This window comes from Trachemys scripta, chromosome 7, assembly GCF_013100865.1.
Source record: "Trachemys scripta elegans isolate TJP31775 chromosome 7, CAS_Tse_1.0, whole genome shotgun sequence".
NCBI lineage: Eukaryota > Metazoa > Chordata > Testudines > Emydidae > Trachemys > Trachemys scripta.
Genome location: NC_048304.1, coordinates 22,748,278 through 22,820,366, shown reverse-complemented (window position 1 = coordinate 22,820,366; position 72,089 = coordinate 22,748,278). Strand labels below are relative to the sequence as shown.

Genomic DNA, 72,089 nt, shown 5'->3' with positions numbered 1-72,089 from the left:
CCTCAAGAACTTCATGTGGCAATGAGTTTCATAGCCTAATCACGTGTTGTGTGGCGATATGGTATATTATTTTTGAATTTGCCACCTTTAATTTCATTGACTGTCTTGTACTACAATACAGGTAGAACAAAAGTTCCCAGTCTAATGTCCCCTGTTATTCATCTCTGTAGGTAATCAGTCTTTTTAATCTCTCTTCACATGAGATTTCCCTGCCCTTAATCATTCTCATCACACTTTTGACCCCTGTCTTAATTTTGCAATATCCTTTTTGAGAAAGGATGACCAATACTCCACATTATTTCAGATGAGGCTGCAGCCTTGATTTATATGACTTAACAATATTTTCTGTATTGATCTCCATCCCATCCCTTGTGCATTCTACATCTTGTTTTGTTTTGTTTTCACTGAAGATTGGGCAGAGATCTTTGATCTGTCCATGACACCACCCAAGTCCCTTTCCTGAGTTGCTAAAAGTGAATTCAAAACTTTAAAGTATAAAGTAGTTCAAATTTTTCCCTACAATGTTCATTGCTTTGCATTTATGGACATTGAACTTTTCTTACCATCATGTTGCCCCTTCTCCTAGCTTGGTTAGGGCCTCAGAAATTCCTCCTAGTCCTCTCTAGGCTTTGTCATCTGCAAATGTTGCTGCCTCATTACTCACCACCCCCTCTCTAGATCATTAATTATTTTAAATGCTGAACCTAGTACAAAAGTTTAACCTTTTGCCATGATGAACACTGATCATTTAACCTTTATTCTTTGGTTTGTGTCTCCTAGCCAGTTTTTGATTCTTGACAATACTTTGCCTGTCACCCCATGGCTAATTGGCTTCTTTAGTAGCCTCTTGTGCGGGATCATGTCAAAGGCTTTTTGGTGGGTAATCAGCTGAACTTGAGCCCTAGTGTGACCCTCTGGCAAAAAGGGCTGATGTGATCCTTGGGGTAGGTCTACACTTACCTCCGGGTCTGGCGGTAAGCAATCGATCTTTTGGGATCGATTTATCGTGTCTTGTCTAGACACGATAAATCGATCCCGGATGTGCTCACCGTCGAAGCCGGTACTCCAGCTCGGCGAGAGGAGTACGCGGCATCGACGGGGGAGCCTGCCTGCTGCGTCTGGACCCGCGGTAAATTCAAACTAAGGTACTTCGAATTCAGCTACGTTATTAACGTAGCTGAATTTGCGTACCTTAGTTCGAAGTGGGGGGTTAGTGTGGACCAGGCCTTGGATGCATAAACTGGAATCTCAAGTAGTGGTAGAGAGGTTATTTTATCTCTGTATTTGGAACTGGTACGACTGCTGCTGGAGTATTGTGTCCAGTCCTAGTGCCTATAAATCAAGAAGAATATTGATAATTTGGAGAGGGTTCAGAGAAGAGTCACAGGAACGGTCAAAGGATTAGAAAACATTATAATGATAGACTCAAGGAGCTCAGTCTGGTTAGCTTAGCAAAGAGAAGATTGAGTGGTGACTTGAACACAGTCAATACGCACTGACATGGAGACAAATACTTGATAATGGGTCCTTCAGTCTAGCAGACAAAGATATAACAAGATCCAACAGCTGGAAGTTGAAGCTAGACAAATACAGACTAGAAATAAGGCATTTCTTAAAACAGTGAGAGTAGTTTATCATTGGAGCAACTTACCTGGGATTGTGGTGGATTCTCTGACACTGACAATTTTGAAATCAATTTTTTTCTAAAATCTGCTCTAGGAATTATTTTAGGAAGTTCTATGGTGTGCGGTATGCAGGAGGGCAGACTAGATGATCAGTGGTCCCTGCTGTTCTAGAATCCATCAATAGAGAAAAAGACGTGTAAGATTAGTGGGACATGATTTTCTGTTGCAGAATCCATGCTGTGTTTTAATTTTGGTTTTCAAGTTGCTTTTTACACCATTGATGAGGGGTTGTACAAAATGGCCAGCTTTGTATACAAGTTCCAAGAACTGAAAGTGAGAAACAGTAACTCCCCCAGAACGTGAGCTCTACATCATACTTTCATCTCTCTCTTATGCGTATGAGAAAATATGGGACCTTGGCTCAATCTGACTCTCATACCACAGAGACTGCATCACAGTGACTCACCCATTCCTGATAGGATATCAGTTTAGAACAGAGGTGGGCAAACTATGGCCCACGGGCCACATCCGGCCTGTGGGACCTTTCTGCCCGGCCCCTGAGCTCCTGGACCAGGAGGCTAGCCCCCGGCCCCTCCCCTGCTGTCCCCCCACCCCTGCAGCCTCAGCGCACCGCACCATCGGCGCAACGCTCTGGGCGGCTGGGCAGCGCAGTTGCAGAGCTGCAGCCTGACCCAGTGCTCTACGCGGTACGGCTGTAACGCCGCCAGCCACTGGTGCTCTGTGCTGTGCGGTTAGAGGGCAGGGGAGTTCAGGGGTGTGGATAGGGGTCGGGGCGGTCAGAGGGCAGGGAACAGGGGGGTTGGATGGGGCAGGGGTCCCAGGGGGGGCAGTCAGAATGAGTGGGGGTTGGATGGGGTGGCAGGGGGCAGTCGGGGTGGGGGGGGGTCAAGGGGACAGGGAGCAGGGGGTGGTGGATGGGGCAGGAGTCCCGGGGGAGCTGCCAGGGGGTGAGAAGCGGGGGGGGGGGGGGGAAGGGGGCAGAGGGGGGGGGGGGCCGGGCCCGCCCGGGGGTGTGTGGGGGGGGGGGTGGGGAACAGCGTCCCCTAACCATCGCTCCATACAATTTTGGAAATCCGATGTGGCACTCAGGCCAAAAAGTTTTCCCACCCCTGGTTTAGAATCAAGATGCTAGGAAAGTGGCATCCCCCACTTAAGCGTCTTAGAGTCCTTCACATAGATGCAGAGAGCGCTAACAGAACAACTAAAATGGTTTTCTTTCCTGTCTCTTAGACAAGCTTCGAGGAGAGATAAACAAGGTGGTGAATAAATACATTGATCAAGGCATTGCAGAGCTGGTCCCAGGTGTGCTCTTTGTAGATGAGGTTCACATGCTGGATATTGAATGTTTCACATATCTGCATCGAGCACTAGAATCTTCTATTGCTCCCATCGTCATCTTTGCTTCCAACCGAGGAAACTGCATTATCAGGTACGCTTTTTTAAAATTGAATTCTGCATGGTTCACCTCTGCCCATAAGATTTAGCATTAGCTGTCTCCATACCAAGAACGATGATCTTTGAATGCTTTCATCTTTGGTGCTGACACCCCTCTGATCATCATCTGGATGGATCAAGGGCTGCACCCTGGGGAAAGAAAGATGACTGGGTTAGAGAGTCGGGTGGAAGTATTGTTTCTTCATCTCATGTTTCCAGGGACTCACCTTTCGATCCCTTCCACAGCTGCCACTGGCAAGTTTGTTTCCTTGTTCTACTGTAACTGCCCTCTTCTTTGGCTTCCTTTAACATACACATCTCCTGCCTGTCCCCCCCATCTACATTCAAAACACTGCTACTAAGATCATCTTCTTGGACCTTATTTCTCCCTGTCCTCTGAGTTTTTTCTCTGGCTCTCGCTCCTCCACTGCAACAACTTTTAGCTTCTTGTTCTCACCTTTAAAGCCCTTCTCAGCTTACTTCCTCCCCCACTTTCCACTTTTCTGTCTTATTACATTGACTAGGCCTCTTGTGCTCCTCCCACAATGCCAAACAGTCCATCTCTCTCACAAGCGCACACACTTTTTTCCATGGCTCCCCTTATGTATCACATATTCACTCACACTCTGAAATAGTCAATAAAATCACTCTATTTTCCCTCAGATCCCTCCAAGATCCACTTCTATCATGTTGCCTGTAATAAATTGCTAGCTGATAATCTCTAGATAAGTTGCCAGTAGGGATTGATACTGATTTTGTTTTAATTGACTGAACCTGCAAACTCTGCACATAGCTACTCTGTGTAATCAGATAATCTCACCCTTGTCCTCCCTTCCCCAGTCCCCTCTGTTTGGTACACCCACTTGATGCATCTGGTCTTCAACTGGAAAGCTCTTTCGAGGAGGGACCATATCTTTCTGTGTGATGTTCAAAACCTAGCACACTGACCTCTGGACACTACAGTATTACAAATATTAAAATAAACTGTTCAAAGAACAGCAGCCCTGGAGCGGGAGACCTAGAGAAATGGTAACACCATATGGCTTTTGGAATCACATAGGTGATTCTTACCCTATGTTTGAACAGTTGTTACTAACACGGTTAGCATGGCTTCCCTCACCAGGGATTAGATAAGGATTGGTATTGTATCTCCTTTGGACCCTGCAAAGTACAAGGAAGACCTGTTTAAAGAATTGAACTTCCTAAGCACCAGGACACAACTGAAGATACTGTTAAATAATTGACCTGGTAGTAGGGTACATTGGTGCCGCTATCTGTCACATGGGAAATGGGAGGTCACAAAATTAATGCCTTTCCTCTGACCTTAAAAACAGGTCATAGATTACTGCCACAATACCTGAAAATCCATTGGCTTTAGCGTTTAACAGATCATACTACTATCTCAAGTATTTTAAGTTGCTTTCCCATTTATATCTGCCTGCAGATGTCCCTTAACAGGATCAAGAGGTGTATCTAGTCATTTGTATAATACAATTGGCTCTGTATCCTAATATGTCTAGGATTAGCTTCATGTGAAAGCAGAGTGCCATCTACTGGAGAACGTAGTGGGAGATGTTTTCAAAAATTTACTTTCTTGTTGACCCTTTGCATAGCTTCCTGTGGGGGGTCGTGAGCAGAGCCTGAAGCACTCAAATACTGGCACTGAGTTTGGAAATTGAAAGGTCGTCATAGTTAGCAAAGGAGTTGGTAGGTCTAGAATCCTAGGTGTCACTTTTCCCTGCTAAAAGAAGAGTTCTAGGGACTATACTGTACACTTAATGCACAGTCTTGCCCCTGCACCTCTGTCTGCTGGATCACTTATGTGGAATATAAACAACTACAATACTAGGTGAAAGGAATAAAGAAGATAGTGTGGAAAAGTGAGCCGTGATGGCTTCTTTAAGCAAAGAAGATGCTCTCAATGGTCAGTACTGCATATAATTTCTGCTTTATTGCTTAAATACTACAGCAAAAATAATTTGCTCCTTGCTGGAATATGTACAATATACTTTGGAATATCAGACAGGTGTAGTATGTATGTTCTTTAGGGACTGACTAGCACTATGAGAACAAGCTATAAAGAAGCAGGCACCAGCTAATTCCCACCTCTCAGCATTACTGTGAAGTTATTAAGAGTGCAGGGGAAAGAATATTTTCAATTTAGGCTGTTCCAGGTTTAGCATACGAACCCCGGAGTCTGTTTTCCCGTGTCATGTATGTAGTTCCCGTTAGTGTCTCTTGTGTTAGTGTGCTTGGTGGGGAAAATAAACCCTTTTGTTCAAGGTTGTTTTATAATGGCCTGACTCAGTTGCCAATATCTAAACCAAGTCCATGTATTGAACTCTGAATGAGGAGTCTGACCTTTTGTGTATCTCTTCCAGAGGCACAGAGGATATAGTGTCCCCTCACGGAATACCACTGGACCTTCTAGATAGGGTGATGATTATTCGAACCATGCTGTATACGCCTCAGGAAATGAAACAGGTAAGGGCTATATTAAATACTTCTTGAAAAGTCTCTGAAATTAGAGGTAAGAACTCTAGCACTTGTCTGTGTGTGATGTTACATTGTAGCTATTTGATCTCAGCTTGGACAGCAGGGTTTACTCCCAGAACCATCTCTGTGCCATGAAGTCTCCTATGGACATGGTGACTAACTTGCCTTTCTGGGTTGGTTTTTTGGTGTGGTGTTTCTTTTTTTTTTTTTTTTTTTTAAACTGGTTGACCAGTATGTTGAACTAGAGTGGTGGTCTGAATTTTGCCCACAAAAGGGATGCATTGGTAAACTGGCTGGGGCTTAAAAGGCAAACCTTCTCACAAGAAAAGGAGTGGATTGCTGTTGCCCTGATCTCTAATATAGAGGTCCTGTCTACACAATCTATAGGTTCCAACGTGCAGTGCTTTTTTGCTTAATATGAAATGGAGCATTATGGGTTGGGACCTTTGGTCTCTGCAGGCTGCACCTCTATGTTAAAGATGAGGGCAGTTGTGTTGTAGAACTCTATAGACTGCTCTTCTGCGACTCCTGCCCTAGATGTACTTTTTTTTTTTTTTCTTTATCCTACTTCTGTCTCTAAACTTCACAAAACCACAGGGTACCTTTTTTTTCCCCCCACACTCCTAGGTGGAATTCTGGAGTGCAGGAAGAGTTGTAGTGATACATTACTTAATGCCTCAAGACTTTCGTGTGGGCCAACACAATGTATTGTATATCGATTATAATCCTTGGGTGCCATTATGATGCATCGTGTCAAAGATCCTCCTCATTAGCGTCTCAATAGCGTGAACTGACATGATACAGGAGCCATTACAGTTTATCATGTCAATTCTTTGTATTATTTAGGAGATAGTGTCAATGGCAGGGAGCGTTGTCACAAGATAATGGGCTCATGCTGCTGGATAAGTGCCAAGGTGAAGCGGAGGCATTTATCGAACATAAATGTAGAGGCAAAACCTCATTTCATTTGGTGTGAGGAGGCTTTTGTGAATTGCTGTTTCGAGGCATGCTCAGGATGGTTTTTGTGCACCTGAAAGGACAGCTGAAGCACTGTAGTGCAGATTACAATGGTAATGGCCAGATGGTACAGTAATACAATTGGGTTTTGTCTGTCTATAAAGCCAGTTTTAAAGTTCTGACTTGCTCTCAAAGCCTGGAGATTCAGTGAGGGTTGCCATCTGTCCTGGATTTCTTCCTATGGTGCTCACATTGTCCTAGGATGTGTTACGGGAGCGGCAGCATGTATTTTGAATTGCCTTTTGTTGAGTTGAACTATATTAAAATGTTAATATTTGACTTTGATAAAATAGAAACTGGTGTGTGCTGTGCCATCACATTGGACACCCTCAAACTATCCCTGTAGCCTATTAAATGATTAAAGATCTAATTTATGAACTGTCCACTCTCAAAAGTCTAGAGCAGGAACTGTATGATTGCCATGCCCTGCTTGTGTGTGGGGGGGGAAGACCGCAATATTGCTGTTCCCAAAGGCATATACAGACTCTTGCCGATTATGCCCAATAAACCATAGCACTGAGTGTTTAATGTGTCCATAATTAGACAATTCTGCCTTAATGACTGACCTCCACCTCAGGAGGTTGGGAGCTGGAGCAACTGAGTTTCATTCATGACCAAATAGAGCTGTTTAAGTTTTTTAAAAAAAATTGTACAAGCCTTGGTTGGGGGGAAATCACTTTGTTTTTAAATTAATTTTTATATGGGTGTGGTCCCCTTTTTGTTTTTTGCTAAGAAAAAGCAGTTTTCAGAGGCAATGTGCTTTGCTTTTTTTTTTTTTTTTTTTTTAGAAAAAAATACTTTTTGCCCTTGCAGGGGATCACATGAGAACTTTGAGCTCATTCTGAGGATAATTTTCATTACTCAAAAGAAATAATTTTGAAAATTGTGAAACTTCACTTTTGACCGATTCAAAAATGGGTCTGTTGCAAAACTTTCACTTGTCTTGGTAGTTTATAGTAGATGTAAAATTCTTCTTAAATTTCTGTTGAATGATGTAAGTTAGTAGCTCGTATACAAATTCCATTATCCAGCTTTAGGCTGAGAGCAAAGGAATCCCAAGTATCTTAATCCTACAGTGATGTGGAAGAAACTTGCTTTACAATAAAACACCAGCCCCCATTTAATAGGAAACTCATATGTATATTCACACCTGTACTTGCATAATTGGGACTTCTTCTGTTGAACTCTCTCACCCAAACACTTCTTCCATTTTACAGCAGTTTTATATGTATTTGCTGGGTTTAGTGTCCTGATCTTATGTTCGGTCACTGAGCAGCACCTCTCACAAGCTTAAAAGTTGCTTTTTAATATGGCATTAACTGACGCTTCAAAGTGTATTATTTCTGGAGAGGGTCAGTGTAGCAATAGCTGGAAGCATGGAAAAGTAAAGTTGGTTTTACAATATTTTTTTAAAATCTCAAATCTAACATTAATTGGTAACATTCTAAAAGCTGCTTCAAAATTTAATGTTTTTAGAGCAACTTTCTGCTGTGTCAAACCCCTCTCTCTCTCTTCCCCCACTCCTGACTCCCCTGCTGCATTTTATGGCTTTAATTTAAACGAGTGCTTCTTGATATCTTGTTTACAAAGCTGCCAAAGTGAAAAATACCTGTATTATATGAGGCTCGCAGTTCCAGAGTTATCTCAGCACTACAACACAACATCATTATCCAGTCTGCCCCTTATCACTCAGCTGGTAATACGGACTGCTGGGAGACTTGTGCCACTTTTGTTACAGCTTTATACACAGGCTTATTGGCGATATCTTGCTCTCCAACTTTACAAAGATCTTCAAACTGGTACAAGCTTGCGACTGTTCTTGAAAGATTAGATTCTTCTTAGTGATTTTAGGGAGGGGCAGGTGAACCTTATAAAGTAACTTTTTGATTTATTTTACCATCTTACTTATCAAGCAAATAAAAAGTGTATGGTGTGGAGTGAGCAGCTGAGGGGAAAGAAGGGTTTTTTCAGAGGGTTTGTAGGAGCGTGCTATACAGCAGTGACTTCGAGTATGCATGACGGAGATTGGGGCCTCTGTGTACCCAGGATTCAGACTGCCATTGTCAATAACTATGTGGTTGTAGTGATTTTCCTATTACTTGAATAGGCTTAACCAGCCTTGCAAAATCATCATGAAACTTTACCAACCCATGCAGTCCTCCCCTGCCCTTTACAATGATGATTAATGATGTCCAGAGGTATTCAGGATGATTTAGGATTTTGCAGGAGGTGGGAGGCGGGTATTTTTTGTTTTAAAGGATACGGCGTATGTTTGAAATGAAAATCACATTTTTGTTTCGTGTCTCATCTCTAAACAGGATATCCTGTCTGCCATTGTGTGCGTGCGTGTGTGTATATTATTTTTTTATATATATAAATATACACAAACACACACACACATGCGTGTGTGTGTATATATAAAAATTAATAAGCATGGTATCTGCTACTGTCCAGACTACTACATGACTGCTGCAGCTTCACTTCTCCACCTTATATCCCAACAGATCATAAAACTTCGAGCCCAGATAGAGGGAATTAATATTAGTGAGGAAGCCCTAAACCATTTAGGGGAAATTGGTAACAAGACAACCTTAAGGTAAGTAGAGCCCATCGGAATTTTCTCACACCCTGCAAGGATTGGATATGAAAGTACTCTGGGATAGTAAAACGACACACATCCCAGGGTAAGAGTGAGTCTTACTTGCCAGATAGTGACCTCTAGCCCCTTAGGAATGGCTTTTAACACTATCCAAACGTGATAGTCCTCCCATTTCTCCTACTGGGAGGTGCACTGGGCACTTCCTGGAATCCCACTGCTCTTTTGCGCCTCTGGTACAGAGCTGTTTGGTAGGAATCTGACAAGTTTACTTGTACCCTTTTAGGAGTTTGTGGTGACGTACTGGATTGTAACAGTTAATTCAGCCTATCCTCTTTGATCACAGGTATGCTGTGCAGTTACTGACACCAGCTAACCTACTAGCCAAGATTAATGGGAAAGACAGCATTGAGAAGGAGCACATTGAAGAAATAAATGAACTTTTCTATGATGCCAAATCATCTGCAAAAATCTTGGCTGATCAACAAGAAAAGTACATGAAATAAAGCAGCTTGTTGCACATCCTATGCTTTGGAGTAACTTAACTCTTGCAAGAGTTGGCTTAATTATTGAAAGAGAAATGGGCAAGAGAAATATTAATGGTTAATCTCCATTGGGACTGAAAAGTATTTAAATGGTAAAATACTTCAAGACATGAAGCTAACAGCCCAATTTTCCTACTTTGCTGGCAAGCAATAAGATGCTCCCTGATGCCTGTAACATTTTATTGTCCCTTCTACTGAGTGTATATGAAATGGATACACGGACCCATCATTTTTGCTTGTCCGTTAGATTTGGTTACAAAAATGCTCTAGGCTCAGGAAAAGCCTCTTGATTTCTTTGAAGCCGATGCTTAAGAATAGTCTGTTTTCTTTATGAACTTTGTTTTAATTTGTTTGAACAAGAGTTCTTCCTGCTAAAAATGTTGAAGTGATGTTTCTCTGAAGTGCTTTTTAATAAAATATTTCAAGTAATGCTTGTTGTGCGTCTTTCATTCTGTATGCTGATTTGCCTGAAGAAATGGCCTCTCATTTCTTCTGACTTTTAAGGTAAGGATGAGTGAAAGAAAAATAAAACAGAATTTATACCTTGTTTGCTGCTTTGTGACATAATTGTTTATCAGGAATCTGATGTCTTTGGGGGTGGGGGGGTTTTAGACACTGCTTTGGGGGAAACAAGACCTGTGTAGTGGAAGCTCTCTTGGCCCTGAACAAAACCCTGGATCCTGTGAAGAGGCAAGATATAATCTCTTTAACAAAGATCTCTTATTCCAGTTGCTAGGGGTTTTTTTTTTGGTTGTAACTCAATTGTTTTAAAACAGCCTGACTAAAAATCAATTCCCTTACCAAATAATATTCTGAATTGTCCTCCTACTAGGTCTCTAGTCAACCATATTTTCTCCCAGGAATATAAGGGTACACAAGACACTAATTTCTAACAAGAGGAAGAATTATCCAAAGGTTCTGGTGCTAGCTTGAAACTCAGTGGACCTGTGTTTAATTCTCTGCTCTGTCTTAAACTTCCTGCCTGATTATAGGCAAATCACTGACTCTGTGCCTCAGTTCCCCATTTGTAAAGTGCAGATAACACTTAAGGGTGTTGTGAGGGCAAATGCAGTAAAGATCAAAGCTCTCAAGTATTATAGTAATGGAGGCCAGATAAGTACTTAAGATAAATAGAATGGGGAAAATTTTAAAGCAAGCAAAAAACAGTACTTTTTTTTTGTGCAAGTTTGCCCTTTAAAATATGGATTTTGCCACTTCATGTGCATTTGTTCAAATGTGTGGTTTACTCTGACATAGGGGAAGCTTTCTCAGCAGAGAACATGTCCACTATTGCACCTCATTTGAGCCTTTAAGCAGAGATTACCAGTTGTGCTATACATGTAATAGTTTCACAGTGGGGAAAAAAATAGGCCAAGTCAACCAGACTTCTCAGATTTCACCCAATTCAAACTTTAACCCACTAATAAATCCTATATTAACCCTTTGCTGAAAGTCAGGATTTCCCTGTACAATTCTCAAATATAATACCAGTGGAATTCTTCCTGAAAATGGCAATATCCAAGGCCCTATTTTTAAAAAACAAAACGCAAAACAAAAAAACCCATTAGTCTAGCTTCCTTGAGAATTTCTTCTATTTTAAGTGTTCTAGGTCTTGCAGGAGAACCTAAGGGCAGGTCTACACTAATCCCCCAATTCGAACTAAGGTACGCAACTTCAGCTACGTGAATAACGTAGCTGAAGTTCGAAGTACCTTAGTTCGAACTTACCTCGGTCCAAATGCGGCAGGCAGGCTCCCCCGTCGACTTCGCGGTACTCCTCTCGCCGAGCTGGAGTACCGCAGTAGAGGGCAAGCACTTCCGGGTTCGACTTATCGCGTCTTGGCTGGACGAGAAGTCGAACCCAGAAGTTCGATTTGCTTGCCGCTGAACTACTGGGTAAGTGTAGACCTACCCTAAGATTATTAGTGCCTTCAGAACAGTTGGAGTTTCCGGTTCAAATCCATACAGACTAATACAATACATACAGTAGTTCAGCAACACTGTGGGTAATAGGAACTTTTACATGGATTAGAACTTTATCCGTACGTGACAGTCTGGTATTGTGCACCACCAATTTCTGAAGAGGTTTAAACTAGTTTCTAAACGAAAAGTAACCTACCATGGTTATCAAAGTCATGTACTTCAATTTTGTTGAGACAAATTTCTGCTCCTCTTTCCATTTTTCCCTAGGTGTGCATGTATGCATTGTGTTTCACAGCTTACAGTTGCCAGGGCAGCCTCAGAACCTTCCTTGTGAAGTTGTCTTGCACTTTAAATCTAAAACCAGTCAGGCATTGCCTCACTCTTCTCTCGTCTGGCAAGAAATTCCATAGCTAAGCTTCTGCCACTGGGAAGCCTTTGCCCCCAGCACCTGATAGTCTAAAGCTACATCTCCTATAGTCTCATCCCTGTGGTGAAGCACTGTTGTGGAAGATGAAGAATCTTTGGCATTGTCATGTCCCCACCTATAAAGGGGCTTTGGAGCTCAAGACTAGGACTCTGAATTCTGTTCTGTCTCTGCCACAAGGAGTGAACGGGCATTTACTGAAGACAAGTTGCTCAGGGTGAAAAGAGATTGAATGGTTTGGATTTAATACCTCTAACAAATGAGGGGTATATGCAGCTACAGATATTGTCAAATAAAGATTTCTCTCAGGGCCTGTAAGCCCTCATACAAAAAATTCTCATTTTATTTTACTTAGCATGGAGAGACCTATCCCATCCTTTAAAATAGACTACTTTGTCATACAACCCTAATAATATTTTGTGCTGTAAGTAATCTGCCTTTAATCCTTTATATCTAACGTTAAAGGATAGTGGCTAAGATTTGCAATAGAAGATGGTGGGAGTGTCCTACTGTAAACCAAAAAGTAGTAATCCGAAATGACTTCTACTGACTGCAATCATCAAAATGCTGCATCTCGGCCATCATAGTAACTTCCACAACAATTTGGATGTAAAACAGGATTATCATGGCTGCAGGTTTGAGCGGCTAGGTTTGGAATAGTTTTACTAATGAATTTCCTGTAATTTAGGCCCTAGGGAAAGTTCTAGCAAATGAAACTGCCTTGTGGTCAAAAGTACACTTGACAGTTTGCCCTGATTTGGAAGTCCCTCTTTATGGCCGTGGTAAAAGTAACTATTCCGTAGGCATACAGGTGGTGGTTGTTCATAAAGTTTTCAGAAATATCTGATGTTTCCTTGTGTGAACAGGTCAAGGACTGGCTAAAACCAGCCCTGAATAATGCTGAACTTCAAGGATGTTCTAAATCCAGATCAGAACTTGATGGCAGTTCACTGATAAATTTTGCTGTCCTCTCAACATGGCATCAAGAGTCCTACGGATGCATTGGAGGTTGATGCCTAATGGGAACACTGACACCATCTCCTGTGTTATATTTCTAGGAAACAGATCTCCGATCAGAATTCACCTTGTCTTGCAGACTGATCATTCTTAACTTATAAAACACCCCTTACTATAAAATATTCAAGCTGCAAAACTGAAGGAAAATCATTTACTACAACTTTTAAAACAGGCATTCTCTCAGCCTGAATTAATAGTCCACCAGTCCTTAAAGATCAGGCAAAAATCCTGAAAAGAGGAGACACAAACCTTTGCACCACACCCTAAAAACCAACAGCTTCAGGTTCTGTTGGACTAGCAGAGGAATTTAGCTCCACAGTTGATTTCTACTGCTGGTGATACATGTCATTGGTGATTGACTCTGAAAAATTGGCACAAATAAAGCTTTTTTTAAGATCTTGTTTTCTTGCAAATGTCCTTAAATATGTAAGTGGGAGAAGAAAGCAGCAGCTTTGGGAGAAATAGGAATCATTACCGTATCACACAAGATCATCACCAGACCTGACAAGTGAACTATGTAGTCCAGTATCCTGTCTGACTAGATGTTTCAGAGGAAGAAGATGCAAGAATCCTTGTAATGGACAGTTATGGGATTGCCTACAAAACCTTTTCAGTAAAGCTCTTTTACCAATTGCTACACAGCCAGTAAAGTCCCTCAATTACAAATAAAACCTGGATACATTCTGCATCTACATTAAACATTAGAATGACATCAAATAAGCCTGTATCTTTTCTCTTACTATGCGCAAATTCTGGAAAACTATCTCCATACAGTGGCATCTCTCTTCTAGCCAGAAAGTATTTGGGAAAGACATAAGCCTGAGATAAAAGGGAAGATCTTTGCACGCTAAATGGTAAGTGAATGTTTATCTGGCCTATTAGGTGATGTCCACCAGACTTATTGGTGTCAAAGCTTTGCTCATGAAAATAGTCTTCATATTACTAATAAAAATAGTTCTATTGAAAGAATAATTGTAGCAGATACAAAGCTGTTGAGTTTAACAAAATAAAAATTGATAATCAAAACAAGATTGTTTTGTATTAGGGAGGAGGGATGATCTAGCAAAAAATAAAACCCAACCTGCTGTGGGGGGAGGGGAGGGGGAAGTGTTATTAAATGTGGAAAAACAAAACATTATTTTAATTCTATTCTTCCCATTTCCCAGAAGGGCTGCACTTACTGCATTAATCTTCCGAGCGAAGTTTTTACGACCGATTGCCTGCAGACTATGAGAAGTTTCTCCATCCATTACACACAGGGAAACGGGTCCTGCTGGGTAGGAAAATATTTGTTACATCTTATCAGGGTGACACATAATCTAACAACAATTACAGCAGGCCCATATTTTGTCCTATTTCGGTTTCAATGTGAAAAATAGTTCTATATTAAACCTAGGATAGGGGGTGGGGTGGTTATAGTAACCTGTTGAATATTATAAGCTCTGCAGCTGTGATTTCCTTTCAGACACAGAATAGTGCCACAATGGGCTCCTGCTCTGAGCAAGTGAATACACATAAATCCAGCATACGTGCCTCCTATGCAAATGACACAATGTGTATGTCACTGGGAAGGGAACTTGAAAGATGAGCCTCTCCTTACACATACTGAGTTTTGAAATTGCCTTCTTCCCATGTCTTATATTTTCTTTAATGTAAATGCTCCCCTGGCCAGGTCAGATCAGCCTTCTTCAGCCTCCTTGCTTCCCCCTATTTCCCCCACATCCCAAGGTCAACTGCATCTGAGAACTTTCTTAGCCACTTTAAATAAAAAGCCTTTTAAAAAGTGGACTTCCCCATTCCCAAGCTTTGTTGTGCCTTAAAAAGACAAACACAAAAATATATTTTCTCAAATTTTGCTCAATATTTCCTATTTGGTACGGAACCCGTTATAAAAATCCAAACAGATTACAGTAGTCTCTCATCCCACCCAGCCTTTCTAAACTATTATTTTAAATCGCACTTCAAAACACTTTATGGACATTAATTCATTTTCATTTCACTCTGGTAAGGTAAATCAGTAATATCCCTATTTTATATGATGGAGAAAGTTTTGGAGCAGAGAGGTTAAATTAATCGGGCACAGCTACACATAAAATCAGTATGAGAAGCAGAATTAGAACTCAGGAGTTCCTGACTCACAGCCCTGTGCTCAGATGTGATTTTGTTGATAAATGCAAAGTAATGCACATTGGGAAAACAATCCCAGTTACACACACAAAAGGATGGAGTCTAAATTAGCTGTTACCACTCAGGAAAGAGATCGTGGAGTCATTGTGGATAGTTCTCTGAAAACATCTGCTCAATGTGCAGCGATGGTCAAAAAAGCTAATAATGTTAGGAACAGGATAGATAATAAGACAGAAAATATCATAATGCCACTACAAAAATTCATGGTACACCCACCCATGCAATTCTGATCACCCCATCTCACAAAAATGTATATTAGACTTGGAAAAAGTACAAAGAAATGCCTAATCATATTTTGTTGCCTATGGAACAGCTTCTATAGGAGAAGAGATTAAAAAGACTGGGAATGTTCATATCAAACAAGAGACAACTTAGGGGAGATATGATAGAGGTCTATAAAATCAGGAATGGTGTGGAGAAAGCAAATAAGGAAGTGTTATTTACCTCTTCACATAACACTTGAACCAGGGATCCCCCAATGAAAATAATAGGAAACAGGACCCAAGATGGACAATTGTCCTGACCCAGTATAGCCATTCTTATGTGGCCTATATGAAATGTGTTTTATTTCAGTTTTCTAAAATATCTTCTGCTCTGAGCATCTATTCCAAACATTAAAAACCACAAAATAAAGGGCTGCCCATAAATATACCACCTCAAACCATTCCTTCCTCAACAGCATTCGAGAACACAGAAGAAAAAGTTCTATAGAAAAGAGGGGAGGGGAAAAATACACCTGTCCCCATTGCTTGAATGCACATACACACCAGTCCACTGTGACTATTATTATATTTGTATGAAGGGCACTATATAAATAATGAGGTATACAACCTTTCCTTAGGGACCTGCTACACTGCTGAGGATATGGGGGTGTTACTTCAATCCCACCTTATGGTTACTGTGTCCTCACAGCTCTGGCAAAATAGACTGCTTTCTTTTGGAAAATATGCATCTACAATTACCCCTATATATAGTGCACAAAACTCATTGGGATCCTTCAGGATGAAAGCCACTCTATTAAAGAGTTAAGGTGGTGATGTTATTCCTTCCACCTTCTGACAAATTCTTCCTTAGGTTCAAAGCCATTACTAGCCCTGGCTAACTTCATTTTAAACTTAAGCAGGACTTTGCCCCTGTGAGCAGTTTGACAATTACATTCTGTGTTGAATTTCTCAAATGTCCCCCCCCCCCCCTTCACACCTCCAGGTGCATTTACATCCCTTTGTCAAGAAATCCCAAACACAAAAATGAAAAAATAAATCCAGGTTTACAGAAAGAACAGACTGGAAACAATGTCTTCAAGCCAACTCCAGCTAATTAAAGCAGACGCTAAACTAATTAACTTCACAGCCTGTTGGCAGTGGGTACAGTTTATATTTTGTCACTGGAGAAGTTAATAGGAGGGGGAACATTTAGAAATATAGAACCATGTCTCTCCCATTTCCTGCTGTGATAAACTTGTTAGTTACCCTTAGCCCGCCTAGAGGAAGGCTGGTGTAGACCACAGGCCTCTGCCTTGCCCTGGTAACTCCTGGCAATTCAAAACACCCTCTTGTCCACCATATATATCTAGCCTGGGGGAGCTTCAAGCAAACAAAATGTTCTCCTGGCTGTGTGTAATATTTCTATACATTTAAGCGGAACAAATGGATGAGGTTGGCTCCATGTTGGTTCTAGGAGTCGGCTATAAATAGACACTTTGGGCTCAATGCATTATCCGTATTGCCTTAACTGACTGGTAGCCTGGGAGTTTATGCATTATTTTACATGTTTTAATCGTGCATGTCCAAGCAAATGACTAGCCCCGTGCAAAGAAGGAGTACTAACATTCCAGGAGTTGATGAGGTTATTAAGCAAGACACACCCCACCCCAAATAGCATCCACTAGCTCTTGGAATAATGCAGGTTTCACCCCCACACAGCTCTGCTGACGCACCTCAGTCGTGACTAACAGACCCATTTTCTGCAGTGTTCATTGTTCCATCTTTTAAAAAGTGGTGGCAAACGTCACTTATCAATTAACATGTTCTCTTTCTATTTTATTGGATACATGTAATAAAAGTGATTCTGTTCCACAGATATCAATGACTTTCACAGGAGCATGCCTGGATCCAACACAGTGGTTGAGACTGTGTCTAACATTGTTAGATAACAAAATATTCTAGACCCACTTGGGAAAGTGAGGACATTGTAGTTCCCCCTGGATCAAAACAAAACCAGAAGCTTTAAGAACATAAAGATAATTGAACTTTATCTTTCAAACTACTGCAGGAAAGCGCATGTGTTTAAGCCAACATTTTCAAAACTGTCCACTCGTTTTGTATGCCTCAATTTTTGGGTTAACAGCCTGGGCCTGATTTTCAGAGGTGCCAAGCACTCATTGTTAATATTTTAGTTTGTATCACACTAGCACCTTGAGCCCCCAATCAAGATTAGAACCCCATTATGGTAGGCACTGGACACATACGTAACGGGAGACAATTCCTGCCCTGAAGCATTTCCAGTGTAAATAGCCAAGACAGTTCCTACTGATTTCAGGTAGAATTCTGGGTGCTTAGCACTTCTTGGGCCTGACTTTCCAGTTCCAAGTTGGGCACTCAAAATCCGAGGGATGCAAAATTGAAAGCTATCTTTGACTTGGGCTACATTGTCTGAAGCATCTAGGTTTCAAGTTTTTAGACAGAGCAATGTTTCCCCAACGCCAGGCCTAGGTTCTGGAAGTAGGGGTGCTACCACACCCTCTGGCTTGAAGTGGTTTCCATCATATGCAGGGTTTACAGTTTGGTTCAATGGAACTCAGTTCCCACACTGTACAAATTGTTCCAGTGTCCCTGACTCCAGCTGCATGTCCCGGAACTGGTACTTCAGGCTTTTTTAAAGGTTGCTCACCAATAAGTCAGTCACTCACGCTCTCTTTTTATATTTATTTATATATATATAATGTGCTCTAACCCAGGATGGCATTTGGGCAGCTCTTCTGACATGAAGCCCTGGGATTTGGAGCAGTTTAAGCTCTATGCTAAGTTAGTTGACCTCCTGTGGAATGGCAGGCAGGGGACAGGTACAGCAAGGCTCTTAATCTGGTAAACTGCTACAGTGACACTAAAAGTTGGGCACAAATTTCTTGTTAGCAGTAGCTCAGACATCTACAGCACAGGAGGAAAGCATCAACTATAGCTGCTTCCTTTTCAGTCTCATGAAAACTATGGAGGGCAGGTACCACAGCACAACTCAGCGGTTAATGGCAATTTCAGACTGTGGCTCACAGCCACAACAGTCCTGGGGATGCAGCTGCTCCACCTTTTGGTTCACAGTTTGTGCATGTGCACGCTCTTAGGCACCAGTTCTACAGTAACGGGAGAAGTCGTTCCTTTCTTACCTCCCTATTGTAGTTCTGCCATTCTCCATGCAAACCCCAAGGAAGTTGATAAGTGGGAGAAGAGGGGAAATCTTATTAGATTATGCAAATCCATAGCCCAGACCCAAAGCTTTTCTTCCCCTTGGGAAGTACTGAGCCTCTTGCTTCCAAAGTCCATCCTGAGAGCGCAGAGCAGAAAGCTTGTTAGTCTAGCAGTGCTGCTGAACTAGAGAGGGATCCATTAGCCCCAAGATAGTTCCTGGTGCTGGGTGTGGTATAAGACTTACGAGTTACCTTTTCCCAGGATTTGAAACCACTTCTGTTATCCCACATATACTGAGGTCCCTAAACTGCAGCCTTGGACAGTTCCTACTTCCTGTTTTCAAAGCTTATAGATTATATGCAATCTATATCCTTCACCCACCCTCCCTGCCTGCCACACAGTGCAGCAGCTGCGGTGTTTGTGGACAGCTCCAGCAATCAAAAACAGTCTAGGTTGTGGGGCAGAAATCATGTAACAGGTTGTTTTCACATGGGGTGTTATTTTGTCTCTATGGTGCTTTCGTTAAGATGTCATAGGATCTTATATATTAAGAATATAGTCTGGCGGTTAGAGCAGGGGACTGGAGTCAAGATTCCTGGCTCCTATAGCCAGCTATGCCCCTAAGGTTTTGTTTACCCCGCAAATTCTGTCACGCTGCATAGTCCCCCCCCCACTGTTTTATAACAGGTTTTAATCTCTGAGAAATCAGACCAAGTTAGTTATACAGTACCATGTTAATGGAATGGTGCTCCAGCTGTCAGGCTTACAACACAATTCCTGTGGCAGGGCATCATCCCAGAGCAAACTCCCTCATGGCCTGGGGTGGTCCTGCAGGCAACCTGTCTTAATTTCCTTTCTGGTTCTCCCCTTCCTGGGGTCTCATGTATTATGTTTTTTTATATAGTTTCCTTTGGCCCTTCAGACCCAACCCCTTCCCTCTTGTGGGTTCCAATTCACCCTTGTTCCAGGGCTTCAGTTTTCTGCTTCCCCTCCAGTTTTCTCTGAGCCAGGGAGCTTTGCCAGTCCCACTGCAGCCCTTGGCCTCTCTGGAGAATCTGTCCCACAGGTCACCTCCTGCCCTGATTCTTGGACTCACAACCTTGGTTAAGAGATTCCACAGCCTTCCCTCATGGGGCTGTGCCATGATTCAGGCAGACTGCCCCTGCTCACTACTATCTGGGTTCCAGCCCTGCTCCATGGAGCTTCCCTTGCTCCTTAGACTCACACAGGTCTTCCCCTTGGTTCCAGGATCCCACAACCCTCCTTCTTAGGGATAGGCTGTAATTCAGGCAGGCTTCTGTAGCCTACTAATCTCTCTTCTAGTTCTGGGTTCCCCACCCAGGGACCCCTCCTTCATACTCAATGCTCCCCTGAAATTCTCCTCTCCCAGCTATCTGCCCTCTCCCCTCTGGGCAGTCACCTAATAGCTGATTTTTATCATGTTCAGGAGGTTGAACCTGATTAACTACCTGATTAACATCTGGCCCCCGAGTCACTGGCCTTTCTGCTGTTCCATTGAATGCCTGTTTCCTTAAAGGGCCACATCAGGGAACAGGGGTTGGCTGTTCCCAGTCCCCACTACTCCTTAAAAGGGGCAGAGCGCCCTATTACAATTTTTTTTAACATGAGTACAGTGTGATTTGGTCCCATCTATGCATGCAAAATAAATACATCCAGCTGCATTATAGCAAGTTTGTGCCCTAACACAGTTGTAATTGTAGGGTGGATGAGAAGTGACTATGGGCAAGACATACCCAGGAAGGGTCAGGTGGGTATGTTTACACTGCAGCTGGAATTGTGCCTCCCAGCCCAGGTAGACAGACTCATACCAGCTTTGCTCAGACTAGCGCACTAAAAATAGCAGTATGGACACTGGGGCATGGGCTCAGGTTATCTGCCCCAAGCTATGTCTGCCCCCCCCAGGTCCAAGCTTGGGTGTCTACACTGCTATTTTTAGCGTGCTAGCTCAGGGGAAGCCAGCATGAGTCTGTCTAGGCTGGGAAGCACACTCCCAGCTGCAGGGTAGACATTACCTCTGTGTCTAAGGTTAGACTTTTGTGATATGGGGACTGAGTCTCGCACTGTAGGAGGCCCAGAATATTGCCTTTATTAAAAGGTTCAAACCCACACAACTCAAATCCTCATGCTTTTGAAACAATGTTCACTGAGGATAGGAGTTTCCCTCTTCCAAGGAAACCAGTGCCAGCCAGCCAGCCCCAGCCCCATGTTAAAGGACCATAGTAATGACCATGGAGATCCTGTAGTAACCGACATCGTGTTGTGCCCGGTAATCACAGCACAAGGAGGCTGACAATGGTGCTTCAGGCTAAACGTAGGCCTGTTGACCATATATCTTCATTTAGCAGCCCTCGCTTCTCCTGAACAGAATTGCTTCACGTTGCTAGAGAACTGCAATTTGCTATCACTCCTTTCCCCTTCAGACTGCATGGTAAAGGTGTGTTTGCTAAGTTAGGGTGGCTTCTGAATGAAGATTTAACATACTTGGAGCAAAATGCATGCACATTACACCAAAATCATGCATGCTAGATGGGACAGAACAACACACCCATGAGGTGTGTGAGTTACACTATCATTCCTCGGAGGTCACTGAGAAGACAATCAAACATGATAGTGGTTTCTGGGATATGCAAATTTCCATACAAGAGACATGATTCAACTATAAAAGGGCAACCTCCTTTCCTCCCTGTACATCCCCCCCAGCTGCCAGGCACTCTCCTTTCAATGCAGGTCATCCAAGAGGATGCTCTGAACTGTTCCAAAAGCCTGCAAGGCTCAATGAGACCACCTCTAGGCCTATCCCTCTGGTATAACGGCATGGAGATTATTAGTAGATGCCAAGACCAGAAGAGTCCACTGTGATAAACTAGTCTAATCTCCTGTATAGCACAGGCCATAGAACTCCTCCCCCCCCCAAAAAAAAAAAATCGTAGAGCAGATCTGTTAGAAAAACATCCAATCTTGCTTTATAAATGTCCAGCGATGAAGAATCCACCACAACCCTGGGTAAATTGTTCCAATGGTTAATTACCCTCACTGTTTAAAAAGTATAACTTATCTCCAATTTGAATTGGTCTAGTTTCATCTTCATGTTATACCCCTCTCTGCTAGATTGACAAGCCTATTATCAAATATTTGTTCCCCATGTATGTAATTATAGACTATAATCAAGTCACCCCTTAACCCTCTTTGGTAAACTAAATAGACTTAAGGAGCTCAGTGTATCCTATAAGTCATGTTTTCTAATCTTCTCATGGCTCTTCTCTAAACCCTCTCCAATGTATCAACATCCTTTTTGAATTGTGGACACCAGCACTGGATGTGGTATTGCAGCAGCAGTCACACCCATGACAAACACAGAGGTAAAATAACCTCTTTACTCCTACTCAAGATTCCCATTTATGCATTCAAAGATCACATTAGTCCTTTGGCCACAGCCTTGCACTGGGAGCTCATCTTCAGCTGATTATCCACCATGATCCCCAAATCTTCTTCAGACTCACTGCTTCCCATGATCAAGTTTCCCATCCTGTAATTATGGCTACATTCCTTTGTTCTCAGATATATACATATTGTTTGCTTGCACCCATCTTACCAAGCAAACCAGATCTCTCTCTCTCTCTGAGTGACCTGTCCTCTTCATTATTTACCACTCCCCCAATTTGTGTGTCATCTGCAAACTTTATTGGTGACGATTTTATGTTTTCTTCCAGGTCATTGAGAAAATTGTTAAATATCAGAGCCAAGAACCACTCCCTGTGTGAACCCACTAGAAACGCACCCACTTGACGATGATTGGTCAGTTACAATTACAGTTTGACACCTGTCAGTTAGCCAGCTTTTAATCTATTTAAACCAAGTTAATTTCATATTGTTCTAGGGGTTTTTTTTAAATTGGCCTGGCCCTTTACCTCAAGAAGTTGAAGCACAGGCACTAAGACTGTAGAGTGGAACAGGCCAGTTTTACATCTGTCATGAAGCTTTCATAGCTGGCATTGCCAGCTCAGGGACAGGGATGAGAGAGCTCCCCCAATGGAGAATCAGACGTACATAATGGAAATTTGTTATAACAGCTTGGGGGCTGGAGAGGGTCAGGTACTTGCTTTCTGGGCTACTCCTGGTTCAAATGGAAAGTCAAACTGGAATACAGCCCCGCGATGGAGCTCTGTTGCTAGTCATTTCCGCCTCACCTAGGAGTTGCCATATCACATGGGAGTCTCTATATACCATGGGGGCACCCTGGAACATATTAATGCTAAAGATCAGCTGAAAAAAGCTTCCATAAAATGTTTAGCCTGGAAGCACTTGAGTTCCTATCCTGCACATACTCTGTACTTCTACAAAGAGTGTGGTCTAGGGGTAACAACCAGTGACCAGGAATCAGAACAGAACTGCTAGATTCAATTCCTGGCTCTTCCACTGACTTGCAGCGTGGTCTTGAACAAGTACATCACTCAGGCCAAAGTTTTCATGAGCGTCCACTACACTGGGGAACTCAGAGTCTGATTTTCAGAAATACTGGGTTCTCTTTGACTTCAGAGTTGTAGGTGCTCAGCACCTCTGAAAAAAAAAATCAAGCCCTAGCTGTCTCAAGTTGGACACCCCTAAGCTGAGGCACCTGAAAGTCATGGAAACCTGAAAAACTAAATGCAACTTAGGAGCCTAAGGGCCAGAGATCCTCAAAAGGTATATAAGTGCTTGTAGAAGAATGACTCACCTGCTGACAAGACCCATCAAGCCTGGGCACAGTCTTGCAGGACCATCCCTTCAATCACTGCTTTCTGGTAGCCATTCAGGCCCTGTAGTGGTCTGGTTCTTTTAGTGATTCAGCCCTTCAGACCAGTCACGTGTAGTCGGTGGGACGAGTGTCCCAATGTCCACCACAATATTAGTCATCAGTACAGCATCTTCCACCCCTCCTGGGCTCTTCTTCAACCCTGCTCTGCTTTCAGGGTAGCTGTTGCCCAGGCTTCTCCCCAGCAGAACTCAAAAAAACCTCAAATCAGCCCAAACAACTATAGCCACTCTGAGCTTGAGCTTTTAGTCCTTCTGGGTTCTCCCCAGCTCTCTTTTCCTCTTCCAGAACACTAGCCCTTAGGATTACCTCCCCGGAGCCTCACCCCTAATGTCAGGGCCCACCACAGGACTAACTCTACTTCTGGAGCTTCCTTATGGTTCCTTTTCCAGCAACAGAGGGGAGGAACCTAAATTTCTTCTCTCCTGGGTCTCTTCCTATCTTTCTGACCTCACTCTTTTAGATGACCCAGCTCCTCCCCAGCTGGTTCTGATAACTACTTGGCCCTAACACATCCTCCAGGGGCAAGCAAGTAGGCTAATTGAGCTCTGAAGCTTCTGTTAACCTTTTGTTAACCAATGTGGGGTTTATGCACCCATCATAGTAACTCCCATTGGCTTCAATGAGACTTAGGTGCCTAAATACTTTTGAGGATCTAGTTTAAATCACTTTTGAAAATGGGAGTTTGACCTCTTAGACACTTGAACATTTTACTCTTAAAATTAGGTTAGAGACAGTCTATCTAATCAGCAAAGTGGGTATATACTGCCTTCACACTGGTGTGTAAAGATTCATTCATTAATGTTCATGAAATGCCTGGATGGAAGGCACTGGAGAATTTCCTAGGATTATTATCTCCTTCTCTTATGATTAATTACCAAGGATATTTGCATGGAAACAGGATCTTCATTTCTCTGCCTTTGCCATTTTCCCTCTATTTCTCTTTTTTCTACATGTATCTGTGGCTCTTTAAGGAGTGTCTTCTTCACCAACCCTTACTCCTGATATATGGTGTATCTAACTCCCATTACTGTTTGGGGAAGTTATGTATGTTCATAGGGGGTGGATGAAAGTAATCCCCCTCTGATGTTTGGAAATAGCACACAGCAGAACAGCTTCCAGGCATTTTCTATGTAACCTCCCTTACATTAGAGCTTCTTCCCTAGGGCACCCTGTAGGCTCTAGGCAGGGCCCCAGCACTCACCCAGGCTGCTGCTCTGTGATGATCATTTGGTTTTCCCACTCCATTTCCAGTCCTAAGAGGCTCAGCCCTCTGGCTAGGCCCTAGGTAGTCCACCCCTTCCCTGAAGGTCAGTGAACAAAGGGGAATCAACATAAATTAATCATCCCAAAGTTGGGTTAGGCTCTCCTCCCTCAGGAGAGCACTCATCAGTCTATGGTTATACATTGAATCCACATGTAGTAGATAGGAACAGTTCCCTCTCAAAGTGAGTCAGGATCAGACCCACCCTCCCTCCCTTCAAGGAGGGAACTATCAAGCAGTAGCAAACCAAGGAGTAGTCCTTTCTTTAGGTGCTGAAGGCCAGCTCTTCTTCCTGGTTTACCATGAATAAAGCTGGGTTTCTCCCTCTTAAGCGCCTCCCTCCGATTCTGACATCACTCACAGGTGTGATGGGGCATGGCCACCTGAGCTCACCTTAGCTTGTTAACCCTGTGTTGCCCCAGGTGGCATTTGTATACCCCATCACACACCCCCTTCTGTCCTCATGAGCCTACTGTATTTGAGACAATGAGCTAAAGGGCCTGGCTTCTTCAGCCTTTATAGACAAACCTACTTAATCCAGATCCACTTGCAATCCCCTCTTTTGTTGGGATTAAAACAAAAATAGATGCAGTTGAACAAATCAGCAGTAGGTACAAGACTGAGAATGAATAGAATAAGGGATTAGGCTGCCATACAATAAGGCTAAAGAAATCCAGCCCAGGGGGTTCTTCTGAGGGCACCATTAACCACATGAGCAGATCTGGGTACTGTGGAATGCTGCTAAAACCACAGGAAAGAATCCTCTGCCAGGGCACTGTCACTTATTCACTTTCTTAAATAAGGCAGAGATGTTTCTCCCCTGGTCCCTTCTCTATCCCCATGCAGACCTGAACTCTGCCTTTTCTTTTAGACCTCAGTTTGAACATGCTGAATCTGAATGTTCCTGGTTTACCTTCCTGCGCCCCATCAGGACAGTCATATACTTAGTGACAGGCGGCAGGCTGGATAATTGTGAACCAGTTTTATGAGGATGGGTGGGTGCTTTAGGATGTAAAGTAGATGTGCTGGAGAGTCTAAACAGCACATGCTATAGGAGCCTCATAAAGCTCTAAAGCCAGGATTAAGCAGTGTTGTCTGGTGTCTAAACACAAGAAGATAAAATGGATGTTAATAATAATAGGACAAATCCTGAAGACTTTATTCAGTTCTTACTTCAATGGAAGCGTGGATGGAGTACGGGCTTCAAGATGTAGCCTAATCCACAATACCTTTCCCCCTGAAGGAGCCCAACGTACATTACAGACAGACCACAGATACATCCACCACCAGAGATGTATGGATCACTCACCTCCCCACTGGAATGCAGCCACTTCCTTGGTGAAACATGGCAGCCATACACCCATTTTCAGAAGGGAGGGTGGTGAAGACTATCTCTGGCTACATCTGCAGGATAGAATTATTATCCAGAGCAAGTTATGGTCATCTCAACTACAAGGAAATCATCTGTGGACTCACAGCCCCAGAGTTCCCTGGAACAGTGGGAAAAGGGAACAGGTTCCGCCATCAGTTACACTGTAGTGAATCCATTGAGTGCAGTGGAGCTGCTCTGGTTTTACACCACTGTAAGAGCAAAATCTGGCCTGTTTCCTGTTGGGATGTTTCCCAGTCACTCCAGGCATGACCCTCTCTCAGTGGTGCAGAAGGAAGCGGGTTTCCAAAGTTGATACTCCTTGGGGGGTTGGAGGAGGGGCCAGCTGCCCCCACCATGGGTGCATGGAAATGTTGAAGAGTCAGGAACATGACAGGATATTTAAGTCCAAAGCGCCCCCTCTCCTGGCTATGTATTGATGGCACTGTCACTCCGAGCAGCAAGCATCACCTCCAGCTTCACTTTTTGATTAATGTTCTTCCAAACTTTCCTTGGCTCCCCGTGCTCCCACTTTCTGTCACACTTCTCATTACGGATGTATCTTTGCATCAAGGAAAGCGGGAGGAAAAATTGTTCTTTCAGGGTGACAGCTGAGAGAGGGCTATATTATTAAAGGTACCAATCATAGGTGCCGAGCTATCATCGCACGATGAATGCACTTGTCAGGAGACCGAGGCAGCCGGGGGAGAGAGGGAGGGAGGTGGCGGGACAGCAGCACTCGCTTTCTCTCTCTTTTTTTTTCTCCTCACCCCCGCTCTCTCGCTTTCTCTCTCTCTCTCCTTTAATGTTGGCCACCTCTGCTTGCCTGAACTTGGACCTTCAGCGGCGACAATTTCTCTGGCCTCGACAGCACGATTAATTTCTCCTGCCCTCTGCGGGGCCTCCGAGTGCTGTGGAAGTCCAGCTGGCCTGCTGCTGATAAGATGTACCTTTTGATTTGTTTTGTCTTTGATTGCCTTTTCTGTCACCTACAATGGCTGGCCGCCTAGAGACCTCCACATTGCCTGACTGACGGATCTATTTATCTATAGGCTGCTCCCCAGCTTCTCCTCCCCCCTCCACCTCCGCCTCCTCCTTCCCACCCCCACTCCCCCCTTTTGCAAACCACCACCTTGTACCACTGAAGTCCCAGCCTAATAGAAGCCGTGAAGGCTCATCCACCATAAAATACATCTGCCATCCTCCTTCTCTCCAAGATAAAAGCCTGTCAGTGTTACTTTCCAATTCCAGGCAGCTTGATTAATGGTGAAAAGCCACTGCAAGATCGACTTCTGGTTTTTACAAGCGCTGTCAGCCGGCCCAGGGTTATGCGAAACACACACTCGTACAAAACAAAACAAAATGAGAAAAGGTTGGGTGGGGAGGAGGGGGGCAAGTGTAACCAAATCATATTAGGCTCAAGACTAAATAAAATAGGAACCTGGAGCCATCAAATTGCTGTCACCCGGGTGCAGAAATACGTGCTGCAGCTCATTGTACCAAGGCAAATTATGGCAATAATAAATCATTGTTGAAGGAAGATTGTTGATAATTTTTTTTTTTGGGATGGTGGCATTCAATAGGGGCACTGGGACACCTGCCACTGGGCTCGGAGCAAAAGCTGGAGCACATTATTACTCTGTCATTCACACCACCACCACCCTGTAGGAATCACAGGGAGTGGGACTAGAATAAAAAGTCTGGAGAGAGAGACATTCAAAATTATTTGATTCAATAGTGAAAGTGTTCTGAACAGAAAAAGAGGCCGATGAAAAGAATCTCGGCATCATTTGCAATATTTATTTTTAATTAATAATATTTTATAGTCGGACAGCGTCTTCCATCCCAGTATTGCTTCACTAGACACAGGGATCATGTCACCTGCCACTGAAATGTAGCTATGTCTGGAGTGGAATGTAGCAACTGTTTAACAGGGCACAGCAATGCTGCACAACAGTTTTGAAAAGAAAGTGAAGAATTCTATCTCCATCTGAAACCACAGGGGGATTTAGGGAGGAAGAATGAAATGATCTAGACTGGAATTTCAGCAGAACATCCACCCTCTTACGACCCATCCTCTTAGAACAAGTGACATGGGCGCTTTAACAGCCACAAGTGATCAGGGCCCTGGTTTTGTAGCTTAGGTGAAAGATGGCACCTCCAGCAATATAGTACCCTTACCAACATGCTGGGGCATTGGTTCAGTTCTGATGCAGAGGGAAGAGTGCACCCTACTAAATCACTTACCTAGAGCTTTGGTGGAAGTCTCCTTTCCAAGTGTTGACCAAGCCCAAACCTGCTTAGCTTATGAGATCTGACTGCATCACACTCAAAGGGGGAATGACTGCAAACCACCTACCACCTCTTCTAGCCGCTCCAACGCTCAGCATTCAGAACATTAAAAGTGGCTTCTTCTAGGCCAGGAATAGTCAAATGTGGACTGAAGAGCTACCAAATGCAACCAGTAGCTACCCTCTCCCAGTAAACAGAGTGAGGAGAAAGCTGATCAATTAGATTGTATTGCTGGTGACCTAGCACAGTCAAAGGCTATTTCTGTGCAGCTGTCAAGGATGACACAAGAACCAAAAAATTAAGGGTGGCCCTCAGGAACCTAGCAAGTTGTCAGTTCAGCTCTCCGTGGTGCCCGGGTCGGGGTCCACGCTAATCTAGCTGCTGTATTGGCATAGTCCTGGAGACAGAATGCCACTGTCACAAGGCTTTATGCTGGTATCTACTAGCTGGTAGCAAAATGCCAGAGTGGACTTGTCCAAGAATTAGCTGACTCCCTCAATCTCTGGCTAGACTCAACTCATGTGTATCCCACGCGTTACCACAGCCAAGAGAGACCCCAATGGATCTCTTCTCATCCATAGGCAACAGCTCTGCTAGGTGAGCCCCAGGGAATCCTCCCGTCAGATGAGCTGGACTCAGCTGGACATTGCTCTTTGCAGATCTCACAGGCCTAGATTCCGCTGTCTCTTCAACCCATGCAGCCCCATCGACTTCAGGGGAGTTGCCCAGGAGTAGCCCACAACAGGATTTGCCCTGTAGAATAATCAAAGCCTAACATACATTCTGCTCGATGTCTCAGTTCCTGGGGGCTACATGCTGCCACAAAGGAACACCATCTGAGAGCGCGGACTCAGCATTCCGGCAGGAGTGCTGAGGTTCTCAAAATGGAAGGGTCATTGTAAGGCCCCATGTATCTAGAACCCAGGCCTGCCAAACTGCTACCCAGCAGCAGCTGTAACCAGCCTGCACACCACTGCCCATGCCTCACTGTAGCCACCAGACCATGGGAAGTCCCACCTCTATGGGTCTGACAAGCAGCAGCCTCATGGCTCCTGATTGGCTCCCCCCCATATAAAACTAAGGGGCATTCCAGGAACTGTCCAGGCAACAATATGGATCTCCTGTAGGTGCCAAGACCATTCCTGGCTTGATTTGGACTTCACCTTCTGATTCTGACCCTCTGGCCTGGACTCCCACTACAAACTCCTCTGGTACTCCCAGCCTCAGGTTTGCCCCTGCGCTGACCCTTGGTCCTGACTGCCCTTGTTGAGATCCTGACAGTCATCACACCTCTCTCAGGCTGTTGTGCACTGTGTGAGTAGCATGTTTGTGAGCAGCAAGTCTTGCTCTTCAATATGGCTGTGAAGGAGTTAAAGCAGAGAAGACCTACAATGAAGAAACAAGGAAGTTATTCTGGGCTTGCTCACCCATTGTCTTTCCTCAGTTATCCTCACTTCATTACTATGGTGCTGAAGATATGGGAGAGACTGGAGGGCTTGGGAAGAAGGTAAATGAAAGGAGAGAGAGAGAGAGAGAGAATAGTGAATTTAAGTTGTAGGGGGTAGAGTAAGAGAATGCAGGTAGCTAATGAGAAAAGGGAGAGATGGGGTGGGGAAGGAAGGGTTGAAGGAACATTCAGATGGAAGGAGAGAATACAGGAAAGGGAAAAGAAAATCTAGAGAACACAGAAGAAAGAGGGAGAGGAGGGAACTAGGCTAACAAAAAGGAAAATGGGGGGAGGAGGGGGAACCAAAGGGAAGTAATGCCAGTGTATTGGACATGATAGCACAAAGGAGCAAGCAACTAGCGTGGAGAGAAAACAGGAATATTTCAAACATGATTGAATATTACAGGAAATCCAAGAGGGGAAGAGACACAGGAGGTAAAGGAGAGGAAAGATGGGATGGAGAAGAGGGCAAGAGAAGGAACAACACTGCTAAGGAAGACACAGCAGGTTTCACTGACAACTTTCTTTCCTAGAAATTTCAAGGCCCATAAAACACAGTGAAGTGTTTGAATAGGAGACAATCAAGAGAGAGAGCAGATGAAGCTGTTCGTGGAGCTATGGGTTAGAGCTACATTCATTTTACAGATCTTCACATACAAATGCTTACCAAACCATTCTGCAAACTGCACATAGGGCCCCAATCCCTGCACTCTCTGCTATCATTTTACAGTTGGCTTCAGCTGCTTTGAATCCTGCAATAAACTTAACTGGTGAAAACACTGACAGTTATTCTGAATTCCTTTTACATTTTATATTCATGGCTGTGACATCAGTCACGTTATCCAGCCTGCTGGGATACAGGGACTCTCTCACTAGCTGGCAATGCGGGGGAGGGGTGGTCTCTCCACTCTGTAGACCATGCAGTACATACAGAAACTTTGGCATAATGTCCCCATTGTCAGAGAATGCCTTGATCTTCCTGATTCACATACCAACGATGAGAGAGTCTCAGCAACAGCCGTCAAACTGGGACCGTGCTGTACCCTGAAGCCTGCACAGATGTAAAGGAGCTTAAATGAGAAATGACAGAGGTGTCCAGTGGAGCAAGGGAGAACAGAGATGAGAGGAAGGAGCCAGAGGGCCAACAAAAGGGAGCAGGGCAAAGCCAACACTGCATGTGTTCTCCATGCAGAGGAAATAATCAGAGTCGGCCCCTTCTGGAGTGGGAGCACAAGACAATTTTTCATTTTGGGGGGAAATTAATGAATTCCACACATAAGGGGGTGGAGGAGAGCCGGTTGGGACCACCAGCCTCCAGAGATCCCAGAGGGACAAGGTCCCCAATCCCTTCTTCCTTTCTCCAGTCCCATGCACTAGAAGTTAGACATGGACCGAAGTCACAAAGCCTGGATCCAAATTTCACATCCTCTCTGAAGCTCAGGGTTGCTTGGATCCAGAACACTGGTTTGGTCCCAGCTAACGTAACCACGATTCACATTTTCCCAAATTCAGCCTGAAATACTCCCTTAAAGGTTTAACTTTCTCGGGTGCGTGCAGCCTGAGCTCCTACATCCAAGTGCAGAAGGGAAGCATTTCATGGTAAATTTGTGGTGTCAGTGCTGAGCTCAGAACCTGCTGAGCCTCGCACTTGGCCACCCCCAGGGTGTGTCTGTGACACAATCACCCTTGCAGTGCTGGAATTTAGCATACAATCAGGGCCATCAGAGTATCCTCTGCAAAACTAAAACTTAGGGGCAAATTCATCCCATGCAGGGCCGGCTCCAGGCACCAGCTTGTCAACCAGGTGCTTGGGGCGGCCACTCCGGAGAGGGGCGGCATGTCCAGGTATTTGGTGGCAATTTGGCAGACGGTCCCTTACTCCACCTCGGAGCGAAGGACCTCCCACCGAATTGCCGTCGCAGATTGCGATCACAGCGCTTTTTTTTGTTTTTTTTGGCTGCTTGGGGCGGCCAAAACCCTAGAGCCGGCCCTGATCCCATGGGTAAGCTATGAATTTGATGCTGACAGCTTGCAGTATCCGGCCCCCAGTGGTTTCAAAGAGAGCAGAAGCAGGCCTGCACCACATTCGCACAAAAGACAGAAAAAGGTGATGCTGGTGTTCCCCCCACATCTATACATGCCTCTATAGTAAGGTTTCTGCTAAGTGCAGTTCATTCCTGGAGGAAGTTGCTTTGCAGTGTCACTGGGTGACCAGATGTGCTGATTGTATAGGGGCAGTCCCGCTTTTTGGGTCTTTTTCTTATATAGGCTGCTATTACCCCCTCCCTCCCCCATCCTGATTTTTCACACTTGCTGTCTGCTCCCCCTGCTGAAGCCACACCCTCACTGTCCGGAGCATTAGAAATAGAAACAATAACAAACACCTGACCAATGGCTCTTTTGTCCAATCCCTTATCAAAAGCAATACTAGCATCAGCCATTCACAGCACTTTTAGTTGGCATTACTGGAACCCGCAGCGCCAAATGCTGCCCACGGGACAGTTCTCTAGGAACAGAGGAATGTCTAAATTCTGGGTCGTGGGCAGCTCATTGTGACTCTGACTACACCATTGTCAGTGCCTGGGGCCCTTTCCTTCTCTATCCCAAACTCTGCAGGATTCTTAGAGCTGTATGTTATCGTCTAGACCTGGGAGTGACATACGAAGGCTCAGTATTAATGTAAAGAACTATAGGAGCAGCTTTATTGAATGCATCCAGTCTGTCTGGCCATCTATCTTGTACTAACTTGGATTTCAAGGTGTTAGGCACCTGAGATTAGAGAGACAGATAACTAAATACTCCAACAGAGTCCTGTCCTGCTGGGTACATTTTTCAGGGGTTGTATTTATTTTGCTCAGTCCAGAATGCAGCAGGGCTCTTTCCAGGAACATGCAAAATCTTCTCACCTCCTCCCACTGCCGCTGTTGTCGCCCCAAATCCTCAAATCTTGTAGTTTTAGTTTTAGAAACTCCCACTCCCCATAGTCTGCCTCAGGATCAAAGCATGAACAACCTTCCCCCCCAAGGGGTGGAAGAGGAGGCAATTTTATAAAAGAGACAGGATTGGGGGGGGGGGGAGAGGAATGGAGGGGACAACTCTAGGCACCTCCCAGAGGGTTTCAGACCTGCATGTGACAGAACAGAAACAAAAGAATTAACTCAGTCAATTGCTCTGTGTGGGGTAGGATGGAGGCCATGTCAGGCTAGTTGCAGGGCGAGGGCGCTTGTCTCTCCCAGGACTCATCGACTAAGGGGATGAAGCTCCTGGTGCTTCCAGTGCACGTTGTACTCTCCATTTTGTACGGGTGCAAAGGTCTGACTCTGAAGAAAGGCCAACTCTGCCCTCCATTGATCACCTGTCAGGGCATTCAGCTCTACTCCCCTGGGACTTTCAGGACATGTTTGGCAGGAGGCTTATGTACTTGCCAAACGATTTACAAGAGAGGCAGAGAAGCTATGTTTTCAGAACTGCACTTTAGGGTGGCAATAATAACACTGCACATACAGTGTCTCTCCAGAGCAAAGGCATCCTCCCTCCCACAGGGCTGAGACTGGAGGACATTGCAGGAGGGGGCCAGCATGTGCAGCGCTCACCTTGAGGAGCTTGCAGAAGAGCTCCGGCCACACAGGTGATCACTGATGGATAGGAGTGAGGCTTGTCCTGGTCCTCATATTTAACCCTTCACAGGCTTGGGCCTGGCTACCTTAGAGACTGCCCTGTTCTCGGCAACAGCTCTGTTCACTGGAGACACTGGAGCCAACGCAGCCCCAAGGAGGAGGGGGATTTGGGAGTCACTTGCAGGATAGTCTCAATGGAAGGACCTCATCAATGGAACCTCTGTCTTCAGGGTACAGTGCAAGACCTATTATAACCCACATCTCCTGGGTGTAGTGCTGTGTCTCCACTAGTGGCACCGAGACCACTTAGAAATTAATACGTCTGCAACAGCCTTAGCTAAGGGCCCTGTGGCTTTTAACTCATGTAGTAGAGGCTCATGCTTTAGCTCCAGACTGGGTCCAGATTCGATCCTGCCCGCTGCCAACTGGGGTCTGTCAGTGTTACACTAACTTTTACCATAAACCTGCCCAACAATGATGGCAGCAGTTTGGCCCTGTGATGTGTCTAATGGAGAAAACACAGAAAATCACCTCTCCCATGAACATGAGAAGCTGAAATCAAAAGGAAGGTGGAAAGATGATGTCTTTTATGGATACACTCTACCATTTTAATGTTGTCTCTGGCGTCTAGATACCACAGGGATGGGTGTATTAAAAATTGGAGAAATCAGAGGTAAGATCATGTAGGGTTACATAGATGCCCGTCTTCCTTTAAATACCCCTATTACTGATCTGCTTATTGGTTTACATCCATGGTTTTCAACCTGGGGTCCACAGACTCCTGGAAATCCACAGACTATATCTAAGATTTCCAAAGGGGTCTGCACCTCCATTTGAAATTTTTTGGGGGTCTGCAAATGAAAAATGGTTGAAAACCACTGGTCTACATTAACATAGCAAAGATATGCGAACTGTTGGCTTACGCAGACACAAGGTCACTGCTATCCCTTGCCCGCTCCCATTTATTTCAGTCATTTGTTGCAACTTGTCTTAAACCAAGACTAACATTTTTTAAAAGATCCTAAGTGATTTAGGAGCCCACATCCCATTTTCAAAAGCAACTTAGGCGCCTAAGCCTCATTGAAAGTCAATGGTAATGAGGCACCTATGTCACTTTTGAAAATGGGATGTAAGCTCCTATGTGACTTAGGAGCTTTTCAAAATTTTATTCTAAGACTGTAAACACTTCATGGCAAGAGTTCATGCTTAGTGAAGTGGGGGTTTGATCTGGCTGGAGGGCTCTTGCCACTGCTGTAATACAAATAATATAGTAACTGCATAATTTCCAGTACAATGTTGTTAAGCCTTCAGTAAAAGACCAACTTAAGAAAAGTGTCCACTTAAGAAAATTCTCAGTAGGAGGAGGAATTGACTCCATTTGAGTAATTCATTATAACACCACATTGCTTTTTTATCCGTGTTTTTCCACACTGCAAGTTTCAGAGCACTTTATAACCACTCATGAATGAAGTCTCACATCCTGGTTTAAGGAAGGTCAGCAGTATCCCCATCTCACAAGCAGGCAGTGATTAAGTGACTTGCCTGCAAGCTATCACAGTGAGTCTGTAGCAAAGGTAGAACAGAACCTGGAGCCCTGACTCCCAGATCCTGGTCTTCGTCCCAGAGAACATTGCCTTCTGTTAACTTTGGGAATGCAAAACAAATTCCATTTCCAGCTCAGTATCGCCTGCATTAGACATACCAGGGAAGATTTTCCAAGGTACAAGTGAAAGGTAGGCATCAAACTCCCATTGACTTTCAGTGCCTCGCCGGGGGCCTAACCATCATGAGTGCCTTAGAAAATCTCCCCGGCGTTTTTATATGGAGAGTGAAATGTGTCCAGTTTCCTGAGGTATCAAGTGATTTCCCCACTACAAGGCATCAGAGGCATAAGAGAATGAATCGTCTCACTCTACTTCTGTGTCTAAAGACATGGGGGTGTTAGCAGAATCTCTCTCTCACACACACACCCCATGTACCATGCTGGTGGGTCAAAGCCACAAAAGAATGAATCCTCCAACCAGATCTATCATACTTCTAAGGCCCTTGTTAACACAGTATCTGAGCACATCTTTGATGTATTTATCTTCACAATGTCCCTGTGAGGTATTATCCCCATGTTACCATCAAAAACCGAAGGTAGAGAGAGATTCAGTAACTCACTTGATGTCACACAGGAAGTGGCAGAGTAGAGCATTGAGACAGTGTCTCCCAAGTTCTAAGCTCACCCCTTACCACAGGGCCACCATTTTTCCTTATTGCTAGAGAGCCCTTCTACTTCATTCTACACATGATATGAGGCTCTCACCTGAGTTGTCACCTACCACCACATAACTGGAACCCATACAGGGTATCGTCAAACAACTACAACCAACACTCAATGGGGACCCCATCCTGAAAGAAATCATTCCTGAACCCCCTCTTCTGGCCTTCAAACAATCTCCCAACCTCTCCAAGCACATCATCAGAAGCAAACTCCCCACAGACCAGGACACACTAACTCAAAGCGGCACCAGACCCTGCCAGAACAGATGCAAAACCTGCAGACATACACCATACATACATATACCACAGCAATGATCAATACTGCCTCTCTCCCCCTACAACACACCTTGGAAGTTCTATGGGTCCTACACATGCCTATCACAACATGTGGTCTACTTCATCCGGTGCACTAAATGCCCCAACTACTACTATGCGGGTGAAACCAGACAATCATTATGCTCTTGAATGAGGTTACACAGGAAAATGATAAAAGACAACAACACATCACCTCTGGGTGAACACTTTTCACAAAGTGCTCACTCTATATCTGACCTATCAGTCCTCATCCTCAAAGGAAACCTGCACACTTTCAAAAGACAAGCCTGGGAGCTTAAATTCATAACTCTGCTAGACACTAAAAATCACATACTGAATAGAGACACTGGATTTATGGTTTATTACAACAATCTATAACCTGATAACAACCCCCCTCTCCCCTGCCCGAGCTGCTTTCTCCCCTTCCTTCTTTTCCTCCCTCTGAGGGTGTTAACAACACTGCATCCTCCAGTGCTAGCAGGCCTATGAGGTCAAGAATGAGGTCTCCTCATTCCTTCAGTTCTCTTTGCAGAACCTTGTAGCCAGTTCCACGCCTCTGTCACCTCACTCCAGGCATAAGAGGAGGCTTTCCAAAAATATATATTTTAAGACACAAGAAGCTATTTTTTCTCTTCTCCTTTAGTAAATGTAAAGTGTCGACGACTCTCAGAGCTTTGCCCATCACCTACTGGACTCATTAAAAGGAAGCACTCTCCCTGCTGCTGGGGACAGTCTGCATGGATAAAAAACAAGGAAGGTTGTGATCAGACAATCAGCCAACGAGAACAAAGACATGACTACACTGAGGCACTGCCAGCAAGCTTACCTCACCCCCCTTTGACTCTCTCACACCCCCCTTTGCTTCCAACAGTCTGGGGCTCACTGCAGAGGTAACAAGCTTAGGGTTGAGGTGGAGAGATATAGTTTATCACTCTCCTAATACAGTGACTGTAAGTTCAAATCATAAGAAATGTATTGCTGCACCACAAGGTAGCTAACCACTACTGAGCCTCACGATCTAAGCTATGGGGTAAGCAGGACACTGCAGCTCTGACTAGCTACCAAGGATGGTGAGAAGGAACTGAATAGTAGCTAGGGCTGCTCTGCCTTTATACCCCCGTTGTAAGGAGTATTACAAGGCAAATGTAGACCTAACAACACTGCTAGCTAAACGACTCCAACCTTGCATGCATAGGGCTCATGCACCTACAGTGGGATCCAGGTGGAGAAATGCTCAAAGAGTCACCTTTTGTTTATTAAAAAGTGACTAACTGACCAATGGCCTCGTGCTCTCTACGCTGCCATGTGGGAGACCTGACTCAGGGCAGAATCTCCTATTCCAGGGCCCAGCAACGGAGGCAGCAGGTTTGCTCTCTGCAGGAGGCAGGGATCCCACTCCATCCAGTTACAGTGCTCACAGTAGAGTCCAGATGAAATCTCCTCAGTTGGGAGGACGACAGAGATAACGTGAGGCCTGAGGGGCTGGAGATGCATAAAACAAGGGGGGAAATTGAGATGCCCCTGAGCTACATCAAGGAGCTGAATATTTATCTTAATTCTTCACCTTATATTTACCCCTCCCTCTTCTCCCTCCATACAAACTGAATCAAGGGCCAGGACCCATCTAGAAAAGCCCTATTTACACATGCACTTCTTGGTCTCTAGCAGAATGGATTGTCTCCAAAGGGTTAATTCTGCAGCTTCGTTTCCAAAGAATGCTCTTGAACTGAGCTTCCAGGTAATAGAACACAAGGATCTCATTAGAAAGGAAAATTATTTTAAATTATAGTTTATATGGACCCCTGTTGAGTTGTAAAAATGTGTAAATATGTAAATTATTAAAAACCATCTTCTTCCCTGCCTTTGTCTTTTCCTAGTATCTTGCAACTGAGCATCTCAGAGCTTCACCCACAAAGGTGAAATCTTGGCCCCACTGAAGTCACTACTTACTCTGATCACTTATTGGCACAGTCCCTCCCAGTGAGGAATTAACCTCTCCTCTTGCCTATAGACTAAAAATGCTGTCTACAATATGCATCACAGGAAGTAAAGAGCTGGTCCCCACCTCCTCCTCAACTTGGTCCAAAGTGATCATCGAAACAGCCAGGCAGGCTGAGGCAGCCATTATATAAACACACACACGAGTTTGAAGCAGAATGAAAATAGAAAAGTTTATATTTCTCAGCTGCTGGCAATTGTCTAAGGCCATGCTCCATAATTAAACCTTTACTGGCTTCGTCATTTAAGGAGAAAGTTTATTACAAATTCTAGCCTGCTTTCACTAGCCTGGACTGCTCCAGAAATGGACAGCACTGAAAAAAAAAAAAAATCAGAAGAAAGCTGAAGAGTCTTGCTCTTCTTTACCCAGCTGGAGGGAGACTATCAGGAAAACCTGCATGTTGTCTTCTCTATACCACAGAAAGCACAGCTACCAGATCCGTAAACCAATGAATGGCTACAGACACAATAACATTCAAAAATGGATGTTTCAGATGGCTAGTGTCTTCCTCAGTGAGAGCCAGTGCTCACTTCATATGTGGGAATTATCAGCTGCAGCTTGTCCAGAGCACACATGACGGGGTCTGGGACGGGATCCATACAGGTCATCCTTCTGATTTCACTAAAGCAATGAAGAAGTGTTTGACTCATAGCTTATCCAATAGTATTCCTTCTGTTTTTAAAACTCTAGTACATTCAGATGAACAGGCCTGATGCCTGGAAGAGGCTTCCTTACCCCCCACATCCCTGATCACCTGTGTCCCATTTCTGACTATGAGCATCCACTCCATGGTGACAAGGCATGGCAGTCTCTGTTCCCTTGCAGTCCCTAGCTTCTCACTGGTAACTGCCAAGAGAGGTGCCAATTGCCATGGTATTTCCTTTCTAGCAAGTGGTGACTCCCTGGCTATTACAAATATCATACTAGCCAAGTTGGCAACAAGAAACTAGACCCTAGGATGTGTACCCTGTTTTAGTAGGCCAGTCTGTTCTCATATTGTGAAATGGAAACAAAGTCTTGCTGACTAATTAGGACCCCAACATAGAATATATTTTTCTTTTGTTTTTAAGTTTGTTCTTCCCCCTGCAATTTCATGTCTTCTCGATCCTGTAAAAATTGTCCCAATCCAGGTGTCAATTTCGCACAGATTGTGTGGCAAAGTTCTGCAGATTAAGTGACACTGACAGCTGCAGCCTCCCTGGGACGCAGGTTGTGTGGCCCAAATGCTTTCATAGACTGTAAGCACTAAAATAGGACTACAATTATATGCATTTGTACAGCTCCCCACCGTGGGGCCTCATTTCTGATTCTAGGGGCTATGCCAATATATTTGATAACACTGTTCCCTACAATTTTACCCTTTACCGCATATCAGTGCACCACATCGAAACAAACGCACAAAAATAAAGCAAGAAGACAACTACACCTGTGATGCATGTTTAACTGCTTTTTCAACATCAAGGAACTAGTGCCTTGAACTGCAGTAGAACAGCACCCCCCAGTGGGAAAGCTGCTGTTACAATTTCAAAAGAGTTCTTCAGGGATGTTTGGATAAACTGGAAGATCCTCTTTCATGGAACAAAAGAAGTTTCAACAAGCAGTCATTGTTTGAACACCTGCAGATGTCCCTGGACAGCTGGGAGGATGCCAGTGATGTTGATCCTTGCTGGCCAAAGTTCAAACTGCGACCTTTTTAGGCAGGAAGCAGGCAAAGGCTAGAATTTCATGTCAGAAATCTGGCAAAGGGAAAGGCAGAAAAACTCCAAAAGTAGACAGTTCAAGCAGCATACGAAATAAGAGAGCTTCAAAATTTCGTTAGCTTTCCTCCATATCCGTGTACGCTTCTTTGTGAAGGCCCCCTCCTCCTTCAATGAGTACATCCACTGGGCCATAGTGCCCTTCCCAAGGGCATAAACTTCAGTCAGCGTACTGAGACACATCAGGAAACTGCGTTAGCATTCCAGGCACCAACAAAGCTGACTGAGCACCTGTCAATTATATCATACCCTGTCAACAAGCAAACAGCTGTGCACAAAAAGCCGCACGCGACTTTGTGAGGCTGGAGGGAGCTGAAGGCCACCCGAAACATGTCACTGCTTACCGACACTGATTGAAAGGGAGATCAAGTGGGAAAAGCAGAAGGTAGAGTCAAGATTCCACATTTATTGAAGATTTGCCCCAACTAGCATATTGCACAAATCATAATCTCATTTTATGCCTCAGAGACATAGAGATGATCAATAGCTTAGTTGCAAAGTGCTTTGCCACGGTAAATAAATTCTCCATAGTGCTAGCTACAGTTGCACCAGGGACTGGCCCCTTCTCTACACAATCCATTTAGAATATTGCCTACAACAGGGGTTCTTAAGGTTTTCCTTGGTGCAGACAACTTTTTAACAGAGATTACCTTATGGATGCCTCCCCTCATATCTACAGTTGTGTGGACCACTTCCTCCCTTTTGTGATCACAAAATATCCCTATGGCAACTACAACTATTGCTTATGTAGAAAGTATTTACGTTATTTCAGATGTCCTTTTTTTCCAAGCTGCTGAAGTGCATCGAACAGCACCACAGCCCCATTCTGCTGCACACACTACTGAGAATCTCTGCTCTACGGTGGCATTACAAATGACAGCCCAGGTTGAACTTCACAAGAGCAGAGTGAAGAGCATTTTCAGAGGAAGGAAAGAATGCCACCTGAAAAGCAAATTAACGTCTTCCTTCCTCACGACATCAGAAAACTGCGACCTTAGAGGACAGGGCCGAAAATAGTCTGAAACCACTCACCCCTTGATTCTTTTAATTAAATAGGGTCATGCTATAGAGAACTTTCGTAGAGACACATTTAGTAACATTTAGATATTGGGCAATACTTCCGCTGTTATCAAACTCTGTTGTTTTTTTTCACCTCATCATCCCTGTCGTGATGCTCATTTGCATGTCTTAAGATACCTGCTGAATCCTGTTTTATAGCTAAATTCTCTGGGGGCAGGAATTGTCTTTGTACACTCTTTAGTACGCATCAGTCTTAACATTCATTTTCAGAGTTTTTTAGACATGCACTTGCAGCAATATTTAAAGCACTAAAAGTCAACTGTTAGTTCCAAAGATGTACTTTATTTAATTATAAAGCAGACTGGTTAGGCATTAGCTCTTTGTTTTTATTCTAGATGTCCACTGTATGATCATCAGATCCTGCCTTCAGGACATATCTGCTTGAAGATGTATAAAGTTCCACCACTAGACAACAAAATGCAGATGCACAGAACAAGTGCTATTCACCAGGAACTCAAGAACTGTTGATCTAAACTGCAGCCAGTTCAAAGAAAAGTTCTAACTGAAAACGCAAATACAGTTCCAGCCCAGCCAGAACTGTTTGCCCAGAAGTAAGGTCCTTGACTGGTCTTTCTGAAAGACACCCCCATCAAAAGTCACCTCTGAACTATCTCAGATTTTGTATCAAAAACTCTGTTGTCACATGCTGCTATTTCAAAACAGACCCTGGACAAAAAACAGAACAAATGTTGTGTGAAGTTAACAAGTGGACTTTTAGAACATTTTCTTTATTCATGGCTACTTTATTCCATCACTTTTGCCCTTTTTCCAATTCAGGTCCTTGTCCCATTTTAAGCGTTTAATTTTCTATTGATAGGTACATAGCATACAGAGCCTGCAAAATTCGCACACATTTGGTAGAACTTGGTGGCAAATACAGCATGAGTTTCTGGCCCTGTCTCTACTTTTCTCAGGAACACGTAATAGAAATGATTCTGTCATTCATCGAAGCACAAACCATCTTTTACATTTTCAGAGTAACAATAGAAAATACAATCATATTGGTGCAGTACAGAGAAACACTCCAGCACTACTACTTCCCATTCTGGTTCTCAGGTTGACCAACACTGTTTGAGGAAGAAACTTTACTTGCAGGATTCTTTTGTACACAAAATGTTTGCATTTATCAACATTTAATGTGCCTAGGACCAATCTAAATTAAAATTAGAAGTTGAGGATTTTTTTCAGTTTCCTTTAACTTTTAAGGCGAGTTCTCCATTTTGATAGGAGTGGCCCTCAAAACAAAACAGGAGGCCATAGGTGTCCAGGCAAGTGTTTTCACTACACACTATTCAAGTCAGCAAGGGTATATTTTTAAGCATACTTCAGAGATGGCAAAAGGATGCTTTCTACACGGGCAGTGACAAAGTTATCAAACTAATCTCCTGTCCAGGACCATAAATTAGGTACTGTGGGACAGATAAGTAAATTACAGTTGTGGTATTCTGTAGCAATGAATCTCACACAATTCACTAGAAACAAGCAGTCAGATGATGATATCCTCATTGCTGCTAGACTATTACTTATTTTTAATGAGAGAAGTCTGGGTTTATCAAAAGAAGATTTGCCTCTAAAAAGTTGTGACATGCAATTCCCAACTAGTTTCAGTGCCAGAGCTAAAAATGACTGTGGTCAATGGTAGTTAGAACATTTACAAGGCTTCCCCACATTACCAAGTTTAAGGTTACAACTCTTAGGCACAATAATTGCTTCCCCCTGGAGAAACCTACACTGACCTGAGTTTTCAGTTTATGGAAGGGAAAGCATTTCTAACCTCTATAGAAACTAGGCAACAGTCTCAAGCCAATATTCAGCATTTGACAAGACCTAGCTTAGTTTACAAGACATTTGGAAGGAGAGACACCTTTGTAAAAATACACTGAAAATGCCTCACCAAATATGCCATATTCCAAAAAATATACAAAACTGAACACATTAAACACTGTTTGTGCTTACAACCATAATTAATGAACTCCAGCATCAGAGGGAGAGATTTCTCTCATCTAATCCACTGCAGAGGAGTTGCAAACACAAAATATATGGAAAAAACATCCCTTCCAATACATAGCCCTCCCCCCATGTCTATTTATTGAAACCTATAAAGGCTTCAGATCTATCATTCCTGCAAGGGGATGAAAAATTAAAGAGCTGTCAAACTAAATCCAATTCAGGAAGTTGGTTTTCCTAATAAGTAATTAAAAATAATCCATTTTCTTTAAAAGTGTTTTTGCACATTTTCCAACATTTATAAAACACAAACAATATGCTAAAAAGTGAACAAAAGGAAATGCACTTTGGAAACATTATTAAAATACATGTTCCTATAGCATGATGTGCCCGAGTTTGTTTTATTTCTTTTCACCTGACTGGATAATTCAAGAAAAAGCCTTCCCCTTTCCTAGGTCCATGAGAAGCTGGGTTTAGAAAAGAAGAGCTCCCATGCTCCCAACTTCACTCTGTTCCTTTACAAAAATTTCAAAGTACTGGTAAATGATAGTAACAGCTAGCAAGATTCCAGTTCCAGACCCAATTGCCCCAAGGAAGTCTGCCAGGACAGAGAGAGCACCAATGCAGAGACCACCAAATGCAGCAGCTGTGGGAATGTACCTGTAAAATACAATAGTAAAAGGAAAGTAGTCAGTCAGACATTAAGCTACCTTTCGCACCAGGGATTGGTATTCCTGTAGGACAGTGGTCCCCAAACTTGAGGGTCATGCCCTGCCACACTGTAGTCCTGTCCATGCCCCCACTGCAGCCTGAGATGTGGCCACGGGGAAAGGGGGTCAAGGCTGGGGCCATGGGCCAAAGCTGGGGGCGGGAGCAAAGTTGCAGCCGGCTTGTGATGGGCCCACGGCCAGGTGCGGCTCCGCTCCCGGCCTTGCCCCCAGCCTCAGCCCCGGGATGGGAATGGAGCCATGGCTAGCGGTTGAGGCTGGGGGCTGGGAGTGGAGCCAAGCCGAGGCTGAGGACAGGGACAGGTGCAGGGCTGGGAGCTGTGGACGCGGCTGGGGGTGGAACCAGAGCTGGGGGCAGTGAGGGTCTGGGTGGCACCCCCCACCCCCGTGGGGGCTGGCCCAGGCCCCACTGTGCCCCCCCCCCAAGGGTTCCTCCACATCTCTTAGGGTGCCATGCCCCACACTTTGGAGAGCTCTGCTGTAGGATATACCTAGCTGGGAGAACAGTCTGAATCGAAGAGGTGAGTGTTTTCTATGAGGGAAAAATCAATCCCATTAAAAGTAAGAACAGGGAGCTAGACCTCATACAACTAGGCACCTTAAATATTTTTTCAGCAGCTCCCCTGAAGTTTAAGATAAACTATTACAAATAAAAACCAAGGCCCTCAGTAACAAAACACCCTCTTCCTCCCTGGTCCAGCAAGCCAAGAGGAGGAACATGCTCTAGGCTAGGCATACTAGGCAACGGGGCCCAAGCATGGCCCAGCTGAGGACAAACATTGCCAAGCTGCCTGGGAATGGAATGGAATAGACTGCAACCAGCCACATCTTTAAACACATGGCAATTGGGTCCCAGGAAATACTCCATCTCATTTCAAGTGGCTTACAGCTAGGATTGAGATGGGGCAAATCAGACTGGGACCTGTAGTCTCGCCACATATTACACCTCCATATTAGAGATAATAACTGCAGTGGGAAGCACTGCAGAACTCAAAGCGTCACTTTGTGCCCCACCGCTGCACCAAGTAGTTTATTAAATATTTGTTTGGGATTTAAAACAAAATCATTTAGAAGACTGTAGCTCTTACCCACAGAGGTATGTAACCGAGACATCTGCAACTATGATTAATAACATTTACTGTAAAAGATTAATGTTTATGCAACACTTTGAAAATGTAAAGTGCTGAATCTATTACTAACAATGCAGTAAAAATGAATGAAAATTGTTGCATGCATGCAGCCACATCTCAAGTTTTATCTTTCAGGCTTTTGCAGTTCTCACAACCACCAGCAGACTCAAGACCCGGAGTTCTCAAACAGGGGGTCGCGACCCCTCAGGGGGTCACAACCTTATTACGGGGCGGGGGGGTCACGAGCTGTCAACCTCCACCCCAAACCTGACTTTTCTCCAGCATTTATAATGGTCTTAAATATATATAAAAAAGTGGTTTTTAATTTTAAAAGGGGGGGGGGGGATTGCACTCAGAGGCGTGCCATGTGAAAAGGGTCACCAGTACAAAAGTTTGAGAGCCACTGCTCAAGACCAATTAGAATAACTACTTACAAAGTTAGGTGATTCCATACCCATCACCCTTCAATGGAGGACTTTTGGAGGTAACTGGGCCAGCTGATTGGTAGGCTGTTTGTGTGAGAGCTTTTATATTGATGCGAGGAACCATATGTTTGCATGCTCACACCATGGCTGTCAGCAAGGACTGAACCCAGGACCTTCAGCACCAGAGACACAGGTCTACTACTAGAGCTAAATCCTTCAGCTGCGAAGTAGCAGTAGACTGCAGTGTTTATAGGCCCAGCCTCCAGCAGGAGACATGACCTTATGCAGTAGGCTAGCACCCTAGGACTGAGCTTGAAAGGACATCCAAGTTCTAATCTTCTGAAGACAATGCTTATTGTAGCACTGATATTACATGAACAGCAGTATATTCCACACTTGGTACATATAGCCACTGACATATTTGTAGCTCACCTGTTTAGTTCGTGGACCATGGAGGTTTCTCTGTGGCCCCTCATTACCATCTGTTGCTCTTTTAGTTGTTTGGCAACCTGTATTGAGCCAAGAAATTTAGTTTCATTTTTTTAGGTTAATTTCACAGAACCACCTAGCTATCTGGAATTAAAAGCATGACATTTCTGTGATTACATATCAGCCATCTTCCAAGAAACAGAATAAAAACAAAGTGGAGCTTTTCCCAATTATTATGTTTAAAATGTAAGATGCCTTGTTCCACTACTCTAAGCCATGATTAATAGAGTGACACACAAGCAAAACCCAACCAAGATCTGTACAGAGCTCCAGGTAGGACCTCAGCCACATTTGGCAGCAAGCAGCCAGATCCATCCCAAATGAAAATGTTCATTGTGTGTATTCCATTTCTTTAATTATTCCTCAAGATGCAAAAAGCTATTTCTTCCTAACTAAAACCTGCCATACTGTCAGCCATTTTACCATCTCCAATAGCTACAAGCAATGCAATTTAAGAATGAAATATTTTTTTCTTGAGTGTTACACATCTGAATGACTGAAGATTAGATAGGCCAGCTACTGGTATGTAGATGTGCTGAACTATTTTTAACATACCTCCAATTAAGGGAATCTGAAACACAACTACTTCCAGTTATCAGTCCCCATAAAGATCATAGAAGATTAGGGTTGGAAGAGACCTCAGGAGGTCATCTAGTCCAACCCCCTGCTCAAAGCAGGACCTACATCAACTAAATCATCCCAGCCAGGGCTTTGTCAAGCCGGGCCTTAAAAACCTCTAAGGATGGAGATTCCACCACCTCCCTAGGTAACCCATTCCAGTGCTTAACCACTCTCCTAGTGAAATGGTGTTTCCTAATATCCAACCTAGACCTCCCCCACTGCAACTTGAGACCATTGCTCCTTGTTCTATCATGTGCCACTACTGAGAACAGCTGAGCTCCATCCTCTTTGGAACCCCCCTTCAGGTAGTTCAAGGCTGCTATCAAATCCCCCCCTCACTCTTCTCTTCTGCAGACTAAATAACCCCAGTTCCTTCAGCCTCTCCTCTTAAGTCATGTGCCACAGCCCCCTAATTATTTTCGTTGCCCTCCGCTGGACTCTCTCCAATTTGTCCACATCCCTTCTGTAGTGAGCAGGGGACAAAAACTGGACACAATACTCCAGGTGTGGCCTCACCAGTGCCGAATAGATGGGAATAATCAATCTGCTGACAATGCTCCTACTATAAAGCCCAATATGCCATTGGCCTTCTTGAAGAGCTTGTTTTTTCCAGGCACAGAAGTATTAAAATACGGTGTGTATGTTTTTAATGAGATAATTACCCTCACACAGTGCAGCTGTCATCTGACCACTATGCTCCAAATGTAGTGCTCCAGGCTACGCACTATGCTCCTTATGAAGAAGTTTCACTTTCATATTGTTCTGTTTCTATCTATGCGACTCAAGTGATATTCAAGCATCTCAGACATCTCTATTCCTACACCACCCACCTAGGGTTTTTTGGGTGGGGCTGGGTGAGGCCATGTGATCCAGTGAATAGGGCACCAAATGGCAATCAGGAGATCAGGGTTCTACCTGTGTGCCTGTTTTCCCCTCTGTAAAATGGGGACAGAAATGCTTACCCAGCTTTAAGTGCTTTGCAATCCACAGCCAAAAAGGCACTCCACATAAGTGGTGATATTACTAAGAGGTACGTTTGGCACTAGGCCTATACTGTCCATTTCACAATATTATTGCTGAGGGAGTAATTACTGCAGAATAATTCTCCTGGTTTTATCCTGTAAACCTATTTCTTTAACTTACATCTTTGGCAGAGGAGCCAGAAACTTCAATCCATGTCTTGGAGAAGAAAGCACAGGAGCCCAACATAAACACAATATAAACAACTGCATGGACAGGGTCTTCTAACACCGAACCGAAGGACTCAGGGGGTGACAGATAATAACAAAGTCCACCGACTGGATAAGAGCGAGCAGGGCCTCCAGATGAAGTATCCTGAAAAGAAACAAATAGGTTTGTACTGTTTAGTTTTGTGTCCTTATTTGTTAGCAGTCAGACTAACCCTGGTTAAATGTATCATCTCTTCGTTAAAAGGTCGAGCTTGTGTGTACACATGGGCTGCACAAGGGAATTCAAGTTTCAGATTATGAGCAGTTTCTAAATTAAAGATAGGAACACAAGGGACAAATAAAAAAAAAAATATATACTGGGTTTGCAAGGGAGGAAAAAATAATAGCAAGCCACAGATTAAATACACATGGTGAATGTAGAAGACCATGTATTCCACAGTCAATAATGAAGGGAAAGTATCAGAGGGGTAGCCATGTTAAGTCTGGATCTGTAAAAAGCAACAAAGTCCTGTGGTACCGTCCCATGCATCTGACAGTGGGTATTCACCCACGAAAGATTATGCTCCAAAACATTTGTTAGTCTATAAGGTGCCACAGGACTCTGTTTTCCCTTCATTAAAAAGCAACATCACATGTTGGGCTGCTAGTCTCAATGTGCATAATTTTGCCAGGGAAAGTGTCACTATGTTTACAGAGATCATGTGCGAAGCTGGCCGTTCTAGTGGGGCCCCTGCATGATGTACAACAGGCTACAGAAAACAGGTGGATACTTACAGACCAGGTGCCCAGCAGGCTAACCAACAAGTTGCCACTGAAGCGAGCAGATAACATCTGGGAGATCACATACAGATTAGATACCAAGGCAGACTGAAGAATGATGGGAATATTGGAAGTATAGAACAGCTTGATTGGGTAAGTGTTGTACTGGCCACGGTAGCGGGCAGATTTGATAGGGAGGTCCACTCTGAAGCCCTGAAAAATGCCAAGTAAAAACCGCACTGTAACTGAAGTAAAACATGCAGACAGCACAGGCACCACACAACGTCTCAACAAAAATCTTGCCGTGAACCATGTGAGTGTCAAACATTCTACTAGCTCAGCCCTCTATTTAAACCCTTCTGCCAAGACCTCAGACCAACTCAGATTGTTGGACAGGGTAGCTTAAATATGTGAATTTATGAAATGCCAAAATATTCAAAGGTGAGTCTGAAATTGCAGGAAGAACTCAGCATAATGCCCAGAAGCGGAAATTTCAAAGCTACACACACAAAAACCCCTCATTTGCTACTTATTGGCCATTTTGCTGCAATAAATTCCAAAATGGACTCAGGTTTTTATGGGTTCATGGTATTTTCAGCAAAATGTTGAGGCATTTTTGGCAAGGTCTGTTAGTGCACATCCATCATCTCTCTCAGCCTACAATAATTCTCAAGCCTTTTGGAGGCCACAGAAAGCCAAGGGTGGAGTTCCAGCCTTTTCAGATCAAGTAACTGAAGCCCTGGCTGACATCTACTAGTCATTAGGAGTCTTCTGTATGCACTAAAAAGGTGAAGTTTAACTCTTCAGGCTGCAGAAAAAAAATCCATTTTTAAAACACCCAGCCATGTCCGTTCTCATTTAAAAAGCCACAAAAGAGCCTAAGATTTTGAACTTCTTAAATTCATATTTATCTTCACAATTGTCAACTTTTCTATGGAAGTATTGTCAGGATCTGTACCCCAAATTTATCACACTGCATTTGTACCAGGAAATAGATGACTTTACTATATCCACTGGCAGTAGTTTTAAACATTATTCTAGATTCTGACTGACCTGGAAGTAAATGACAACAGCAAAGACAAAAATGGTGGCAATCAGGTTCATGAGGTTAGGTAGGTTCTGGCGGTAGAAAGCCTCTCGGAGAGCTCTGACTTTGTCCGTACGAGTAGCCAGCAGATGGAACAGAGCAATAATGGCTCCTTCAAACTCCATTCCTTAAATGAGAAAGGGAGAGGGGAAGGACAATGAGTTCAGGTATCTTAATACCTGAACTGAGACATTAACTAGGCTTCTGAAATACAATATTTAGGGTGGGATTATCAGAAGCACTTGCTGTTGGCTTAACTCTGATCCCACTAAAGTGAGTAAGGGCTTTACCATTGATTTCTATAGGATCAGTTAGACCAATGCTGAGCACTCTTGAAAAATCTCACACTAAAGGCAATTCCTTCTATAAGAAACGTGAATAGAAGGAAGAACGCAATTGTCTTCATAGTGCAAGGTACATCTGCTAATGCCATACAGGGATGGATTCCACACCATATGACTATTTTAGACAGTGCCAAAGAACATACTAGAAGACAAAACAATGATTCTATAAAACACAGGGAACAAGAGAGATGTAAACAGCACCCTTTATACCAGCAGAATTCAGAGCATCATGAAGCACTGAATTATCCAAAAAAGTTCTAGCAATCTGCACAAGAGAACAAATTTCTTGTTAGAAATCTAGGTTTTCCAGAGTACTTATCAGCAATAGACACAGAGCAAAACACAGCTGCATGGGATTAAAAGGGAAACAGAGTTGTAATCACTTTTTATGACAGAGCTACATTTCAAAGAAATGCATTGTTTTGTTTTCCTACTTTGAAGTTCTGTGCTTTGAGAACTCACTATCACAAAGCAAGCAATTTTTACTCTCCTGTCCTGCTGAAAAATCACACAGAAAGAAGAGCGTTCAAAATTTATGGACCCAAGAGTCTTAATAAGCAGCAGCTTGGATTCTGCCATAACTATGAATTCTGTGGGGAAAAAACCATTGCCCTTTGAATAAAAAGTGACATTTTGAAATGACAGACTCATAAGCCTCCCAGCAACCAATTCTGAAGATTAGGAACCATTAAGAAAGGGATAGATAATGCCACCACATAAATTCATGGTATGCCCGCACCTTGAATACTGCATACAGTTTTGGTTTCCCCATCTCAAAAAATTGGAAAAAGTACACAGAAGGGCAATAAAAATGATTGGGGTATGGAACAGCTTCCATATGAGGAGACATTAAAAAGATTGGGACTGTTTAGCTTGGAAAAGAGACGACTGAAGACTGATATGATAGAGATCTAAAAAATCATGAACGGTGTAGAGAAAGTAAATAAAGAAGTGTTATTTACCCCTTTACATAACACAAGAGCCAGAGATCACCCAATGAAATTAAAAAGCAGCAGGCTAAAAACAAACATAAGGAAGAACTTCCTCACACAATACAGTCAACCTGTGGAACTTGTTGCCGGAGATGTTGTGAAGGCCAAAAGCGTAACTGGGTTCAAAAAACAATTAGATAAATTCATGGACGATAGGTCCATCAATGACTATTGGCCAAGATGGTCAGGGTCACAACCCCATGCTCTGGGTGTCCTTAAGCCTCTGACTGCCAGAAGCTGAGACTGGACAACAGGGGATGGATCATCAGTAACTGTCCTGTTCTGTTCATTCCCTCTGAAGCATGCAGCACTGGGCAATGTCAGAAGACAGGATACTGAACTAGCTGGACCATTGGTCTGAGCCAGTATGACCATTCTTATGTTGTTAAGATTACTGTTTCCTTAAATGTATTCTTTAATCAGAATCTGGAATGAAGAACGGCAAAGTCTGGTGGATGTATTCTGCAGACTTACAATGGACAATGCAAAGTAAATAGAGAACACTGTGGACTGAACACTTGATCATCCTATATTATAGAGTTACAGCTGATTTGCACAACTGAAATTAGTTGCCTTCCCCGTAAGCATCCAATACTTCCATCTCCTCTCTCCCTGCAGTTCTTCGTGTCCCCTGTGGAATCTCATTCCCTATCCTTGCAACTGATGATTTGATTAGTCTTTGGAAAAAGTGCCACTCAAATCAACAATAAGGGTAGCTGCTGAGTGGCAGGAGGCACTCCCTCCCTCAAGCAAGGTAATATGCTGCCTAAATACAACTGATCTTAAACCTCTGGAGTCTTTTCTCACAGTATTTGCATTACACATGCATTTGCACCTTGCATACAAACTTCTCTATTATAATTAGGATTCCACTTGATAAAAATTACATGGGCTGAGAGGTCAGGAGCACTATTTATTTACTATTTCACTTAATTTCCTTATTTTTTTCTTTTGTGCATAGAAATACAACTTTTCTGTTGCTGAAATTCTCTGTGCTCTGGAAGGTTACTGTAGAAATTGCTATGTATGGGTTGGAGCTTTAGAATGCGGAAAAGTGCACATGAAGCTACTCAGATAATCTAGTCATCTTTCATATTACAGAATACTTAAATCCTAACACAATCAAAGAACACAGAGTATGAGTTACCTCGGCCTGTGTTCACAGTGGTGGGGCTGAATGCCTTCCATACAATAGTCTCACAGATGTTGGTAGCAATGAAGAGAGAGATGCCAGAACCAAGACCATACCCTTTCTGTAGAAGCTCATCCAATAGTAGAACTATCAGTCCAGCTACAAAAAGCTACAAGAAAAGAAACAGCATTATTTACTGGAGGCATCATCCTTTTTTATTTTCTGTAATAATGCTAACTTGATACAAATGTTTTGTTCCATTAAGGATGACAAGGAGAAGATCAGATATCCTCTTTGGTTGGCAGACACGTGTGCTTTCAATTCTCCTCACTCCTTTCCCATCACTCCATGAGGCTGTATAACTGCACCTTCTAGACTCCTTTAGGATAAAAGGGAAGTATGGTTTTGAGGAGTGATGTAGAGGGGGTGGTATAAAAGTTACCTGAATTGTGATAAGCAAACAGATACCAGCACCCATCTCAGATGGGTCTCCGTACATCCCCGTCATTACATAGACGATAGACTGACCAATTGTAATAATCATGCCAAACACTGTAAAAGAAGACAAAAAATACTGTCTGTTTATATGACATTTGCAGACCAGTGAAAAAGGGTAGCAGGGAGAAGGAGTACACAATAATTAATGAAATAGACATCTAAATGCAATGTCAAAATGAACATTGATCCCTGAAATCAGTCACCGGAAACTCTAAGATCAACAGAAACACTGCTCAGCAGTAATGAGAGAGAAAACTAATCTAAAACAGATGAAGCAACATTCTCAGTGTTAAACACTCTTGTTTGCAGGAAATATTTTTTAAAATAAAAGTAAAGCATTAAGCTGATACGTAAGCAGTTTAGGTGAGTTTTTCTTCAGTAAACAGATTTTGGAACTTAATTGTTCCTTGTATAGAAACAAGTTGTAGGGAAGATCTGACTAAAATTAACTGAAATCTGTATCTTGCAGAGAGAGCATAGCAACATTTACTGCTGAAAAGAGCCAACTTTAAAAGGACTTGAGTCTCAAGATGGTTCACACAAGAAGGACATCGGCAGCACAGAATTGCCTCACCCTTCTCCCACATCAAAATTGCCTTGATCACAGAGATCTGGGCGGTATTTGGGTCTCCATGGTCCATTTAATATTTGGCCTCTCTGCTGAGACTGCAGCAGGGACACCATCATGTGACAACTACTAAGAACTCAACTGAAGCTCATCAGATAATTTCACATAGGCCAAGAAACAGCAGACAATAAATCAGAGCACTGAAGTACTGACAAATTCAGATTCAAGAAATCTAACATCTGGGGAGGCCTACACATGAGATTCCAAGATTTTTCAGAGGATCAAGTTCACAACTTCCTTTGTTAATGTCAGGCCTCGTTCTAGATGAGCCTCCTTGATATGGGGGAGGGATAGCTCTGTGGTTTGAGCATTGGCCTGCTAAAACCCAGGGTTGTGACTTCAATCCTTGAGGGGGCCATTTAGGGATTTAGGGCAAAAATCTGTCTGGGGATTGGTCCTGCTTTGAGCAGGGGTTGGACTAGGTGACCTCCTGAGGTCCCTTCCAACCCTGATATTTTATGATTCTATGATATCAGCTGCTACTTACATTTCTGCGCCCCATTGAAGAGAGCTCTGTCTTTCGGAGTGTCCCCAACCTCAATTATCTTGGCACCAGCCAAGAGCTGCATGATGAGCCCAGAAGTGACAATGGGTGAAATACCCAGCTCCATCAACGTTCCTGTCAGATGCAGAAAGCAGAATGACAGTTGTTGCATTTCTAGACCCCCACAAAGTGCAAAGTTTGACTTTTCATTCCTCCCACCTCCTCATGGTACAGATAGAACAATAAGAGACACATGGCACTTCCTTCTGAGTCAGTTTAAAAAGAAAAGCTTTAGAAGGTAACTGAAGTTTGATGAAAATTAATTTGCTAGACAATGAATCACTCCTTAGTATCACGTGCCCTGCATTAAAGTTACTGCTTTCTGGCGTACCTACGTCAGATATAAGATGGTGTAGAAATGGTAAAGCTTCACTCTCTTTCTTTGAAGGAGAGCATTCAAATATTTTTTTGGTATAATCGGTCACTGTGCAACGTTTTTCAGTGACATGCAAATCTCTGCACTTCCCATTATGCTACAATCAATCGATATCACCCAATACATATACACACACACACCTGAACTAGTATCAAATGGTGCATTGAAGTGATTGATACTGTATCTGATTTATATCAGCACAAAAAAGCTTCAATGAGCAACTGGACAACCGAGCAGCCAGCATAGGTTTTACTCTGTGTGACTGACCAAAGGTGTCAGTAAGAAAAAAAGTACAAAGAGATCTTATAGCTGGGAATGTGCATCAGAATACATGAAATGTACTGCAGGAGTTTTGTAACGTTTATTATATATGGGTATTTATGAGCTGTCTTGTTTCCACTTTCTCTGCAAAGGCTATTTGCCCTCCACTTGGATATATGCAATTGATAATGTGTCTATCCATATAAAATGTTAATGCATTTGTGCCAATTCCAATCCACAGATTTAGCATTTATTTTCTATTATGCAGTGTTTATTGCTCCAATCCAGATGTTTACTTCATGAGAAAAAAAAAAATCTATAAACTAAGACTAAAATCCCAAATGTTCAAACAAACCAAGTTACACGGCCACTGGAAGTATAAAAGCCCTGTGCTGGCAACTGAGCTACCTGAAGCAGGATCTTACCTCTATTTGAAGCCAGAATCACTCTCATCCAGTAGAAAGGATCTGCTGAGTCTGATGACATGATACCAAACAGGGGAATCTGAATTTCCAAGCAATGAAAGTGAAGTGGGGTTAAATTAAAGCATTGACTTTGTTCTCCTTTTTATTTGAAAGGAAAATGAAAGAATGTTACAAACATACCTGGCAGCATACTAAGAAGATGAAAAGTGTGATAGCTGTCCATAGCACTTTTTCCTTAAATTGAATCTGAAGAAAAAGAGAAAGACGGGAGTTAAACTGAATGGGTTGTCACTGGTCACAACAGATGGTCTATTAAACAAGTCAGCTAAACTCTATAAATGTAACTGCATACTTATAGTAAAATACTAGACAGAAGCAAATTACTAAATCCCTTTTCATTCCATCTACACTATATGAAGTCTAGAAGGAAAGATGGTAAATCTTTACTGAAACTTTCATCCAAGCAAACAATCTTATGCAAGCAGTATAAGGTAATTCCAGTACTGATCCACTGAAACGGATTCTTAGTTTAATTGCCTACCAAAAAAAAAAAAAAAAAAAAGCTCTCAGAAAAAATGCCAATCTAAGATTATTTGTTCAAATCAGTTGTTTTTAAGGGAGATGGGGGGAAAAGAAAGAGTATTTTGAATTTTAAGATACCATTTTTAGCTACTCTGAAATTAATTCTCTCAGATATATATTGTCATATACCTCAGGCCTTGCTGACACATAAGTTGTACTGCTTCAACTGTCCTGGTATAATTACAGCAGTACAACACCTACCGTGGATGAACTCATTCCAGTATAAAGATGACTTAGATTGGGTATAACTGTTCACACAAGGGCTATAATGGTGTAACTATTTCAGTTAAAAGTAGCTGCACTGCTGACAGTTACACTGGTACAAAAACTGAGTGTAGACCACACCTTAGGCTTAGAAAACTTCTCTCTTATAAATAGAGTCCTGAAGGACATCTCAATAACATACCTTCCTTTCTGGCTTTTGAATTTCAGGCAAGATAACACAGAAGGGCTTGATTACTTCAAGAAATTTAACTGTAAAACAAAATCAAAAGTTAGATGGTAAAGTGAACATACAGATATGCAATTTATAGCAATCCTGAGGATTAGTTACTGACATCTTAAAAAATGGAAATTTCTAAATTTGCAAGGGCTAGGGCAGGGGTAGGCAACCTGCAGCACGTGAGCTGATTTTCAGTGGCACTCACACTGCCCAGGTCCTGGCCACCGGTCCGGGGAGACTCTGCATTTTATTTTCATTTTAAATGAAGCTTCTTAAACATTTTTAAAACTTTATTTACTTTACATACAATAGGTTAGTTATATATTATAGACTTATAGAAAGAAACCTTCTAAAAGCATTAAAATGTATTACTGGCACGCGAAACCTTAAATTAGAGTGAATAAATGAAGACTCGGCACCCCACTTCCGAAAGGTTGCCGACCCCTAGGCTAGGGACTAGGTGGTCACCTCACCCTTATCTGTCCTAAGTACATCTGGCTAACTGCACTAACAAGGCAGTTGCACCTTTGAAAAAGTGTGATAACAAATGACAAACTTATTATACATGGCTGATTTGGGTGTTTTGTAACTTTCTTGAGAATGATGAGAAAGAGAATGTTAGTTTCACTAACTTATTTTGTTTTCTAGAGATATACTTTTCCACATCCTTCCAACTTCTGTTTGATGGTGGTTATTTGAGGCATAATGTGAATAACTGAATTTATGTGGAAGGTTGAAACTACTTTGGGGATGAATGATTGAACCCCTTACAGGCACTGGTTAAACAGTTACTCAAACAATCCCACAAGATTTGTGTGTGAAACTGCTCACCAGCATGAGGAGGCTTATCCTTAGAAATCAAGTGAGGTCTGAAAGTTATCTGAGCCTTAAGATTTAAGGAAAGGGAAGGTATCTATAATACAGGCCTGAACTATGAATTCTTCTTTCAGATTTAACAGTTATAAAATAAACTGTTTTTCCAAGACAGGAACATTAGGTCCAAGGAAATTCAAAGGGAGGTAGGCTGACTCTCTCAGGACAACAGTCGAATCTCAGATTGCAGAAATTATGTGGTAGGATTTACTTCCTTTATATCCATTTCATGAAAGACAGCACAAGAGCACTGAAACTCGACCGCTTTCAGTAGCTCTGTGGAAATACGAAATTCATACTAAATGTACCCTGTTTAAGTCTAGACCAGAAACAGTTTACTAAATATTAAGCTATTAATTTCCAACAGAAATTTCTTGGACTGTGGTTTTTCACTTTCTGCAAATACCATATCTACCTTTTACAACAATGAAACCAAAATTCTTTTCCAGAACCTAACCAGTTTCTCCTCCTCTTGAAGCTTCTTTTAACTAGGGACGTGAATGTCTTTCATTGCTGTGGGTTTCTGTTATTCAGGAAGAATGACTGATTTTTAGCTTAGGGATACTGACCATGACCCATTCAGCTTGCAGTTTCATTTTACTATGGTACTGTAACAGATGCCCTGGCACTCCTACTGACCTTTACACGATCCACAGGCAAGAGAAGTCAAGAGTACCTGTCAAGTCATCTAGCCTGACCTCCTGGCATCATACAGAGCCTTCCTACCATAAGGAAATTTGTATTTGCTACTTTACATGCTGCTGAAAATTTCTTTCCTGATGTTACCAAAATTAGAATGCCCAGCTAATAAGAAAAGCCTAAGAAAGGGTAGAATGGATGCCATCATGAGAAAGCTAACCCTGATCCTAATACAAGCAAACTTACAAGGCAGCAGAGGCAGGAAAAGAAACGAGGAAAACTGTGTTCAACCGCTCAGTGTGCACATTCATATTACAAGAAGATAATCTTGTTTTAACAGTTTGATAAAAGAATAAGATCTATAAGGTGTCAAACAGCATTATGAGCCCAACCTGGCTCTCAGAAATGTAACCACTTTAATACCCCCGATAGGGCCTATTGCCAAACACAGGCTAGTGGGGAAGAAAAGGCTCCTGGACAGACCCTGGGATGGCAGCACATTTCAGGAAGCAATAGCACCTCCCAGCCCCTGCACAAAGAACACACTGCAGGGCGCTGCCAACCCGGGGCACAGCTGGGGGAGGGGGGGGAAGGGCGGCGGGGCGCTGCCAACCCGGGGCACAGCTGGGGGAGGGGGGAGAAGGGCGGCGGGGCGCTGCCAACCCAGGGCACAGCTGGGGGAGGGGGGAGAAGGGCGGTGGGGCGCTGCCAACCCGGGGCACAGCTGGGGGAGGGGGGAGAAGGGCGGTGGGGCGCTGCCAACCCGGGGCACAGCTGGGGGATCATTCAGAGGATCCTGACCGCTGCACTGACTACGCAGCAGGTTCCCCGCCCCGAGCCCGCCTCAGGAACCCCTCCATCGCCCCCAGCTCGCGGCCCCCGGCTGCGCGCCGACACTCACTCCCCATCTCGGCCGCTTTTGCTGTCCAAAGAGGGAGCCGAGGCCGGGCGGAGACGCCTGCTCACTCCGAGAGACACGTCAGTGCTCGAGCCCTACCGGCCCCCTTCCGCTTCCTGCCACGCACGGGGTCGCCGGGCGAGCTCCTCCGCGCAGGCGCTGCAGACTTCCGGCACCCCCAAGAACTACAATTTCCCGGCAGCCATCGCCGCCGAATCCCGCCCTGGCCACAGGCGCTATCATTCCCATCATGCACTGCACCCACCAGATACCACAACACCCAGCATGCACTGCGGCAAGACGCGCTTCTCAGACTATTCGCTTGTACCTATTGGACCCAGGGGACTATAAGTCCCAGAATTCCATGCGCCTTCCTGGGGCGAGGCTCTCTCCCAAGGTGACCCATGGCCTGCTGGGACTTGTAGTCTCCGCTTGTTTAGCCGCCATTTTAAATATGAGGGTCTAGGCACATTAGTTTTCTTACAGGAAGGGGCAACCTGGAAGTTTTGGAGGGGAAGGGGAGGGAGACGGGGAGAGGCAGGGTTAGCTGTCAAAAATCATGAGGTTGAGATGAGATTTAAAAAAATAAATACATGTATGGCTTAGGGCTGCCAACTTTCTAATCACACAAAACTGAACACCCTTGTCCCGCCCCCCGGGCCTGCCCCTGCTAGGCCCCTTTCTCTGAGGCCCCCATCCCCACTCATTCCATCCCCCTTCCTCTGTCCCTCACTCTCCCACACCCTCACTTGCTCATTTTCACCTGACTGGGGCAGGGGATTGGGGGGCAGGCTGGGGATGCGGGCTCCAGGGTGGGGCCAGAAATGACAGGTTCAGGGTGTGGGAGGGGGCTCCAGGCTGGGGCAGGGGTGCAGGACAGGGTGTGGGGTGCAGGCTCCAGGAGGGAGTTTGGCTGTGGGAGGGGGTTTAGGGCTGGGGCAGGGGGTTGGGGGGCAGGGTGTGGGCTCTTGGAGGGTGTTTGGGTGAGAGAGGGGGCTCAGGGTGGGGTGTGGGAAGCAGGCTCCAGGCGGTGCTTACCTCAGGGGGCTCCCTGAAAGCAGCGACGTGTCCCTTGGCTCCTATGTGGAGGTGCAGCCAGGCAGCTCTGCACGGTGCGTGCTGCCTCAGCCCGCAGGTGCCGCCCTTGCAGCTCCCATTGGCCGTGATTCCCAGCCAATGGGAGCTGTGGAGCTGGCTTTTAGGGCAGGGGCAGCACGTGGAGCCACCCTGGCCACCCCTACGCTTTGTAGGCAGGGGAACATGTTGTCGCTTCCCAGGAGCTGCATGGAGCCACGTAGGGAGCCTGCCAGCCCCGCCAACCGGACTTTTAATGGCCCAGTCAGCAGTGCTGACCGGAGCCGCCAGGATCCCTTTTCTACTGGATGTTCCAGTCGAAAACCAGACATCTGGCAACCCTAATATGGTTTTATTGATTGGTCTTTTTTTTTTTTGCCCAAAGCCTGTTTTTAAGCCTTAGTAGCTCCCATGTCAAGTTTTTCTCCTTGTCATTTTTTCAGAAATGAAAGCCACTGTTCTCATGCACTCACAGGACTCCAAGAGTTGGGGCTTTATGAAAACACCACTTATTGCAAGACTTAGGATGAAGTTGCGAAAGTCACTGACACTGTGATGTCAGATCAACATATTATACTGTTACATCAGAGTGCCATAAACATGATGGCATCCTAATTATTATTTATTATTATTGTATTTGTTTATGGTAGCAACCATGATGTGCTACATACTTTCCAGACATTCATAGAATCACAGAAATGTAGGGCTGGGTTGGACTTTGAAAGGTCATCAAGTCCAGCCCAGTGCACTGAGGTAGGACTAAGTAAACCCAGACTATTCTTGAAAGGTGTTTCAAACTTCCAGTGATGGAGATTCCACACAGCCTCTCTTGAAAGCCTGTTCCGGTGCTTAATTATCCTTATAGTTAGTAAGTTTTTCCTAATATTAACCTAAATCCTCCTTACTTCAGATTAACCCCATTACTTGTACTACCTTCAATGGACAAGGATACCAATTAATAATAGTCCTCTTTATAATAGCCCTTATGTTATTTGAAGATTGTTGTGAGGTCCCCCATCTGTCTTCTTTTCTCAAAATGAAACATGTCTATTTTTTTTAACCTTTCCTCATAGGTCAGGTGTTCTAAACTTTTTATCATTTTTGTTGCTCTCCTCTAGACCCTCTCCAATTTATACACATCTTTCCTAAGACATGGTATCCAGAATTGGACACAATGCTCCAGCTAAGGCCTCACCAGTGCCAAGTAGAGTGGGACAAGTACTTCCTGTGTCTTATATATGGTACGCCTCTTAATACACCTCAGAACTATATTAGCCTTTTCAGCAACTGCATTACATTATAGACTCATATTTAATTTGTGATCCACTATAATCCCCACTCCTGTTCAGCAGTACTATGGACTAGCCAGGCATCCTGCATTTCGTAGTTTTGCATTTGATTTTTTTCCTCCCTAAATGTAGTACTTTGCACTTGTCTTTATTCAATTGACTCTTGTTGATTTTAGACCAATTCATCAATTACAAGGTCCTTTTGAATTCTAATCCTGTCTTCCAAAGTGCTTGTAACCCCTCCCCCATCAGCTTGGTGACATCTGAAAATTTTTATGAGCATTCTCTCCATTTCATTAATCAAGTCATTAGTTAAAATATTGAATAATACTGGACCCAGAACTGACCCCTGCAAGACCTCACTAGATATGTCCACCCACTTTGACAGCCAACCATTATAACTACTCTTTGCATACTGTCTTTCAACCAGTTGTGCACTCATCTTATAGTAATTTCATCTAGCTCACATTTTCCTAGTTTGCTTAAGAATATGTCATGTGAGACTGCACCAAACACTAAAATCAAGATATGTCATGTCTACACACTTCCCCCTTATCCAGTAAGCCAGTAACCCTGTCAAAGAAGGAAATTAAGTTGGTTTGTCATGATTTGTTCTTGACAACTACATTTTCGCTATTCCTTATAATCCTATTAGCCTCTAGGATTGTTTAATAATTTGTTCCAATATCTTTCCGGGTATCTAAGTTAGGCAGACTAGTCTACAATTCCCCAGGTTCTCTTTTTCCCCTTTTTAAAAACATATATATTTAAAAAAAAGATAGGTACTATGTTTTCCCTTTTCCAATCCTCTGGGACCTCACCTGTCTTTCATGAGTTCTCAAAGATAAGAATTGATAATTGTTTCAATAGTTCTTTATGTACTGTAGGGTACATTTCATCAGGACCTGCTGACTTGAATTCAACTAACTTTTCTAAATAGTCTTTAGCCTGTTCTTTCCCTATTTTGGATTGCATTCATTCCTCGTTGTTAATATTAATTATGTTAAGTACCTGGTCACAATTTACCTTTTAGTGAATACTGAAGCAAAATAGGCATTAAACACATCAGTATTCTTGATATCATCTGTTATTAGCTCTCCTTCCCCACTAAGCAGAGGACCTGTAATTTCCTTTGTCTTTCTCTTGCTCCTCATGTATTTATAGAAACTCTTCTTATAGCCTTTAAGTCCCTTGCTAGATGTAACTCATTTTGTACCTCTGCCTTTCTGATTTTGTCCTTACATGCTTTTGCTATTCTTTTGTCCTTAACAATTTGGTTGTTTCTACTTTTTGTAGGATTTAGAGATTTTCAGGTAATCAAAGAGCTCCTGATGGAGCCGTATGGCCTCTCACTATTCTTACTATCTTCTCATGAGGATAGTTTGCTTTAATATTCTTTCTGAGAAACTGCCAGCTCTCCTGAACTCCTTTTTCCCCTTAGATTCATAAAGGGACAATCCCTGCCTTGAAGATTTAGGACAGACAGACAAGTAGACAGAGGTTAGGAAAAGAGAAACAACCAATAGGGGTTTTAATACAAGTCAACTAGATTCAATGTAGGCATCCTGGGAGAAGTGGATCTTTCAGAGTACTTAAATGTGGACAGAGTAGGGGACTTGACTTTGCATTGAAGCAAAATATTCAAATACTGTGACTAAACATTAACATGACATTAAATAGTATATGTGAAAATGTCATTATGTTGTATCAGGATGTCTTTACCTGTGATACTTGTATAAAATGTCTTTTGTGCTGTGTCATCATTGTACCACAGTACAGCTTGATGACATTTTGGAGCAACAGAATAATACTGCATCAAAATGCCATCATGCTGTGGCACAATATGATGTTATGTCCAAAAAGTGTCACATTGCTTCAGAACATCTTCACACCAAGAGATGGGATTATGACCTTATGTTAAAAACGTAGAGAGCTCTGGTTTGGTATATTAAGCATAGTGTTGTGATTCAGGGTTCTATGCCAGACTCTTCCACTGACTCATTTTGTGAATTTGGTCAATTCAGATACATTGTCCCCCTCAGTTTCCCCATCACCAGTGAGGGTAATGATCTTTACTCACCTTTGTGAAGTGATTTGAAATCCTTGGATGAAATGTGCAATAGAAAAGCAAAATCTTTTTATCCTTATCACAGTAAGCCAGAATGTTATCAGATCTGGCACATGGTGGCATTGTGTCAAAACAGCATCATGTGGATACTAAAATCCATCCTCTCCCCAGAGACGGTACCTCTGGATCATGCTGTGGCACATTGACAGGGTAGTGGGGAACGAGTGGAAAAGCTTGTCATGCAGCTGCCTCTGCTGCACTTGCTCTTTGAATAAATAAATAACTTAAGTGTTCAGAGATCCCAATCCAATTTTTTTCACCAGCATTAAATCCACTCTTAAAATTGGCTTCTTGGAGGTACGCGGTCCCTTCCCTCCTCCCCGAGTGTTTATATTGGTAGTGTTTATTTGTGAGATAAGAATAGCTAAAGAAACAGATTGTGCTATTCTTGACAGTGCCCATCTGTCAAATTTCTTGATTTGTTATTGGTTTTGGAAAATAACTTTAGACAATGAAGCATTTTGATTTGTTTGCTACAGTAAGAAGAAGAAACTTACCACTAGATATGACCTGAGCCAGATCAGTGGAACTGAAACCTGCTAACTCCTTCACAGAACTTGGTGGAAGTCTGGGTTCATCTCCGGATCTGAACCCAATGGTTCTGTTGAAGAGCAAAACAAACTGGGGATATAGTTATAAATGGATGATTATATTCAGTCGAGAAGAGACAATGGGTCAAATGCCTGCCTGGTGTAACCCGAATGACTTTAGTGGATTTAAACCAGGAATAAATTTGGCACATGGACCAGGGTTATAAAGAAAATGTCACAGATGAGGATTTTTTTTTTTACTCTTTGTTTGTACCTAATATAACAATACCCAGATCCTGATTGGTGCCACTAGATGCTATTGTAATAGAAATAGTCAATAATAATAATAATAATTAATGATACAATAATAAGTCACTGTTCAAAAGCAAGCAACATCTGAAGAGAATCAGCCATAGGTTTTAAACAGTTTGTTCTTTTCATGCCTTGCCATTCTTCCTTGAACCAAATCAGTCTCTCTTATATAACCATGATAATCCTGCATCAGAATTGAAGTGCAATTTAGGACCATTAAAAACATTAATATTCACGTACTGGCTGCAAAGTCTGTTAGCCAATGTGTTCCAATGTTTCACACAGTGAAAATTTTAAGCATTTGCTGCAAAATTATATATCTCATTATACATCGATTACATTAGTGCAGAATTGACATTTAATTACTGCTTTTGAAATTGGGCTGCACTCTGGCATGGCTGATTTGGGATGGTGGACCCATATTGTATTGAATTGTCTCCTAATGGAACCCACGAAGAATAGCAAGATTGCTTAAATAGCCAGACGGGAAATGGGAAGAATGGTTGGGGGTGAGAATAGGGACGAAGGCCTGGGAAATACTCATCCCCTCTATGTGCACTGATTCCTCTCAGCTCCACCTGTGTCATTCATGGAAGCTGAGCGGAATGGGTTAATTTTTTTCCTTTTGTCGAGACCACATTCTCATTCACTTTCCACTGCAATACTTTGACCAGCAGGACAAGGTTTGTAGGTTGCAATAAACACCAGCCTCTGCCAGTAGAGCTAAAGGAGCCTCTTTGTTAGCTGTTATGATTCTAGGACTTATATCATCTTATATAGGGCTGTGATCACAAGAGGGCAACTTAATCACATTCACTAACTTATGTGTATGTGTACACTTTATATACTTAGCATTCACGTTATGTATATGACTGAAGTTTATCTGTCTAGTATAGGAGTGTGGGGCAAGATTTCACAGTAGCAGTGGGGTTTTGCACGTGTCCATTTAATGTTACTGTCCATTTGCTGTCTCTGATATTTAATGCAAAAATCTCACAGACTAATATTCTGTTTAACCACAAGGTGGAAGAACTGCTTTACTTATGATGCTATCTTGGTTAACTTGCATGACATATGCATGCACATTAGGCACGTATCATTATTGTTATTATTGAATAGTTCTGTTACAGTAGCACCCAGAGGTTCCATTCAGGATCAGAACCCCCTGGTGCTAAATGCTGTACAAACATCGTTCACCATCCTGCAAGTAGCTCCATGCACATGGATCCCTGTGCCATACAGAGCCTCATTGACTTCAACCAGGCTTCCCACAGGGATCTGTCTGCATGGAGCTCCTTGCAGGACTGGGACCTTAGACACAGAGTCTCTAATTAATCAATCGGTTAATATACAAGATTGATCAAATCCAGTGGTAAAAATACTACTCCTGTGGGTTTACAAGTCGCACTAAAGACATTTCCAAGATAAAGGGAGTTTGAGAAACTGCTCTGCTGTTCCTTAGTAGAATAAAGAAAAATCTCAAATTCAGAAATAATAATAAAAAAAAAAAACGCACAAAGTGCTTGCAATCTAAAGAGTTATTTTAGTAGAATCTAAGAATTTAAAGACTTAGGAAAACATTTCTATGCTTATTGGGTTTTGTACAAACATAAAAAATCAAATCAAATCCTATCTTCACTTGTGAATCTAAGCAATTTATTAGTGCCCCTTTAATCAAATGGAGGATGAAATCCTGAGCCCATTGAAGTCAATGGCAAAAATCCCAATGACTTCAATGGGGCCAAAATTTCACCTTGAGTCTTTAGTCAGGAGATGCTCTTCCCCAGCCTACATATGAATCTTGAAGTGTGCCAAGAGGTACATAGCGCTCCTCAGTGGTGCATGGATGTTGACAAATATGTTCATAGATGCAAAAAAAGGTAAACCGTGATAGCTTCTTAATAAACCTGCAATGGGAGATTCATTTACAGAGTAATTACTTGGTAAATATAGCCAACGCTGACACATCATGTGAAATGGAGTACTAGTCTTTCTCTCCCCCAAGATACACACAAACTAAAACATTTTCAATGACTAAGTCATCTGGGTGCTTAATGGAGGAGGTAATTTTTAAATTTAATTTCCCTATAGCCCATCTGATTTCCAATTCAAGCAACTACATTCTAAATGATGGTACTTTCAATTTCTATGGGATACGGTATTATCTTTACTTCCTTCCCTAAACAATAATAAACCCGACATGCAAAATTTGGATGCAGATTTCAAACAGCTCAAAGTTCTTGGGAGATATCAGATCTGGGGGTATGTGCCAACATTTTCAAACTTGGGGGTGTAAACTGTGGCACCTAAATCCAAATGTAGGTGTAGTGGCCCTACGGATTTTAAAAATAATTGGTTTCGCTTTCCCTTCAGGCCTCAGTCTGATATTTTAGTGAGCAGAGGGATTTTCAATATCATCCCCAGGACATGAGAGTTTAGCTCCATGAGCGCCTGTGTATCAGATGTTCTGTGCATCAGATGTTCAGTGCATCAGATGTTCTGAATTCTGGACTACGTTTACGACTAGGCCGCTATTACTCCAATTTTATCACACAGGCTCCTGGCACTTTACTTCACTGCATGTACTCAGTGCTTAATTTGTGCCAGGGCTGAGTCCCACCACTTCTGGACTTGCTGCATCAGTTATGAATGTAAAAAAATTGCTTGAGCCCCAGCCCCGCTTTCATTATAACTTAAGTCCTGCATGTATTTATGCTGCTATTCACATAATAATGTATGAATGATACTTTATAATACTGTATTTTTGTTCGGCTTTGTTCTTATCTGGCAATATTACCACTCTACTCTTTTATAAGGTGGTCAATTACCTGGCTCTCATTACAATACATCCCTTTTAATAATATATGCCTTGTTCACATATAAGACCAAAGGCAAAATCCTGATCCCATTGAAGTCAGTGACAAAATTCCCATTGACTTCAATGGGGCCAAGATTTTGTCCTGAATCTTCAAATATGGCCTCCAGATTACTCATTGGAGTAACAATTCTAGTACGAGTTTTAACAAAAGAAATCTCTGTAATAAACCTGACGTTTATTTGCTAAAATGCACTCACAGAGGATAAGTTATAAACAAATTATGCTGATCACCTGAGGCCGTGCAGAAATTTCCCCCCGTCAAATAAAAACTCAATTAGGTACATTGTGGTGTGGGGATGGGGCGGAGATGAGGGAGGTTTGCATCTTTCTCTGAAGCGTCTGGTTCCTCCCACTGTCAGCATCAGGATTTCATGACAGCACCTAACATGTCAGTCACCATGAACCAACAGGCTATGACGGGATGGGTTAACTATGGCCCGCGGGCTGGATACGGCCCATCAGGGCTTTGGATTGGGATTGCCACCCCTGTGGCACCGCGGGCCCCGTGCCGCTCCCGGAAGCAGCCGGCACCATGTCCCTGTGGCTCCCCCCACAGCTCCAATTGGCAAGGAACGGGGAACCGTGGGAAATGGGAGCTTCAGGGGAGCCCTCTGCCTCCCCCTCCCCCAGGGCTGCAGGGACATGGTGCTGGCCACTTCCGGGAGCGGTGCGGCATGGGGCCAGGACAGGCAGGTAGGAAGACTGCCCTAGCCCCAGTGCACTCCGCTGCCACCCCAGAGCCTCTCCAGGTAAGCGATGCTGGGCCAGAGCCCACACCCCGAACACCTCCTGCACCCCATACCCTAACCCCCTGCCGCACCCTGCACCCCTCCTGCACCTCAACCCCTTGTCCTGAGCCCCTTGCCGCACCCCTTCTGCACCCCAACCCCCTGCCCTGAGCCCCCTGCCGCACCCCACACCCCTCTTGCACCCCAATCCCTTGTCCTGAGCCCCTTGCCGCACCCCTTCTGCACCCCAACCCCCTGCCCTGAGCCCCCTGCCGCACCCCACACCCCTCTTGCACCCCAACCCCCTGCCCTGAGTCCCCTGATACACCCCACACCCCCTTTCTGCACCCCAACCCCCTGCTGTACCCCTCCTGCACCTCAACCCTTTGCCCTGAGCCCCCTGCTGCACCCCGTACTCCTTCTGCACCCTAACCCCCTGCCCTGAGCCCCCTGCTGTACCCCGCACCTCTCCTGCACCCCAACCCCCTGCCGCACCACTCTTGCACCCCAACTCCCTGCCCTGAGCCCCCTGCCACACCCCACACCCCTCCTGCACCCCAACCCCCTTTCCTGAGCCCCCTGCCGCACCCCTTCTACACCCCAACCTCCTGCCCTGAGCCCCCTGCCGCACCCCCCCCGCCACACCCCGCACCCCTCTTGCATCCCACTCCCCTGCCCTGAGCCCCCTTGTACACCCGCACCCCTCCTGTGCCCAACCCCTTGCCCTGAGCCCCTTCCTGCACACCTCACCCTCTCCCACACCCCGCACTCCCTCCCGCACCCCACTCCCCTGCCCCATCCCTACATTCATGGCCCTGCATGCAATTTCCCCATCCAGATGTGGCACTCAGGCCTAAAAGTTTGCCCACCCCTGGGCTATGACAAAAAATGTCAGTCATTGTGAACCAGCAGGCTAATATTTCAACAAGATTATAAAGCCCAAAGAATGGTACCAATAACTGCAGGGAGGGACGTGTTTTGCTCTACTTCTGACCAAAGCAGGGCTGAGTTATTTTAAAACATCCAAATTCTTGATTTGGCTACAGCTTTGCATATGTTCTCCTTCTTTGATTTCAAAAACACATTTGCTTCTTGCAGTCACCATAACAACTTTGTGTGCATAAAGAAATACAAGAAAACTTTCTTTCCTTTAGAGAAATGTCCTTTTTCATTGGCTTATTTGACTCATTTTATTATGGCCTTTCTGAGTGGATTTTGTAAATGATGATAGGCCTCAAGGTCAAATCCACATCAGGCTCTCTCAGTACAACCCTCCCAGGGACTGAAATTTGTTTATATTTTTATTTTCAGAGCAATGGCCCAGGACCAGTGCTTGTAAAAAATGTACTGGTCTTGAAAACATTTGTACCAGTCTTCCCTAAGTGTTTGTAGCCCTGGCAGGTCACAAAATTCACATCATTCTGATTATCTTGTTCTCCAAATACACTTAATTCCTAACGTGATTTTAGTCACTGCTGTCTTGAAATCATCAAGCACCAGAAATAATTGCTTCATGCCTTCTGAGAGCCTGGAATCCCAGTTAATGGTATAAAGCATTAATCTTTACCTCTGACGTTTCTTGAGATGTCAGCTAAAACACATTTTTTGCTTAAAACACACACGTTTCGAATTGAAATTGGGAGAGGGCAAAGCAAGAAGGTAATAAGAATGATGTGACTTCAAGGGCAGATGGTTTTCAAGATATTGGACATTACATTGTAACTGAGCTCTTCAGTCTAGCAGATTTATTTTGACATTGGTCCAGGACTGAATATAAAACGAGAACTTGGACCAGGGCCTACAGCCCCTCAACCTTTTATCTTTCAAATCTGTATTCGAGCATGAATCTCAAAAACCTGGGCATTCAATTCCATGTGCATAATTACATGCTTAATTTGTACATGAAGTTACTGCTATTGTGCACATAAACTGGGTATCTGTGCACACAGCCATTTGTGTGTCCAACTATGCTTGCAGTTGTAATAATTGTGCATGCAAATTAAGCATGCAATTGCATGTATACCTTTGCATGCATACAGTACTTGAAAAGCAAGCTCTATATGTAAAATTATATTGTTGACCCTTAAAGTAAGCCACCAATTCAGTGTGCTGTTTATCCTAAGGATCTTTGCAGCTTACAAAGTAGTTCCTTCCATCTTGCACTTCTTGTCTCATGACAATATCAACATTTAAATCAAAACTGTCTGGAAATGATTCTTTTAGCAACCGTGCTCTGATTTGGAATTCTGCGTAGCAGCAAAAATTCATCAAGCAACTTCCCTTTCTGGTTTTAAAACCAAAGCTGAAACTGGACCAGTTTTATTTGGTACAGAATGAATGAGCTTCGATGTGATTTGATTTTTATCATATTTCATTTGAACTTTTACATCTCCCAGGGACTCTTGTGAGCAAAAGCTTCATAAATAAAAACTGTATTGAATTTCCAGTCTCTGTCTGACTCTTAAAAGTTATTTGATAATTTGTTGACCATGAAATCTTATCTCCATCATACACCAATATGTGGAAGGTGACTGCAGATGTTTAGTAATGGAGCTAGATGTCTCTGTAGGGTTTTTCTAATGGGTTTCCCTTTCCCTTATTAAAACGGGATAGGTTGTATTACTAACCGATAAACTGTTCTTTTGCATTCTGGCTCGTGGGCAATCCCTGAGATGCTATTGATATTTCCACTATTCCCTGACTTCAGTTTTGTTTTGAATGGTTCTGTTAACATCAAATTAGTCGTAAGGTGTTTAATTGACATCCCCCCAAAAGTTGCTATAATTTAAGTAGAGCAGATGGTGTTCGTAGTCGCTTAGGAGACTTAGGCTATTAGAATTTGTATACTGACTCCTTAAGAAGTTGGGTCCCCTCTGCCTTAGATATGATTCTTCTGGTAATTTTTGGTGGAACAGTGACTTCCAGAAACTGGTTAGGTTAATCACAGACATGTATTCCAGATGGATATCCCACGAGCTATCTTAACACTTGCTTTCCTACTTAAAACTCATATTGTGGATGCAGATTAAGTATAAATTTCTCACCAAGTCTGCTCCATTTTTTAAGTCACCTTTTAATGACTACTTATTTCCAGATCTCAGAGTGGGCTCCTATGAGTGCCAATGGACTTACAACATAGGTCTGATCATGCTCCCACTGCAGTCAATGGCAAAAATCCTACCGATTTCAGCTGGAGCTGGATCAAGTCCCCAGAGTGGTATCCATCCCACTTGTGGGATAGATGGATTATGCCCCTCTGATGCCTAACCAGAAACACCATTTGAAGGTGGTCTAACCAACTTTTACTTTCGAGTCATATTTGGAAAGATTTATTTTCCTGTTGCTGCAAGAGATCAGCTAAGCAAATAAATCAGAATCTAGACGTTGATCTATACAGTTTCACACTAGCACAAGAATGTTAAAAATCCTCCTTGAACTCAATAGAGTAGGACACTGGCCAATTGAAATGTTCAGGAGACAAATCTGCTGTGTCCCCAGAGAAGTTAACACTCTGAGTTTTACAGACATTATCAAGTGGCGGAGAGATTTTCATGGTACATTTTCAGTTCTGTGGCTTTTTTTGAACTTTTTTGCCCCCCCCCATCAGTTAAGGGATTCAGCTGTTCAGGGAAAATATCAAGTTTCTTGGCACAATAGGTATTATTTAGGGCACCAGATGACTCTTCCAAGCTGCATTACTTTACATAGAAGGACCCTCATTCAATTTTTTAAAAAGTATTTTAACACACAAGGTTATATCATATATCAGATATGAATAGTGGGAAGGAGCTTTCAACACCATGGCTTTGTGCCTATTCTCCTTGGTATCCTGGTTTGAGAACATGGGCAGGCCAACAAGTGGTAAAATACTTAAGCTATTAACATGCAAATCACTGAAGAACCCAGGCTCTTGTGCATAATGATTATTGTTGCAAGTGTTGCCTTTGCCTATTTGCCTCCATAAGGCACTCCAGAGAACGAGACTTACAGGTCCAAATTCAGAGTGAGGCGCATGCTACTATGTGTCAGTCAGGCTGCTTCACACTCCATTACCAACACATACATGAGTGTAAGGGAATTTAAGTCAGTGTAACTGAGGAACTGGAAGGTATAAGTCCCATCCTCCGGTTAGTTGCTTTTCTTGCTATATTCTTCTCTTCTTGCCTTTCAGCATGTGAGTGAAACTGTTTGAGACTCTCGCACTCAGCTACCTGTAGCAGGCACAATTCCAAGGTGATGTGTGAGGACAGAAGGGTGTAATTTACATTTTGGAAAGTGGGAGTGCATCCCCCAAATCAGTATGTTTAAGGGAATCGAAGTATGTGTACAGGACTGTAGAAGGTGTTTAAATTGGTGTAACGTGGTTATATCAACTTAGACTCCTCTAGATTGATCCCTGAATTTGTCCTGCTGTCTGAAGGGTATTCTGATGTAAACGTTTTACACAATGGCTCAAATCTTGGTCATACTGAAGTCAATGGGAAATTTGCCATTGCCTTCAGTGGGATCACAGTTTGTCCCCCTGGCCTCACTATTCAAGGCACCTTAAAATAATTAGTGTATTAAGAATGCTCAAGTCATTGTATCTTCTGAATTACAGGTGACATTTGCAAACAGCTTGCAATCTAGGAATGCATGTTTTGTGAATGACGTCCAGTTTAGCATGAGCAATTTAGAAAAGACCTCTGCAAACTTGCTTGCCATGGACCTTCCCAACAGCTAGCAAGGAAGCCAGAGGACAAACCAGTAACCCCACATTCCATTCAGGGAGCACACCACTTTCTACTGACATTTTCATCTTGGCTATTATATAACAGGGGCAGTGGATTCTATCACTGGCATACATTATCATAGTCAAAGTTCCTATGGCAGCCACATACAAAAGCAATCTTCATATAAAATACTTGGCAGGATCAACTCCTTCCATTGGTTTATCATGGTGGGGGTTTTTTTAAATCACCAGGAAAAGCCCAAGGCACCTGTTATTAGAGATTTGGTTAGACTGTCAGTTATACCAGCATAAACATATTGATTTCAGTGGTATTCTCAGTGTAACAGAGAGCAGAATTTGACCCTCAGCTCAGTAACATCTTAGGACACACCAGACCGACAACCTTGCCAATCATTCTGAGAGTTTTTATCAGGCACAGTAAATAAGCATACCCAAACTTAACACAGCTGAAGTGTCTGCTGTGACATTTGGGAGTAAGGGTAAATACTGCCTTTCTCCTCTCCAC

At 43.4% G+C, this 72,089-nt stretch overlaps 2 protein-coding genes across 2 annotated transcripts in view; one reads left to right on the top strand and one right to left on the bottom strand.

The window, feature by feature from the left end:
• Positions 1-10,163, top strand: part of RUVBL1 (RuvB like AAA ATPase 1) — a 22,700-nt gene extending 12,537 nt beyond the window's left edge. The window contains exons 8-11 of the mRNA XM_034776945.1: positions 2,877-3,075; positions 5,462-5,564; positions 9,098-9,189; positions 9,536-10,163. Coding sequence (XP_034632836.1) covers positions 2,877-3,075; positions 5,462-5,564; positions 9,098-9,189; positions 9,536-9,695 — 554 coding nt within the window. The 3' untranslated portion in view covers positions 9,696-10,163. The remainder of the gene's footprint in view (positions 1-2,876; positions 3,076-5,461; positions 5,565-9,097; positions 9,190-9,535) is intronic.
• Positions 10,164-41,595: 31,432 nt separating this feature from the next.
• Positions 41,596-58,069, bottom strand: SEC61A1 (SEC61 translocon subunit alpha 1). The gene is made up of 12 exons (XM_034776272.1): positions 57,917-58,069; positions 55,468-55,535; positions 54,660-54,725; positions 54,480-54,558; positions 53,361-53,492; positions 52,190-52,299; positions 51,763-51,916; positions 49,246-49,406; positions 48,208-48,405; positions 47,387-47,578; positions 45,566-45,642; positions 41,596-43,510 (listed from the first exon to the last, which is right to left on the bottom strand). The coding sequence occupies exons 1-12, from the start codon at positions 57,921-57,923 to the stop codon at positions 43,324-43,326; spliced, it is 1,431 nt and encodes a 476-aa protein (XP_034632163.1). The 5' UTR covers positions 57,924-58,069; the 3' UTR covers positions 41,596-43,323.
• Between the last annotated feature and the right edge of the window lie 14,020 nt (positions 58,070-72,089).

Bases quoted from the DNA above. Each gene is read 5' to 3' on its own strand.
- SEC61A1 (XM_034776272.1), bottom strand. The intron at 53,493-54,479 runs GTAAGATCCTGC...TGCATCTGACAG, and splicing joins GATTCTGGCTTCAAATAGAG to GAACGTTGATGGAGCTGGGT. The intron at 43,511-45,565 runs GTGAGCTACAAA...TGTATTTTACAG, and splicing joins ATGGTCCACGAACTAAACAG to GTACATTCCCACAGCTGCTG.